At 42.0% G+C, this 71,817-nt stretch overlaps 3 protein-coding genes across 6 annotated transcripts; 2 read left to right on the top strand and 1 right to left on the bottom strand.

Moving 5' to 3' along the window:
* Positions 1–21,681: 21,681 nt before the first annotated feature.
* Positions 21,682–43,946, bottom strand: TRA2A (transformer 2 alpha homolog). 4 transcript variants are annotated; one of them, XM_035129022.2, is made up of 8 exons: positions 43,718–43,946; positions 32,759–32,892; positions 30,823–30,991; positions 28,768–28,956; positions 26,040–26,155; positions 25,426–25,548; positions 22,968–23,035; positions 21,682–22,532 (listed from the first exon to the last, which is right to left on the bottom strand). In XM_035129022.2, exons 1-8 carry the CDS (start codon positions 43,751–43,753, stop codon positions 22,522–22,524), a joined length of 846 nt encoding a protein of 281 aa, XP_034984913.1. In that variant the 5' UTR covers positions 43,754–43,946; the 3' UTR covers positions 21,682–22,521. The 4 variants fall into 4 exon arrangements, with proteins under 4 accessions (XP_034984913.1, XP_034984914.1, XP_034984915.1 ...); XM_035129023.2 differs by having other exon boundaries at positions 25,426–25,545; XM_035129024.2 differs by having other exon boundaries at positions 30,832–30,991.
* A 3,962-nt stretch (positions 43,947–47,908) lies between these two features.
* On the top strand, positions 47,909–55,338 carry CCDC126 (coiled-coil domain containing 126). Its single transcript, XM_035130086.2, has 4 exons — positions 47,909–48,187; positions 50,054–50,130; positions 51,902–52,291; positions 53,731–55,338. Exons 3-4 carry the CDS (start codon positions 52,054–52,056, stop codon positions 53,904–53,906), a joined length of 414 nt encoding a protein of 137 aa, XP_034985977.1. The 5' UTR covers positions 47,909–48,187; positions 50,054–50,130; positions 51,902–52,053; the 3' UTR covers positions 53,907–55,338.
* Positions 55,339–55,444: 106 nt separating this feature from the next.
* On the top strand, positions 55,445–67,325 carry FAM221A (family with sequence similarity 221 member A). Its single transcript, XM_035130268.2, has 7 exons — positions 55,445–58,698; positions 59,589–59,762; positions 61,082–61,272; positions 61,864–62,070; positions 64,088–64,201; positions 65,898–65,983; positions 66,993–67,325. The coding sequence occupies exons 1-7, from the start codon at positions 58,634–58,636 to the stop codon at positions 67,053–67,055; spliced, it is 900 nt and encodes a 299-aa protein (XP_034986159.1). The 5' UTR covers positions 55,445–58,633; the 3' UTR covers positions 67,056–67,325.
* The last annotated feature ends 4,492 nt before the right edge of the window (positions 67,326–71,817 follow it).

Below are 71,817 nucleotides of genomic sequence, written 5' to 3'. Positions count from 1 at the left end.
AGTATGAAATCCCAGTAGTTAATCATGATTTTTAAATTATTTTTATATTCCATACATCATTCAGCATCATAAGTAGCTGATGGACAGTCTCACTACCAGTCTTTAAAAAATAGGAGTGAATACCATTGATTGGTTTTTTGTGGGAAATATAATTATGTGCACTGTGTTCAGTGAGGCTTATTCCCAAGTAAGCATGTGTTGGGGTTTCAGCCTAAATGTTTGTTTAATAACTTGCTAGGATTTGTTCTAGATTCATAAACTACTTTTAGGGTTTGCATCTCAGTTGCTTCACTTTTCTTAGAATCAACATACTGTACTTGCGGCAAATATTTTTACATTTCAGGAATATGAAGGATAAACTGGATTCCTTCCTTATGTTTCCAAAGCTATACTCATGTAATACAGTACAGTAATCTTGTTAAAATTTCAAGATTAACACTATTGCATTCCTTTCTAAAACATTTCTTAAGAACGACAAAATGAGAGAAATACCTTGAATGATAAAGTTAAGTAATAATTTATAGTTGCAAAATTTGCTAATATTTGTTATGCTGACATTTTCTCTTACAGCCCTAATCTTATTTACTTGGAAGCAAGAACCACTGATTTCTGTGAGATACGCTTGCAAATAAGTATATCTAGGACTGTAGGCTTTAAGACTAAGATCCACTTCTTAGGCTACAACCCCAAACCCGTATACCTGGGAGTAAACAGCCCTGAATTCAGAAGGACTTACTTCTGAGCACACATGGTTAAGATTGTGCCATTAATCTGGATTCAGAGTAGGGATGCAATCCTATAAACTCTTCAGTAAGTCCCACTGAACTTAGTAGTACTAACTTCTGAGTAGAAATGCATATGATTTTGCTGTTGAATTAATGTGAACAGTTTGTCATGACCAAGCCCATTTATTTCAATGGAACCAAGGTGGTCAGTTAAAAAAAGAAGACAATGCTCTAATATATTTTATAGTTGTATAGAAGCTATGCCTGATGATGTTCCCTCTTCTTGATAACCATTAAAGGTATAGGAGTCCTGTTTTGTTTTGGTTTTTCACCTGACTACCCTAATGGGAATTAGCTACAACTAATTTACAGCGCAGTCCTTTGCATACCTACTCAGAAGTAGTACTGGTATGTTCCATGTGGTCAGTAGAACTTTCTCCTAGGTTGGTGTGTATCAGATTGGATCCTTAGTCTGGATCCAAACCACTATGTGATATTCAGGAATATATTGATATATATGAAGCAAAGCAGTTCTTTTGTGTTATATCCGTTTTTGTAGCCAGACATTTCTACACATTCTCTCATGAAAAACTTTACTAAATACATTCAGATGAATTCAGTCTTCATTATAAGCTGCTGTGTTTATACTTTGCAAAATTACAAAGTAATTTGTGAATTTAAATCTTATTATTGAGTTATCTACTTAATTTGATCATTTGAACCTGAAAATTAGAATCTGGAAACGTGCCTGAAAATAGTTTAGTATAAGGTATATTATTTTTACCTAGTAAAACTGTGATTTGGTCAGTTCATTTGCTAGTTCTGAAGCAATTCATATACAAAACATTAGATAAGTAGTATAAAAATAATGGGTAGGAAGATTGTTTCAGCTGCAATCCCAACCATGTCTACTTGAAAGTCAGTGCTATTGCATTCAGTGAGGTTTACTTCCAAGTAAGTAAGTGGGGTTTGGGGTGGAAACCGTAATGATAATACATTTCTGTTAACCTTGAACCTGGCAATTCAAGAGTTAAGCAGATAGGTATCAGTTTACTTAGGTTATCACATGTTGTAAAATATTACTTGGCTGTAACTCAGGCCCAAGTAATTTGAACTCCCTGAAAAATAATAGTTGGGGAGGTATCTTTCAGTAAGTTTTTACTCCCTTGAGCTTCAGACTACTACATTCTTGACAAGCATCTTCTAGCACTTCAGTGTGATACATTTCACAGATGAATAGTTCTGTTTCCAAATCAACCAATTTTTGGTTCTAAATTTGTTGCAGATTATTATCTGTAGGGCAATGTAATATGTTCCTTGGCACTGGTATTTATTTCATGAATACCTTTTTAATTGAAATAAATCCTACTGCTGCATGCCACAGAGTTTAATTGGTTTTTTAAAAAAAAGAATTATTAGTGCAATATCAGTAAGCCTACAGCTGGAAACAGCAGTAGCAACACACAACATTGCAGGAAAATAAGTTTCAGTACTGTAGTTGATTTAGCTAATTAAATTTCAACTATCCTAGTCAAACTAGTGGTCACATTCATTTGTTATGAGCTGGACGTTGTAGAAGAATACTCTTTCACACACATGGGTAGTAACTTCTGAGAATGCAGGTTAACAAAGTTCCACAATAGAGGTCACTGAGGGCAAAGGGAAACTGAAGTTTTGTTGCATCAGACCTGTGGAAAAGCAGCAACCTATGAGCAAACAATAGTATCCTGCTAGCAGTTAAGAGAAAGTAAATATCCACTTTACCTGCTGCATCTAAATTTTTCTAAAACTCTAGTATATGCATTGGAAAAATAATAATACTACACTTTTTGAGAAATCCCTGGGAGAAAGATCTGCTTCCTTTATTTGTACAATTTAAGTTTGTTCCCCCCAAAATCCTGATTGCATAGGTGTCTTAACATTTGAGTGCAGGCATTTTTGCTGCATTCTTCAATCTTTAAATATGTCACACATACACACTGGCAGTGCAGAATCATTCCTCTATTCCTCTCCTATGATGGGAGTCTGAAATGATGATTTTGAAACTGGTGGAAAAAGAACCCACCCCACCAGTCCAAACTAATCAAAACCAACGTTTAAAATATCCAAGAGGAAAAGTTACAAAAGCTACAATAAAATTTGTTTGTTGCAAATGCATCAAGACTTCAATTTACAGCCTTAAGAAGAGGACAGCTGAGATAATACAAAGAAACAAAACTATTAATTTAAGATGGCTGAAATGTTAAAACATTTCTGTTTTGGATTGCTCTAACTTTGAGTGAAATTTCTATTGCAGTCTTCAGCTTTGAGTACATGTAAGACACGAGATGTGGGGGACAAGGGTATTCTAGAATACCTTTACTATTTTATTTTATTTTAAATCAAAACAGGCACCAGTTATTAGCTATGAAGAATCAGTGAGAATATTCTTGAAAAGTGCACATTTAATGTGCTAGGCAGTTTTGCTGGCAATTTCTTCTAAGTCAAATACAGGTCTCTCTAATTTTTCTGGGCAATGCTCATAATCAGAATTTAAATCAGAAGCAGAAGTTTTAAGTGTTTACCAGTATGAAGAACTGGGGAAGTTGCACATGCTGGGTGTCTACCTCCCATGTAGCTTAAAAGCTCATAAGAAGTTTACAGCTTTAATTATCTACTTTTTCCTCCCTCACTTTCCTTTGCCAGAGAGAACTACCGGTAGTTATCTTAAGTTTTCAAAGCTCATGTGTTTATAGTGAGGGAGTGATGTCAGGGGATAGCAGATTATCGGTACTGGCACAAATATAATCATCTCTGTAAATAGACATCTCACATCCAACTTTTATAGTTCTTGGGAGACGTTTCACTTTTCTGAAATTTAACCAAGAGGCTTTCACCAAGTAGAACACAACTGCGGTGTAAATATTAAGTAGTGACTTCATCATGTAAAATCCAGACTAGCATGAGTAGAGAAATGTGATTTGTCTTAAACAACCAAGAGTCTTGTGGCACCTCGGGGGCTAACAGATGGTCATGCTATAAGCCAAAGTCCTCTGTACATCAGATGCATGAGGTTTTATCCTGCGTTAGAGATATGTAAACACATGGGGTGTTTTTGTTTTTGTAACCTGTGTGAAGTTGCTGCTGCTGCTTAGTCGTGTCCAAGGTCGTTACAAAATGACAAGCATGCATTTGAAAAGTTCAGATAGCAGTACTAACTTCTGAGGATCTTGCAGTTCAAACTGCTTGTATACAGTAAACTGATGTCTTATCGGGGAAAAGGGAGAAAAACATGTTTCTGAGAGAAAGCAGTGTCAAGCTATGCCTGAAGTAATGTCATGGTGGTAATGGAGAAAGCCCTGTAAAGATTTTTGTTAGCCCCAATAAAGACGGTGTTTTATGGAAGTGGTGAGTAGAACTCAGACAGTGCCCACGAATGCCAGCTGGTCACTCGGATTCTTGCAGAGAGTTAGATTTGGTGGACCTTGATCCAGAAAAGGCAACCCTCATATTCTTTAAAGCAAGTGCTCAGGGCTATTTAACACAGACTAGTTATTAGTTATGTCATGAGGATGCGGGTGGCACTGTGGCTTAAACCACAGAGCCTAGGGCTTGCCGATCAGGAGGTCGGCGGTTCGAATCCCCGTGACGGGGTGAGCTCCCGTTGCTCGGTCCCTGCTCCTGCCCACCTAGCAGTTCGAAAGCACGTCAAAGTACAAGTAGATAAATAGAAACCGCTACAGCGGGAAGGTAAACGGCGTTTCCGTGTGCTGCTCTGGTTCACCAGAAGCAGCTTTGTCATGCTGGCCACATGACCTGTAAGCTATACGCCGGCTCCCTCAGCCAATAAAGCAAGATGAGCGCTGCAACCCCAGAGTCGGTCACGACTGGACCTAATGGTCAGGGGTCCCTTTACCTTTACCTTAGTTATGTCATGACTACTGAGAGATGTGGAGTATGCTCTCTAGATTTGAATATTTAAAATGTTGGTTGTGCATTGTTATGTATTTATTTCCATTCTAAACTACTCTGAACTCTAGTAAGATGAAGGGTAGTACATAAATACTTAAAATCTTTAAAAAAAACCCACTTTAAATATATATATCTGTTTAATGTAGACCACTCAAAATAGATGGTAAAACACCCCCCCCCCTTTTATGGTCCCTGGTTAGTTCCCCCCCGAATAGACCAGTACATGCGTGTAATGTCTTTCCTCAAAGTTATTACAACATTATCTTCTTTTTCTGTGTCCATAGTTATGTTTCTAGCTAGACAAGAAATGTTCTCTTTCTGTTGCAATGTTTAAAACAGAACACCAGTGAGCTAGATCTGAATTATATTTAGTGGCATATTTATTCAAGACTGATATTGTGGCAAGCTGAAAATTGTCAAAAGTCCATGACCCTCGCTCATTTCTGCAAGATAACAAAGGGCGATGGCCAACCATTATACCTGATAATATGCTCACTGAAATAAATGGGCTTAATTATTTTAAATTTATATCCTGCTCTTCCAAAACGTAGAGCAGCAAACATTTGATAAAACAATAAGAACATCTTAAAAACAATTCAGTACAAATTCATACTGGAGAAGATCTCTGCAAAGAAGCCTTGTTGAAGGAGGTACATCTTCAGGAGGTGTTGAAAAGACAGGAGAGGCTGCCTGTCTAATATTCAAGGGGAGGGAGTTCCCCAGTACAGTACTGATTTTAATGGGTGGTCTGAGTATGACAAATGTTGGCTACCGCCCAAAAATGTTTCCATAGTGATCCTGGAGAATTCATAGTCGTAATAATGGGTGGCGACACTACCTGCAAGGTAATCCTGCAGTAATAACAAGTAAGCAGAGGAGAGAGGCTGATTTTGAGAAGGAGCTCAGTTTATACCTTAAGTACCTGCCATTGTCAGCTTCTATAATGGCATAATGGCAAACCTGAATGGAAATAAATATTTACTATAGCAAGGAGTAAATTTAGCCGTTTCCACCAAACAAGCAATCACATTTTTTCCATAAGGAGGGGGGAAAGCACAATGGAATAGAAGCTATTACATTTTTATATCTGATGAACTTGATCACTGCTAGGGCAAGTGCATGACATAATGCCACCCTAAATATGCATTGTAGAAATTTTGGTCTGTGTAGGCTGAATTTCAGATCCCCAGTCCAGGGACTGTTCTTGTAACTGTAGGTGCAGGTTTACATGTTTCATAACTTGACATGATACAAATAAAGTGCTTTTCCTCTCTGTTGCAGAAGAACCCTGCGATGTAGGTATAGGTCATTGCTGTTACCACTTTAGAAATGGGGAATGGGAGGTTGTATTCAGTACCTGGCCCATGGCCACACACAATGGGCCCATGGGGAATGTTTTTTAATTTGGGTCTAGTGTCAAAAGTTGGTTCTCTATCCAGCGGACATAATTGACCCTTAGTATGTTTCATGGAACTCAGTATCACTTAACAAGTAACATAACTGGAACCAGGGTTCTGCGCAACGACTTGTGAGAAAGATGCAAGATCGCTAATGTTGTTGCAGTTAGACAAACACTATACAGTATTTTCAGGCGGTAATGTCTTATGTGTAAAATCCACAACCCCTTCCATTCCCGATTTACTTTGGTCAACCCCTGAACAGAGGCTAATTTGAGATCTGCAGTAGATGCGAAGTTCCAAGATGCTTAATGACATTTACAAGCCTATAAAACTGGTTAAACTGTTTTAGGGCCAATCCAGGAGATAATCCAAGGATGCTAGCAAAAGTTGGCTTTAGAAGGACAGGAGTCCTTTGGGTATTCCCAAACAAAAAAAAATTGACCTAGAATATCCAAGTGGTGGTGTGTTCATATTCACAATTTTGAAATAAGCAGAAAAAGAGCCGGAAAGTAACTGAATTTGGACCATATATATATAACACTAACCCACAGTAGATAAAAATAAAAAAGGATGTAATATAATCTTTTTGATGACTTACCTGTTTTATTTGAAATCTTTCAGAAAGAGCTTGTGGAGCATAACAGTGCAAGTCCTACAGTGACAAGGATTTACATGTCAATCCTGAATACCTACCTTGGTGTAAGACTGTAACCCTATATTGTGCTGTTAACCATGTGAGTTGTGAACCAGAAAAGCTCAGGCTGCTACACACCATACATATAAAGTACACACCCAGGATCCTTTTTTTCTCTTGGGGAAGGCGCTTTAGATGTGTGGTGCGCATGCAGCCTCAATTTCAAATCTCATTGCAGCCACGAAAGTCAGTTGGTCGCATCAGGAAATCTCTATTGTCTCAGTTTCAATGCCTTGAAGATAATAATTTTGACCTACTTTTCAGGTTACTGTCAGAACCATTGAGTAAATGTGTATGAAGCACTTTAAACACTTGGGAATAGGACCAGGTAAATATATATGGATCAATATGAAAATCATCACCCTGCCAGCAACTGAAAGGATGACACATTTGTTGGAATTGAACGATGCACAGGTTGCCTTTAAAGCGTTAGAAGCACTCGGTGGAGCCTTGGGCTAGACTGAATTTCCAAAAGCAGGGGTATGATTTTCAGCTATGTTTTAATGCCTTGTTTCTGAAGGGTTGTTATTCTGGCTGAATTGTCAGATTGAAGGCATTGCTTAGGAACAAAATGATGTTCCTTCTGTGAGCTGTGCTGTACATAACTGTTGTTGGAATTGGAAATTAACTGTTCATGAGTGACCCTCCCAAAAAACCTGTGTTTGTAGTTAACTGATTTCAAAAACCAGCGCATATATATGCGCCATAAAAATAATCCCATGGAACTTCAGCTTGAAGAAACTATTATTGAGATGAGATGAGAATGTTAACCTAAGATCAGCCTTATAATAATACACCGTCGGGAGGGGAGATCTTCAGAGATATGCAAGCCTGGCTCTCTGGGGACGCAGATATGCCATCTGCCCTTCCCCCACCCCTCTCCCAGCTGTCTTAGCCCTCCCATCCCCCCACACAGCTGCCAAATGTCCTTCTCCATCAGACCAGGCTCTTCCTCCATCCCTCCCCCAATCAAGCTTCAGCAGCCAGGACTGGACTTCAGGGAAGGGAGATGGGAGAGAGAAAATAAATGGTGATCAAGAGGTCTCACTGCTTCCGAAGTAGAGCTCTGTGCCCACATTTGAAAGAAACGGTTAGGTCAGGAGCTTGTGTAAATGATGTGGGAAACATTTTTGCAGCAGCCGTTTTATAACAACAACAACAACACAGGCAAGTGAAATTATGAGCTCAAGCAGTACAATAGTTGATTTTGTGAGATATTCATCTTTCTGGGGTCTCATCCACGCCATACATTTAAAGCGCGCACACCCTGCAAGAATCCTGAGAACTGTAGTTTACCCCTCAGAGCTACAGTTCCCAGGATTCTTTGTGGGAAGCCACATGCATTAAGAATTGCTCTGAATATATGGTGCGGATGTGACCGTCTCCGATGAAAAGCCAGAGATGGCTCCCCCTCCTGGGCTTTCTCATGCAATCAGACGTACAGAGTAGCTTACCCCAAGCCTGTCTCCTTTGTGTGCTGCGTATTCACCCTTTACAGCCTGGGATGGTCAGTCCTGTTTTTGCACCTGTGCGAAAAGCATCCTGGCAATGCTCTACACCCAAACATGACCCGCCACAGCTGGTCTGGGTATATAACAGGTGCAGTTTTGAGACCGAGCCTCACAGCCTCTCTTGGATCAATGTCTGGCGTATGGACTTATTTGGAAAGCCTGTTGCCTATAAAATTTGGCATAGGATTGTGCAGCAGGGCTACCTGTCCTGTTCTTTCCGGGAGAGGTACAGAAAGATGGGAATGATGCCGAGTCTGGTACCCAGAGAATGGCAGAAATAGTTCCTAGGGCTGGCCCTACCATTAGGCATATGGAGATAACCTCAAGCGGCAGGTGGGAGTGGGTGGGTGCAGCAGTTAGCGCCTGTCCCCTGGCTGTTCCTCCCGAGACCCCAGAGGTTCCCCTTGGAGAACAGAGAATAGGCACATCCAAGCAGCTACTGCGGAAACAGGATACTGAACTTGATGGGCTATTGGCTTAATTCCATAGGACTCATGTTCTTAGAATTGTGCATGCCACCTGTCCTCTCCTGCTTCCTTTAAATTAGCCAGCTAACCCTTGAGAGAGCTAACCTGCAGCAAGTATTGAAGTCCTATTCAAATGCCATTCCAGCTTTCTGTATGTGGAATTAGGGAGGGTCAACGTTTTGTCCTGCAAAAATGTCTTGCACTGGCCCTGCTAGTTCCATCTATCTACGAGCACTTCGGACTTGCATTTCTTGAACCTTTGGGCACTACTTTAAAATCAAAGGGCAAGACTTTAAAATCAAAGGGAATTTCGAAAGCTGTTCGTGGCATGGTATGGTATGGCGAGAGGGTCCCATCAAAAGATTTCACCTTAAATTCTTGAGGTGGTTGTATGAGCATGTATACATACATTTAAAGCACTCCCCTGAACATTGGGAACTGTAGTTTAAGGGTACTGGGAATCTTTGCTTTCCAGTGAACTACAGGAGTCTTTGAACGGAGACAATGTGCTGTAAATGTATGGCGTGTTCACAGCCTGTGTGAACAGATGGGCTTAAATCTGAATTTTGACATTGTTTCTGCTGCATAGGAGCTGATTGACAATCCCAGGCCTGCCAAATGTAATGGGAGAAGAGTTATGTTAACATCATGGCAGGAACATGGATTAGAGGCATAGGGCTCTTGCACCCATTTGTCGACTTCCCTATACAAATCTCCAGATCACACACCCTGTGGTGTTTTAAAGTCTGCACGTGGAGAATGTATGATTTATAATCGGCATTGTTAAATGTTTTATCACATTCTTAATTTTGTACTTAGCATCCGAGTTTACTGGCTCATTCAGATCTGAAGGGGAGGCTCTATGGTTGTAGAGGGACTATTATAAATCATTGGGCCTTTTAATGGGATGTGGTATACAGTTAATAAAGCCTAAATAATTGATTGGGGATTTGCAATTGCACCAGACTGGCTCTCCCTACCATGGGGTTAATTTGGCCCCATCTCTCCTGTCCGTCACCTGCTGAAAACATTTTTTTATTCCAAAGGTTTTACTCACCAGGCTGAGATATGTAAAGGTATTTTACCCTGGTCTTCTGCTGAAAAGAGACTCCAGAACAGATTAGAAATTACAATGACAGATCCTGCGCTCAGGCTTGCAATCTAAAAGACATCACAAAACAAGGATTGGGAGAGAGGAAAAAACTCAGGCACTAGTTCTTCTTTACAAACTAATTATAGCAGCCAGCTGGATACTTTATTTCTCCCCGTTTATATCCCACCTATACTGAAAGGCAACCTAAATATGGTTGTTGGGTAGCCTCCCATCCAGGCAATGACCAAACTTGGAGCTGCTTAATTCGGTAAGGCAGAGAGGCCTCATATGTCTTCCTGACCAGAAATGGAAACTATTGGAGGAGGCAAATGGTCTCTCTGCTGAGCCAATGGACACCCTCCAGCTGTGTTTCTACCTCTGTTGAAGCCCAGTGGAACGTCCTGATGACTAGTTACAGGTAGGTAGCCGTGTTGGTCTGACGTAGTCGAAACAAAATAATTCCCCCCCCCTTCCAGCAGCACCTTAGAGACCAACTAAGTTTGTCATTGGTATGAGCTTTTGTGTGCATGCACATGAAAGCTCATACCAATGACAAACTTAGTTGGTCTCTAAGGTGCTGCTGGGAGGGGAAATTTTTTATTCTGTCTTGATGACTGTTAAGGGATGATCCTGATGGAGCTAGTGTCTCAGCAGAGTGGATGGAGATCCTATCATCTCGGGTGTCTTTTCTCCAGACAAACAGTATTTTGAGAGGTTTTTGTGTGTGGACTGATCTGTGCAATATTGCCTCTGTCTTAACACTGTTCTATTTGTATCCATTTCTGTTAAAACTTAATTTTTTGTAAGTTGCCCTCAGTACTGCAATGGAAGGACTGGTAACAAGTAAATAAACAAGCAAGACTTGGATGTGGAAGCTTCCACAAATGCACATTGCATAATTCCGACCCACCTTTAGGGTGTGAAGGCAGGCCAAATCTTCAAGCCCAATTTGGTACCCATCCTTTGTGCAAACATTTGATATTCTGTGTACGCAACCCCAGAGTCGTTTGCGACTAGACTTAAAATGACAGGGGTCCTTTACCTTTACTATCTATCCCTGGAAATGCCAGAATTATTTAACTATGTATGATAGATCCCTTCCTACTGGCTAAGCTACAAAACAGACTGAATCCAAGCTGGTTACTCTAATCAGCTGCTTAACTGTTCTGCTTTATTTCATGTTGTGTGTGTTCATGAACTAGGTTCTCTGGGACTGCTTTTCATTGGCTCTACGTGGACCACTCACAACAGCTCTTTACTCTTATGTAAACACAACAATCATTCGCAGAACCGTAAGCTTTACTTAAGCCTTATTTCCAATTCTCTCACTTTTTAATTAAGTACAGTGGTATCTCGGTTTAAGTACACAATTGTTTCCGGAAGTCTGTACTTAACCTGAAGCGAACTTTCCCATTGAAAGTAATGGAAAGTGGATTAATCCGTTCCAGACGGGTCCACGGAGTACTTAAACTGAAAGTACTCAAACCGAAGCGTACTTAAACAGAGGTATGACTGTACAGCTATTATCTTTGCAACTGTATTTTGGCCACACGGCGATTTGATTTCCTTTCCCCAATTTCTTTTTCCTATAGAAAGCTGGTTAGATCATTTGTCAGTCTATACCAGAGGTTTTCAACCTTTTTGAGTCCACAGCTCCCTTGACGCAGCTACGTTCTTTCTGAGGCACCCCTGTGGGATTCAGGAGCCCAGTCATGTCACCCCTTGCCTGCAGAGCAGGCAGCCTCTTTTTGAACAACCTGCTTAGTGGAGTGTTCCCTCCACTCCTTTCCCCTCCCTTTGGGAGTCCTCTGGGCAGTCGCAGCTGTGCCCCCTGGTCTCTGAGCTGCCCCCCTGCCCCCAAAAGAGGTGCCTCCTCACACTGCCCCACAGGGGCCTGGGAAGTATCCCATGGCCAGCCCCAGAGGCACCATTCACCTGGGGAGCTTATACCCAGGGCTGCTGCAACAAACAGCTGTGCAAGCCTTTGGGAGGCAGAGAGGGGGAAAGAGAGAGACAGAGGCCTGTGTTGCCCACAGCACCCCCGACCATCCTTCAAGGCACCCCAGGGTGAAAATCACTGGTCTAGATCCTTACTATCTAGTCTGACTACCAGCAGCTCCTCATAACCAGTTGCTATCTGTTCCTTTAAACTACCGTGTTTCTCATATTATAAGACATGTCTTATATTTATTTTTTCCTCAAAAAAACACACTATGGCTTATTTTCAAGGGATGCCTTATTTTTTTCCTCCTCCTCCTGCCGCGGCCGGCATTGCTGCTGCGCCTATCACTATGTCTTATTTACGGGGTATGGCTTATATTCCTTGAATGCTTAAAAATCCTGCTATGGCTTATTTTATGGGTATGTCTTAAAATATGAGAAACAGGGTAGTGATAGCAGGCACTGAAGCTAGGACCTAAATCAGGCATAGGCAACCCTCGGCCCTCCAGATATTTTGGACTACAATTCCCATCATCCCTGACCACTGGTCTTGTTAGCTAGGGATCATGGGAGTTGTAGGCCAAAACACCTGGAGGGCCGAAGGTTGCCTATGCCTGTTCTAAATCCAAAGCCTATATTTTGCCACCCTGCTGTGCTCCCTCCTAATGGTCTCTCACTATATAGGCAGCCAAATAATTAGCAGCTTCATTTTTTATTTGTTGACTATGCATACATCCCCATTGCCCTTGCTACAGTGATATCAATTGTTGAAATGCAGGACTAGAAAGGCCTATTGTTCTGCTCAGCTTGCGAGGGGCTGGGAGGCTTCTTGCGTAGGATTTAGAATGAAACCTCCAGATGCATCATCACCTGTGCCAATGCTCACAGTAAACGCAAGCTTGGAAAGCCAGGGCCAACCACAGTTCGACGTGACTACAAACTTAAAAATCAGCATGTGCAATGGTAGATGCTTTTTCCAAATAGGAAATGTGTACCGTATGACACAGCCTTTCTAGAGATAACAATGGTTGATAAGGGGCTTGCCTGTACTGAGTTTTATTTACAGCCTGAGTACTGCATGCCCTTTTATAGTTTGCAATTTAAAACTTTGGGGATGTGTATGCACTGAGCTGGTATTCAGATACTCTGCTGGTTTGAAAAGAATCGTACAGTTGGAAGGGACCACAAGGGTCATCTAGCCCAATCCCTTGTAATGCAGGAGTATTTTTGCCCAATGTGGGGCTCAAGCCCACAGCCTTGAGATTAAGAGTCTCTTGCTCTACTGACTGAGCTGTCTGGGGAGGCAGGGGTTTAAAGCTGATATGCAAGGCAAACCCCCCCTCCCCCAAAGACCTGTTTTCAGCTTGCTACCCATTCAAAACTGCTTTGATGTAAATCATGCCAGTGAGATGCTTTAGCTGTCACTTTGGGTTGTGGCCAAGAACTATCTGCTTCCTTATTACCACTATTGCTCTGCTCTTTCTCATGTGCTGGCTGAACTGCCCTTGGCTCTCTGTTGCTCCAGGACTGCTGATCCCCTGGAGTGGATCAAAATAGGGTTTGTTACTGTAAATTGCTGATATACGCTATCAAGGAGCCCAACACATGTGCCAGGTGACTCTCGAGTCTCTGGTACACAAGGCTACAAAATGCAAGCAATGGTTTGCTGAAAAGCAGCTTTGTTCATGTGTATCATATAAAGCTAGAATCATATGCTAGAAGCTTTATATACCTGTTTAGGGAAGTTTTTAATGTTTGAAGTTCTATTTTGTTTTTAATGTTCTGTTGAAAGCCGCCCAGAGTGGCTGGGGAAACCCCGCCAGATGGGCGGGGTAGAAATAATTTATTACTATTATTATTATTAGCATCACCACCACCAGATTCACACAGCTCACAAAAGTGAAAAACAACAGAACTGCAGAAAGTGTTTAAAATGAAGCCATTCCTCTTCGGAGCCAGCCCAGCTGCCCAAGAAATATTCTGTCTGTTTGGGCACAAGGATTCTGAATAAGATCACAAGCAATGTGAGCTAAGCATTTCATCTAACAGCGCACAGGTGGTGCAGAGATGGGGTAAATGAAGTTAAATGGCACAGGAAGAATGGGTGCCGTTATGTGAAAAAATTAAGCTAGGTAGCGCCTTTGCTAATCAAGCCACCCCAAAACCTTATTAAAAAATCCAATGACTTAAGCTCAGTTGTGTGTCCTGAAGCTAATTACATGGAGATCCAGTTGGCATTTTCCTTTTTGAGGTGTGGTGACCAGAACCGCTCGTATATACAGGTGTTTTCTATTAAAAAAAACCTTTGTTTTCATGCTCTGAATTTTCCAGCAATAATTGTAAGAGAAGACAGCAAGACAGGCAAAATAATTGATATAATCAAGGCAGCTGGAGAACTATGGGATAAAATAACGCAACATGTCGTATGTTGGCTAGAAATTGTTCCTATCAACAAGATATGACACATTATTAACTCAAGCATAAGACTGAAGGGTCACCCTTTCAGGGTCACTGGGAGAACAGGTTAAAAGAAACACAACAGACAGAATAATAATCACAAAGCAGCCTCCATATTTTACAAACACAGAAGTTCATGGATATTTGACGAACTGCGATATTTGGTGTCCCTGTTCTTGAAAAATCGAGAAATTCTGTGTCATATTAAATGGATATTGTGCTAGAATCAGAGTTAGCTTATTTGAAGTACTGAAAACCCTTCTGAGTAGTTCTTAGAAGACTTGATTCTTCTTCTGCCGAAGGACAATCAACTGTTATTTCCATCCCTCTCCTTTTCCCCATCTAACAAAAACAACCCCTTTGCCTCGATTTCCCGCAGCAATCTCCTTGGAATAAGATCAAACAGCACAAGCTAACATAGCACTGACATTAGTATTTCAGTTATTTTAAAGGGGTGTTAATTAAACATATTAAACAAAAGTAACCCAAGCAACTCACAACAATATATAACACATACATTAAAAACAGCATTTTAAAAAAAACAGCAGATGATCTAAAACTTGGCATGCAAAAGGATCCCAGAAAACCCATTAAACGCTGGAGAGCCACTGCTGGTTAATGCATACAATATTAGGCTAGATGGACGAGTGTACTGACTTGGTATGGCTTCCCATGTTCTTAAGACACACCACACTTTTCAGTGTAGATTATCTGTGCTGCTCCCTCTGCATTCAGGTAAAGGTAAAGGGACCCCTGACCATTAGGTCCAGTCGTGACCGACTTTGGGGTTGCGGTGCTCATCTCGCTTTATTGGCCGAGGAAGCCAGCGTACAGCTTCCAGGTCATGTGGCCAGCATGACAAAGACGCTTCTGGCGAACCAGAGCAGCACACGCAAACGCCGTTTACCTTCCCGCTGGAGCGGTACCTATTTATCTACTTGCACTTTGACGTGCTTTCCAACTGCTAGGTTGCCAGGAGCTGGGACCGAGCAACGGGAGCTCACCCCGTCACGGGGATTCGAACCGCTGACCTTCTGATCGGCAAGCCCTAGGCTCTGTGGTTTAACCCACAGCAGTACAGTACCAATTTCAAAGTTGTATTTCAGCCCCATTGATGTACATTCGTTAAGGTAATTACAGGCACCACATGCATAATGTAACTGGGATGTACCCCAGGGTGCTTCAGAGAGTCCTTATCCCTCTCCTTTAACTTGCTCCCTGGGGGAGTGGCAAATGATGTTTGCCAACACATCACTAGGAAGGAAAAGTAGGCTTCCAAGTGTTGCTGCAGCAGCTAAAGTGCTGGCAGTTAAGAAATACTGCCACCTAAGGCTGTGCCTGAGAATAGCAGTCTACACTGTAAGCTGGTTATACAGTTAAACGTAAATATTTACAGCTCAAAAGGCTTAAACCAGGGGTCAGCAAACTTTTTAAGCAGGGGGCCAGTCCACTGTCCCTCAGACCTTAGGGGGGGGCCAGACTATATTGGGGGAGGGGGGGATGAACAAATTCCTATGCCCCACAAATAGCCCAGAGATGCATTTTAAATAAAAGGACACATTCTACTCATGGAAAAACATGCTGATTCCTTAATTTGCATACCCATGGCTTAAACAGTTTTAAAGGCTGTATGAAAAGGCTTCCATAGAACATGAAAGCCTGTACATGTAGGCACATTTAGCATAGTGATTTGGTTCAAACATATTTATCAATTTTTCATCAACACCACTACTTACCTTATTTGGATTAATATAGTAAAATACGGTAGCTGCATCAACTCCCTGCTCCCATATTCAGCCTCTCTTACAATGCAGGCTTACAGGCTGCTTCCTCTGTTGAAGCAGTTAGTGTTTTGTGAAAGGGACGGTTGTGTGTAAAAGAAATGGGAGACAGAAAAGTGGTCCAAGTGTAATCCAAATTGCTCAGTACATTTAATGGGACCTGCTAGAATGTGAGGAAGTAGGAGGCGGCTATCAATAGCTACCCAGCAACCACCTTGCAGGACTGTTGTGAGGATCAAATGGATTGGGGAGTTCTCTGATGGAAGTCGCACAACTGGGTTTGTTGATTTGAAAGAGGATTGCATTTGGTGGGTGGGGGAGAAGAGTTAAAGGCCCCTTCCACCCATGCTGTGCTCTCACTCTGGATCAGAGACCCATGTCTGTAGTTTGATTTTTAAAAATTTAAAAATCCCACATGCTATGGATAACCACAACTAGTGCCATATCTGGTTTGGGCCTTATTGTAGGTTACCAATGCATTGATTGGTGATAATGTAAAGAATGTCGACTGTTTTAAAATGCTTCGTTTCTTTACTGTTTTAAGGCTAAGTATTTTAAATGTTAAACTGTTTGTGGAACAGGATATGAAAGTCATAACAGCAGACATGTTCAACAAATCATGTAACCTAATCCTTTTATTATTTCCTAATCCAAGTGGATAGTTCAGTTGGTTAGAGCGTGGTGCTGACAATGCTAAGGTTGCAAGTTCGATCCCTATATGGGACATAGATGATCCTCAGATGAACTCTATGATTCTATAATAGATACCAAAAAAATGCACATCAGCACAGTTTTCCTCACGTAGCAACCTCTACTTGCCCGTAGCATTACTTTTCTTCCCAACGGGTTCTTCCAAGCATTACACAAACACGCACAAACAAACAAACAAGCAAGCAAGTGTGTGTGACAAACAATAGGCACATTATTACTATCAATCACCCACCCTTCATCCTAAATTCCCAATGTGGGTTATAGCAATTAAAACACAGCGTAAAAGTTTTAAACAGCTTACATCATGTTACATCTAAAAACATACATCTCAAGTGTAAGCCAGGGAAAAAAGGTGTGTCTTTATGAGCAGAGGTGAACACTCATCAAGTAAATTGAGCTACACCTTTTTCATTTTCATTTTTTTTTATTTTAAATGTACTTTGAAGGACCCTTCAAGTTAAGCTGGTTACATATTAAAAGGCTTAAGAGACAAGACCCCCCCCTCTGTCCTAACCAACAACAGAGATGTTGCCTCAACCTTTCATCCCAGGCTAAATTGCAGTTACACATTTTCTGAAACAGAGCTGCTGATGTAAAAATAGTTACCTAATGTAACAGGCTCCACTTCCGAGGCTTACACTACAGTGATATATGGACTGCAAATATGCAACAGAAAACCATCACTCAACAGCTCACTCTAATGGACGTCTCTAATCCACTAATACATTTTACGAAGGATAAAACAGCACCAGCGTAACAACAGTGAGGACTCTGGAGACCAGTGGATGCTGATCATCAGCCAGGAGGTGTAGGGTTCAGGCACTAAAAAGCCTTCATCCTTTTCTGAACGCGTGCTATTTTAAAATAAGTCATCAGGAAGTAATACATTTTCAGCCCTCTGTAGCAGGTGCTAAAACCTACAGTACAGCCAGAAAGTGGTACATTAGCTTCTCTAAACTTGTAGTCAAGCAGAGGGAGCAAGAGAACAAAGGAATGGGCACCATTAATTTCTCTCCACTCTAGACTGCCACCTATTGCCAAAAACGGGAAGGAAGCATAGTTGTTTCTTTCAGCAGGTTGTTTAAATTTTTTTATTTTGCAAAACCAATACCTCCAAGGTTTGTCAGAAAGGTGCACTGAAGCTAATTTTTCTATTTTGGAAGTTTCTCTGTGCAACAGGGGGTGGGGTTAGTTGGTTGTAAGGCAACAGGGGTAATAATCTGCTTCAGTGTTACATTTAGTTTTCTATGGACTGGCCTCAAAACATATTTGAGTTTCCTGCATACCACTGTGTCCTGGTATCAAACAACCTTCAGAGAATCAAATCAAGAAAGGAGTATTTTTTTAAAGCACTGGGATCTATAGCGTTCTAGCCAAAGGGAGCTGTTCCTGCTGTTCAACATACTGAGACAAGAATTTCAGAAAATTGATCTCTCCCAATTATCTTTATGACAGATTATTTTAAACCTGAAGACTAAGGATATAAAAAACAAAACAAAAACAATTTGACTATACCAAGTATAGAATGTTTCAGTACAAGGGTCAGAGTGATAAACACTTTGATTGAAACATTTACCCCAAAGCTGTCCAAGCAGAGAGCAAGATGGCAAAAAATTATGAGTTAAAGACTCCAAAATAATGAAAACTAGAAAGGGGGTGTTGTTTTTAGATACAACCCTGCTCACCTTGGGGAGAACACTAGCCAGTTCAAACCTGTCTTTTCAGAAATAAACTACAACCTTACAGGGAAGTGATCAGAAGCGAATTGCTGAGCAACCATGACTACTGTCTCCATATTCACAGGAATCGCCACACAACAGAAGCCTTGTTAGGTATTTAAACTTGCTTGTTCTCCACTAGGCGAGTGGGGATGTGCTAATTAATTCCATTCCTCCATCCCATTCCTGAAAGTCCCATAGTACTCCACATGTTGAGGCTGAATTTATGCAATCATGCAGATTCCCCACTTGATTTAGTATCTAGGTTCTAAATCACAGTAGCAGCCTGGGGACCACCAGCTCCCACTACACTTTCACCCTACCACCTCAGCCCTCCAGATGTTTTTGACCTACAACTCCCATGATCCCTAGCTAGCAGGAACGGTGGTCAGGGATGATGGGAATTGTAGTCTCAAAACATCTGGAGGGCCAAGGTTGAGGAAGCCTGCCCTACAATGTAGAGGGGTCTGTCATGTGATTTGATGTAGAGGGCTTAATTATGTGTATACCTGCTGTACCCCACTTGCACTACTATTGTAGTATGGTTGACCACTTGCATAATTGAGAACAAAAGGTTATAAACATCTGACCAGGTATATAGCTTAGAGAAAAATCTCATCAACTGTCTTCCCCCCCACCCCGAGCTCTCCTGCCTTACATGGCTTAGAACTCAGCTACATTCGTCACAATAATATGTTTTGAATGTGCTATAAACATCCAACACCAGAGAGCAAAAAAGAATTTATATGGATTGTTATATAGGTTTTTTCCCCCTTTTGTTGTAACAATTTAATTTCTGACTTGCTTATAACGTTTTTAACCTGTGTGTAGAATCCTCTGGTTCGCCAGAAGCGGCTTAGTCATGCTGGCCACATGACCCGGAAGCTGTCTGCGGACATACGCCAGCTCCCTCGGCCTATAGAGCGAGGTGAGTGCGCAACCCCAGAGTCATCTGTGACTGAACCTAACGGTCAGGGATACCTTTACCTTTTTAGATCCACCCTTAATTTCCCCCCAGTAAGAGTTAGTTTTAACTTCCATTAACATAGATGTAAAACCGATTCACAATGAGCTCCACAGATTACTTTAAAATGCACAGTATTTTGTAGTAATGAATCTCTTCCTGTAACATATGCATGCATCCACATGGATCCCAAGTAGTTCTGGTGTCAGGACACCTACACAGATACATTCAACTCCCATGCAAATTACACCTGAAATAATATTTAGATGACATCATATGATTAAGTGTGAAACCATTAGTAATGCATCTTATGTTCAAAAGAGGCAGGATTTAAAAATCCTTCTAATCTAATCTATCTAAAATAAAAGTGGAGAAATATCAGAGGACAAGGGCATGTAAATTGATTAGTGATGTGAACAAATAAATCCAATGCATGCTTTTTAAGTACCACACAAAAGAAGAGCACTTGGATGAAAAAGAAACTTTAGGAAATAGGAATCCTAACATTAACACTTTGGGGAAATGAAGTTGCGTAGCATCTTAAGTTTATAGTGGCATGAGAATACCTGTGGCAACAGGCTTAACAGCACTACTCTTCCAGAATTCATATCCCCATTATAAGTTTGCAGTATGACTCCTCTTCAGGAATTCATATTTAACATGCAAAAGAACAAGTGGTAGCGAACTGGGTGAGCCCCAGCTAATGTGCAATTGGTGTTAAGCAGTTTACATGTGTATAGGGGTTGGGAACTCTTATCAATCGGGTCTCCCATCCTCACTATGCGAGTAAAGCAGCCCCTTTCAGATTAATGACATTCATACATTAGCCAGGCACACTCTGCAGCCAATGCAGTGTAACTGAGGGGGTAGGGCTTGACAGACATGTTTCTGCTTGCCCCTTTTGAGTTCAAACTAAATGCTTGAAGATGGCGAAGATTCTCAATCATTCCAAGTGCCTGTAAATTTCAGGTGGGGCAGGATATGGAACATTTTTCTTACATATCGAATGCTTTGAAATTATATACCAAACCATTCTGCACATCAAACATTATCCACACAGACAAGTATGCATTTGAGATGGTAAATGAGGAAATTTGTGTGTATAAATGAAAGGGAATCTCCACATTGCAGGGTGAGACTCAAAAGGATGAAGTCAAAGCTTCTGCGAGAAAGTAGTACTTTTTTCTTCCTTGGCCACAGAGATGTGTATTACTTTAGGTTATGCAAGTATATATTGTATAAGCACTTATGATTAAGCCTAACGATGCTTAATGATAGAAAGTTTGGGTTGTACATACTTGCTCCTCTTTGTTTTCCAAGTAAATATCATGCATTCTAATGCTTTTGTTGTTGTTATTTAAAGTTTTGTTGTGGGTGCCTTCCAGTTCATCCCTTACACCAAGATTTGAAAAGTTTACTCAACTCAGAAGCAAGCACACAGTATTGTAGTATTAGTTAGTATTGACCATTAGTTAGTTGTACCACAAAGTGGTGTTTGCTCCCAGAAAGGACAACTAGGGGAAAGAAAATGTTTGCCTGTTTTTAAATACTGAGCTTTCCAGGAATTTTGGTACTCTTGAAAGACAAACCAAAAAGTGAGGCAGGAGAAGGTGATGTGCACCTAGGATGTAACACACACCAAGATGCCAGTTCTCCCTCTGCCCCAGTGATTCCTGCTTCTCTTTAGTGTGGCACCTGTCTTTGGCCAGCTGAGGGCTCAACCCCTTCATGCTGTTTTCTGCTACCCATATTTGCATGCAGCATGAGAGCAATGCACATACATAGCTCCTGCTGATTCTGGGGAGAAGCTCTCTTCTAATTATTTTAGAAGTTTAATAATTATTTTTTGCATGTCTACAGGCTCTCTCCCATTTGTTAGGTCCCTGTCTTGCCCTATCTCTCCATCCATTTTGCTGTTCAATATATCTGCACACCCACTTTACTAATACAGGGAGTGATATACCAGAGCTTAATTCCTCAATTCTTTTTCCATGTGCTGAATTTCAGTGACTCCAGATAGTCCAGTTTTAGGGAAGATGCTGTTGGATCTCTCTCCAGAAGCAGACCCATATGTTTTATTGTGCACACCGCTGCCCCCAACTCTAAATCTAAGGGTTGGTTCCAGTCTAATTTAGCTGAAATTGATGGAACTTAAGAGCAGCTAACCTAGGTTGGATCCAATACCAAGATTTCAGGATATGTTACTTGTTAATTCCTTGCAAGAAACTTCACATATCTAACCAATTCTATTAAATGCTGAAACACTGCACTGGTAGCATTTAAATTTATTTTGAGAAGCAAAATAATAGTTTAGAAATCCATAGTACCAAATAGAACATGCTTAACCATAATTTTATTTCCATATAGAACTGCTGAGAACAGATCAAATATTTTCTATGCCCAGTAAATTAGGCGTGTCCTGATTATGGGGCAAACATAAGAACGTTTTCCAGTCAATTTAATATTAACCAAATTAATATTAACCAAATTAATATTCACCAAATTAGCACTGTGATTATATTAAACACATGCCAAGGTGAAATTTGTAGTATATGAGAATTTTGTTTTTTCCAAAGACTTCCCTCCAATGTTTATTATTATTATTATTAAATCACTGCATTGAGAAAATGAGTGAAAATGCTCTGGTTTAAGAACATGCACTGACTTGGGCCATAACTGAAGATACAGAACACTTTCTTCCTTGAAAGTAAAAGGCAGAAAGATGAACAGTTCATTAAAATAGTAGATTTCTACTGAAACACAACATGCAGGCTTTAACACACTTCTGTTTTCCTTCCCCATTACGTTCAACAAAAATCCACTTGCTTTTTTTTAAAAAAAAAATCACAAAACGTATTACCACTCTGGGTTTCCTATTTAGTTTTCGCTTAAAGATATTTAAGTACATAAAGCTACAACAATTACACCTGGAGTATTACAATAAGAAGAGATGGAAAACTGGTATTTCAACTGAAAATACATATATTCTAAATGAACCAAAGACCTTTTAATAGGGTTTCAGATAACTGCAGGGGATCTATAGGAAAAGCGAAGTTCAGAACTTGCTGTTTAAAAATTGTATTTGCAACTGTGACTAGCTTCTCTTCTTCAATAGCGCCCTGAAAGAAAGAAGAGAGAATGCTGTAACCATCAGTTCATAATTCCATATTCATTTGTTTCTCCTTCCACCGAGTATCAGTGCATTTCATCTGCATTCCCCTTCTGTTACACTTCATTTTGCTAAAAGTAACTTCTTCTAGATACAAATGCTTTACTTAGGGTTGCAATCCTACGATCCCTGTGAAGGTGTTGCATGCACTATAGGATTTTGTGGATCTCCCTGTCTGCAAGCGGAGAGGGAGATCCAGACGGAACAGGAGCTCAGAACATGGTATTCTCGCTACTGTCTAATCACTAGACTAGAGGATATCCATAAGGCAAATTGGAAGGATTTTTTAAAGGTGTGGGGGGGGGGGGGAAGCGGAGCCTGGCAGCGCTTTGATTTTATGTTTCCTCTGCTATAACCACTCTGGTGAGACTGGTGTTATACTTACTTGGGCTGTAGGAACGGGATCTTGACCGTGATCTGTAACGACTATAGTAAGGTGATGGTGATCGCCTCCTTTGAAGAAAGTATACAAATACATTTGTTAGCAGTGGCTCTAGTACATGTGGTGTATGTACTATTCAAGAGATTAAAAAATATTGTCAAATGATTTGTACACCATACACATTTTAACCATATGGAAGAACCAAGCCTCATTTGCATGGTTTTTTTTCTCCCCCACAGCATATTGGACAAAGTTAAAGACACCTATTTTTAGGTAGTATTCCACAGTGATTCAAGAGGCTGATTAATATGGAAACATTGTTTTTTACAAACTACACTAACAGATTAAGAACACAGACACAGACACCTCTTTTTCACATATTGTAAGTCTGTATCTTTAAGCTCTGACAAGTATTTACTGCTATACCTGACCAAATGTAAGGCAGTCTAATTTCTAGGTACCGTACTCATATGGGCATGTTATTTTCAGCCTAAAATGTGCTGCTGCAGCTGCAACAAATAGTGGTTCTTGTGCCAAAGAAACCTGGGGTTGAAAGGGACTGCAAAGATAATCTAGTCCTCCTCAACCCAGTCATTTCAACACCAATGTCATATGGCACACTAAGTTGTAATATTACATAAACACAACTTGCTATCCAAGCTCCCTGGTTAGGAGAAATGTTGGATAAGTTGGATTTTCAGAGAGATGTAACTATACTGGTGTGAAAAAACACACCTATGATTACAGCATGCTACTGTATACTGTTGACCATAGGTTAGCTTTTATATGGAATAGTTTTAATTCCCTGTTTTATCAGGTACTGGATTTTTTTGTTTTTGTTTTCTTGGTTCTAAGATGTTTAAGCTATTTTACTTGGCTGATTTGGCTTTTATTATTTCGTTTCAAAATATTTATTATTATCTGCTTTGAGACTATTGCAGTTTGTAAAACAGGCTAAACATGCTTTAATAAATTGGCAGTTATATGGATGCGATAATCTTTATTTGCAACAAACCATAAATCACTATACAAACTATAGATCACCATACGAACTAACAGAATTTTTGAAGGCCATAAAGCAAAGTTATCTCAAAATGTCTACCCCCAGGGTCTAAAGGTAAAGGGACCCCTGACCATTAGGTCCAGTCGTGACAGACTCTGGGGTTGCGCGCTCATCTCGCATTATTGGCCGAGGGAGCCGGCATATAGCTTCCAGGTCATGTGGCCAGCATGACAAAGCCGCTTCTGGCAAACCAGAGCAGCACATGGAAACGCCGTTTACCTTCCCGCTGTAGCGGTTCCTATTTATCTACTTGCATTTTGACGTGCTTTCGAACTGCTAGGTTGGAAGGAGCTGGGACCAAGCAACGGGAGCTCACCCCGTCACAGGGATTCGAACCGCCGACCTTCTGATCAGCAAGCCCTAGGCTCAGTGGTTTAACCACAGCGCCACCTGGGTCCCTTACACCCCCAGGGTCTACCTGAGGGCTAAAATTAGTGGAGCCCACTAGTCACAAAATGGTAGTGGAAGGATGGAGCCAGCAATTAAATGATGGATGGATGAACCCAGAGATTAGCACAATTGCCTGGCAATTACAGACATTTTTGATTGATATTTAACCCTTCTTTAGAAATAGCTCAATCCTATGGCAGAGCAATCTTCTTGCAGCAGGGAGCTCAAGTACTGACATGACTTTGGATCAGAAAATTCTGCTTGAAGCAGGGAGGCTAAGTGAGGGCAGCTTTTAATATTTTCTCTTCTACCATTCACGTGCATCTTAAAAGTAGTTCTATTTGTCTTTATAATTTCTTCTAGACTCCTTTCACACCTAACTTTGCCCCTATTCTTATCCCAACCACCCATGTTTCATCCGTTTTCTGTGTTCCTTTCACATTAACTTCCTCTTCTAAAACAGCTACCCACTCTTACCCCTTTCCCTAGTTTATTACTACTTTTGAAATATAAACTTTTCATCTAGTTTCCCAACAAACCAAATAGGAATAAAGGAGGGACTGGTATGTGTGTCCAAAAGACAAAGAAGCATAGGGACCAGAAGGCTCTACAGCAACGTGAGCAATCCTTGCTCAGTCTGCTTGTCCCTTTAGACCAGGCATAGGAAAACTCTGGCCCTTCAGATGTTTTGGGACTACAATTCCCATCCTCCCCGACTACTGGTCCTGTTAGCTAGGGATGGTGGGAATTGTAGTCCCAAAACATCTGCAGGGCCGGAGTTTGCCTATGCCTGCTTTAGACCCCATCTTTCCCATTTTCACTCTCCCATCACACTCAGTGGGCCACACCATCCATTTCTTCTTTTACCTTCTTCTCCAACTTTGCATACTACAGCCTCACTCTGTAACCAACTCCTGCCCCATATGTCTGCCTATGCCTATGCAATGTTCATGCTTGTGATAAAGATATCCTCTGAGCTTTTTCATTTATTTAAATCAGAATGCATACCTGTAACGGTAATCATACTCTTCGTATCTGTCATAGCCTCGGTCATATCCTCTGTCGTAATAGGAATCACGGCGACGTCCAGCTCCTCCACCACCTCCTCCTCCTCCACCACCACCTCCACTACTTTTTTGGGAGGGAAGACAAGATGCATTATGCAAAATATTAGGATCTCTCTTATTTCAAGAAAAAAACACATTTTTAACATTTAAACTTGCAGCTCGCAGGGTTCCCCATTCAAGGGATTACTCGGGTCCACACTGGCTTAAGCTACAGGATTAGATAGCTGAGTCTAGACCATTCAACGGACGGAGTTCACATTTAAAAAGTTGCAAAGAACGGTCTGCCTTTAATTGTATTTGTAATTATTGTTCACATTGCATTGCATTGCAATGCATGCCACTCAGCAACAGTGAGTTATTAGGTGGTATGGAAATAATGACAATAAGTAAGTTTAAAGAACATGAAATCAATGGATTTTCAAAAGGAATTTCTCGAGTAAGACAGCGACTAGCCTATGAAGAGACAGAACTATTGCATTTATCGACAACATAGTTTCTTATGAATCACAGACTCTCAAATGCAGTTCTTCTGATTAAGCCAGGAAAACTCCTTACTGGGTTGGCCTGCCCATGTAGATTCCAGGGGTGGGCGTGTGTGCTCTCTTTGTGATAGAATAATCCACCCGGATTCTCCTGCCATCCAGCTCCATTCCATTTGCATGTTCCATTGCCTGCAAAGAAGGCAGACACTTTAGTTCCAGTAATGAGAAATTAGTGCTTATTCGCATTAAGCAAAATCAGCTTGTCTTTAGTTATTAGTATCCTGCTAATCCGTGGTCTTTTCTCTAGCAGAGAGAATTAAAATGTCTCCACTGACTTGGGGCATTAAAGTTAGTGAAATAGGATCCCTTTTAAAGCCAGCACCCTGCTAAGAAGCTGATGCATTCCAGACATTTTGCCCTTAAGGCTCCCAAAAAGGTAAACAGGGAGGCATTTCCCTTGAAGCAAAGGGACCGCACACTAGTGTGGCTTCCTGCAGGGTGCACATGGCTGGGTTACTACTGCTATTCAGCTGCCATTTCATGCTTTGTGTCTCCTACTATCTCACTTACAAGGACCTATTCCAGCAGAGCTTAGTAAAATGGCAGGTTCAGCCTATATGACTTCCCAATTACTCCCTCACCACACGGCAGTTCACTCAAACAATACATTAAGGAACTGACTCCACATCAGACTCCATCTCCAAAACACTCTCATGGATGTTATATGCTTTGCCTCAATTAACTGAGTTTTTAGCTCTATTCTTAATCATGCAAATTAGACAGCATCAATAATTTACAATCAGATGATATAATGATTTATTAAATTTCTATACCACCTGTCATCTGAAGATCACAAGGCAGTTTACAATATAAAAACACTAAAATACAAAGAAAAATATTGCCCCTATTTTATTATTAATAATCCATGTGCAAATTTACATAAATCTGGTTTAAAGGTTTGACCCTTGCTCCCCTTTTGTGTGTGTGGTGGTGGTGGTGATTATTGGTTTCTACCTACTCCATGTCTGTTGATGCAAATATTTTCCTTTCCTTTCTTCTTTTTTTGCTTAACATGGACTGGAGAAAATATATGGCACTGCTTTTGCACAAAGGCTTATGTAAATACTAGCAAAGAGTTGTTTACCTACAGCAGGTAGGCTCTACAGCAACAGTCATGCTTGCACTTGTTCAAGAATGCCACAGTATGCCTTTTTGTGAGCAGGCAACCCCTTCTGTGGACAAAATACCGTATATTCCGGCATATAAGACAACCGGGCATATAAGACGACCCCCGACTTTTGAGAAGATTTTCCTGGGTTAAAAAGTAGTCTTATACGCAGGAATATACAGTAGTAGCTTTTGACCCAACCTAAACATTACAGTTGTACCTCGGAAGTCGAACAGAATCTGAAAACCAAAGTGCGGCTTCTGATTGGCTGCAGGAAGCTCCTTCAGCCAATCAACACTCACTTTAGGTTTTTGGTTGTTCGGGAGCAGAACGTTTGACTCCCAGGGCATTCGGGAGCCAAGGTACGACTGTATTACATTCTTGGCACTGGACTTTTGTTTAACTCCAGTCCTAGAAAAAAGGCTCATCCATAATTTAGGGCTTAAACTAGGGAAAAATCAAGTTCCACATGGTTACTGTTTACATTGTAAGAAATTAAAAAGAAAAACTAGAATATTCTACACTTTGATTCAGTACAGTCATACCTCGGGTTACAAACGTTTCAGGTTGTCTTTTCAGGCTGTGCACAGCGTGAACCCGGAAGTACCCGAACAAATACTAAATCACGCTTTGTGCATGCGCAGAAGCGGTGCTGTGGGTTGCGAATGTGCCTCCCGCACGGATCACATTCGCAACCCAAGCGGTCCACTGTAGTTCGAATGTGATTAAATGTGGGCTATATCGCCACCTAGTGATTTCTTTCTATCATTGAAACACAGCAAACGCTATTTTAAAGAATCTTCTCTCACCAAAAGGTCCATGCTACAAGAACAAATGAAATTCCTGAATCAAAGCATCATAGATTATAGCACTATTCATACCAATATATAGTTACTCCAAGACAACTTGAAAAATGCTATTATGAAAAGGAACACCAACAAAGACTACCATTCAAATTTCATACTTTTATCAAACAGCTTCACATAAGTCCTGACAGACACATCATCAACATAGTCTCCGGAATCAAGCAGACCCAAATGACAAAGAAACATTCTCAGTCAAAATTATCTATTACAGCAGCCACATGATTTGATTAAAACTGTATTACTACTATGCTGATATGAAGCTAAAAAATTGAAATTCAAGTTTTAATGCCAGTTTATTTTTCAGAAGCTTATTATGCTTCTCTCTCAAATGCAGTTTTTTCAAACGCCTAGTGTGAAATCCTGGTTAGTGTTTACATTCATCAGATGTAACCCTACAGTCTGGTTAAGAGGGAATTTACATACAAGTGGGCACAGAGTGTACACTCTCACAGCCTTCACTTAAGTCTTGATTATTATTAGCAATCAGGAAGTAGGTCTGCACTGGACAACTGTGGCTGATTCACAGATTATACAGTACTATTACTCCCCCCCCTTTTTTTTCTAATAGAGAGAGCGAACTGAATTTGCCTTTCATTATATGTTTATGTTCTGCCTTGGCCCCAAGGCTTGTGACTTCTCCGGGCCTCTCAAATGACCTGGAAGTCTCCAGGGAATCTCAACTCTGTGGGTAACCTCTACAGCCTCATAATCACTGGTAAACTTTGTAACCTTCCCCTAAAACCTTCCCAACTTAATAATTAATTTACCTCTTTAGAATCATCTATTCTTTCAAAGTAAACAAAAGCAAATCCTCTTGATCGTCCAGTTCGTTGATCGTAAACCACATTGACACCACTCAAAGGTCCATAACGAGAGAAGACTTCACGAAGATCCCTCTCAGTAGTATACAAACTGAGGCCAAACACGCCAAGGCATGTATTAGGATCTGGATTAGCCTAAAAAATGAACCAAATTCAAGTATCAAAGCATGTCTAAAACAGTGCCAGTTGCACATTCACTCATATTCTTTCACTGACATAGGCAGCAAGGTATTTTAGGTAACTGCGCATTCTGAGTAACACAAGAAGGGAAAGGAAGATCTATTATGCCTACTCCACCACTGGATCCAATTCTCATAATGAAAGAGGATTCAGAAGGTCTCGCTTCATTATGCTGACTAGGGGGAGGGGCACATTGGCGGCAGAGAGAGTACAGCAAACTGTACTACAGAGCAGCTAATCCTACAGAGGTTTGACAATGTACTGGCTAGAGGGTTTCTAATTCAGTTATGGCAAGATGCAGGGGTAGCCAACATGGGGTTCTCCAGATGTTTTGAACTTACAACTTCTACAATTTACAACAAAAGCTTAGGGATGATAGAAACTGCAGCCCACAACAGGCAAAGGTCATGTTTGCTGCAAACGAGAGAATTAGTTCTTTGAAATCTAACAAAAATGCTGCATTCTGTTGATGTCATGATGGTTCATTCTTTTACAGCTTAAAACATGTATTTACCATCTAGTGCTGGGCAGATGGAACAATATAGCATTCTGGTTTCAACACTGACTGGAGACTGTGTTTCAGACAGTTGCCTGCCATTCTCCTTTCTGTTCAAGGACAACTTCCTTGAAGCAGACAAACAGGTCTTGTTAATTTCCTCAGTGTCTTATTGCAATAGAGGGAATGTTTAATCAGCCATACAATGGAAACCTACCTGCTTTGTACCACCTGCACATGTGCTCCAAAACTCTCCAAGGAGAGTAGAAAGGATCTCAAGTTCCTTTCCCACTCCTAAAATCAGATCAATTTAACAAATGGAGCCTTAAGATGTTGTAATTCCATAATTTTAAAATGCATAATCATTTCTATATATAGTATAGGAAATTCAGAAACACCTGACTTTTCGCTTGGAATGGGAGTGAGTTACAAAGACTCCTGCATCCCACAATGCCTCAATATTTACATAAATATTTTTTATGTAAATGTGAGTAACTCACGAGTATCCTGCCAGCCTACCACAAGGGATGCAGCAAAGCAAAAAACAAAGCAAAACCAGAATAGAGGCAAAGACAGAGTCCTGTGGCCATAATTATCAGAGGGGTTTTGCAAATTTCAGCAGCTCCCACCAAACATCAATTTCAAAAGGGAAGGTGGGGCCAAAAATAAACACTGAGATTGGCTGGCCACTTGAAGTCAATCAACAGTTGATCATGATATGCCTCTGAAATATAACTTTCCCTAAACTGGCACAGGATAGATGCAAAATTTCTGAAGAAATTGTATTTGTGATTCCTGCTGACAGGGGCTGATAGGAGTTGTAGTCCAAAACATCTGTGAGACACCATGCTGGGGACAGCTGATCTAGTCTACCCAAATATCTTCATACCAGCAAGGATTTAAATCTCATTTCCCATGCCCCACTGTAAATCTTTTGAAAGCTATTAGATATCAAAGTTGTCTGTTCTTGCAAAGAACTACACACCTATTGGGTTTGGTTTTTTGGGGGGGCCTCCTCCCATAAAGCCACCAGTTCTTTCCACCACCAACACCCCCCACCCCTTAAGAGAAAATCAGGGTGCTTCTCTCCCCTACACTTCCTTGTTTGGGAAAGTACTGTGGGGTATTCATACTGCTGGTAGCTAGGGTAAACGCTAATAGACCTGACAAGCAGAAAATGCCAAGGCTCCTCTTATTCTTGACCGCAGAAACCTGCAAGCTGTGGATGTTATGCCTAATCAACAAAAATAAATTAGTTAAAAGGATTAGCTTTACTTATACATATATTCATAGTGAGATTTGAAATAATTTCCCTACAAGCTTACACTACATACTCTGCTGCCAGTGTGCCTTCTTCGGTTAGACATTGGAGAGTGACTGCGGCTCCTTCGACGTCGGTACTCTGGGGTGTATGATCTGCTTCGTGATCGCCTTCTATGAGAATGGGATCTAGAGCGAGTGTAACGCCTGTGAGAATGCCTTCTTGACCTGGACCTTCAAATGATACATTTTATTTGTTATATGAAAACATCTGTGAAGCACTATACAAATATTGAAGTTTTCATAATTTCATGCTATACACACACACACACTCCTGAAAGCATATCAAAGTTAGTTTCTGGCACAGTTTTAAAATATCAAGTATTTTAAAATAAACATTTTGTAAAATGTAAACATTTTCAACATTTAACTGTTCCAGGGGCTCCCAAACTTCCCCCCACATGGACCACATGAAAACTGCTTAGGGTCTTGGTGGACCACTCAAGTATTTTTCTGCATTTTGTAGCAATGGTATTGTGTTGTATTGTGCTGTGCTAGATGCTATATGATTTAATTGTACTGACTGCTTCTTTATTTCTTACATTGCATTTTATTGTATTAGAATTTGAATCTCTTAATTACTTGTGCAGGTAATTTGTTGAGTAATTGCTAGCCATGTAATGGTGGTTCAATACAACAATCACTAAAAAACTGAAGGGGGGGTATTTATACAACTAACAGTCACCACTTTGGACATAAAAGTTTGTCATTTCATAAGGTAGCAGTTCACCACAGAACGTACAAAACACCACAAGGAGCTGGTTCACATGTCATGGTAAGTCACACGTTTCTCTGTCACTCGTTTTGCTCGGTCTGTTGTGGAACCAAGTTAAGCCATGAGTAGAAGTCAAAGGAGAACAAAACCAGCCTTGTGATTTATTTCTCTTGGTTCCAGGCAGAATGAAGCAAAGCAGGAGTGGTTGTGCAGTGTGCGCACATGTTTCTCATTCACAGGATGCCATGGTTTATTTCTTAGGTGATTTATTGTGATGTGAAAATCAAGTCATTGTATGGAATGTCAGTTTATGGAAGCTTCACTATCACTGGGGACAGAAAGGAGATAGCTTTTCTTACATTTTAGGATCTTATTTGTCTTACATTTTGTCTTATGTGATGGTAATCCATAAACTGTTCTCCAGTTGGAGGCACAAAGGCTTGTGACATTAGAAAGGAGAATTTTCATATTTCCTATAGCTATCGAAGTAATTTTCAGAGCACATCCATGGTGGAAAACCTTGAGTTTTATTACCTACTTAAACTTACATAATTGTTTTTGGCATCTTGTCAGTGTACCCTGTTTCTCATATTTTAAGACATACCCATAAAATAAGCCATAGCAGGATTTTAAGCATTCAAGAAATATAAGCCATACCCCGAAAATAAGACATAGTGATAGGCACAGCAGCAATGCTGGCCGTGGCAGGAGGAGGAAGAAAAAAATAAGACATCCCTTGAAAATAAGCCATAGTGTGTTTTTTTGAGGAAAAAATAAATATAAGACATGTCTTATAATATGAGAAACACGGTAGGTGGTGATGCAACTAGGCCATGAGGAGGTACAACAACCTCAGTTGTCATTGTGGAGAAGGGTTGTAGCGGCATGGTAAAGGAAAAGCTTCACATGCCAAAGGTTCAGTTTCAAATGCCAGCATCTCCAGATAGGGCTATCTGAAGCTCTGGGGAGTGACAGGCAGAGAGTCTAGACAGTATTGAGTGAGATGGACAAGTGGTTACTGTATAAGAAAGCTTCCTATATTTCTATGCTACTCTGAGGAGCAGTTCAATCTTGCTGAAGAACAAAGTCTGGCATTTTAAAATCATCCATTTAAAAAATTCCTAAAAAGTGCAACTCAAAATCTCTTCCATGAAACCACTCAATACCTTGAAGGCTCAAAATAAGTATGTTTTATGCAAAGACAGAATGTATAACAAGACACATACCTGGATTTTGATCTTGATCGAGAGTGCGATTCAGAGTGTTTAGAAGCTCTTGATGGGCTACGCGATCCTGACCTGCTCTCAGATTTTACCGGAGCAGGACTCCCAGCTGGAGATTTTGACTGGGAGCGTGACTCCTAACAAAAAAAGCAGTATTACAAATGGTAGTGGTTGCACAAATGCCTACCTTCTTATATTAAAGTAACTATATTTTATTGATTGTGCCTGAAAAACAAATGGTTAGGCAATACCCTCCAGGACAAACTTCTGTTTAACCCACTGTTAACATTGCGTGATTTCCTCAAATAGTTCCCTACTCGAACCAGATGACCAATGCTCTATTAACTAAGTAATCATGCAAATTCATCTACAACTTGATCATACAGACACTGGAACATAAACCATACATTTACTTAACCTAGGACCCATTCATTCTTCCAGATTCTTTTAATTCTACTTCACTCTTGCTTTCTACTTTTCTTCATTCTTCATTGAGTTTTTCATTTTTCATACTTCGTGTATTCTTCCCCAATTCAAACAATTCATTATAGCCTTAAAAATATTCAAGTGCTTCTATCTGACCAATCTTCTGTTCAATTTTTTCCCCCATTCAATTTTAATTTTCTGATCTTTAACACTTTTCATTAGCCTTCTTTTATCTTGATTTATCTTCCACATTCTTGGAAAAAACTCTTCCATTTCTTCACGAACATTAACCTTAATGGAAAAAGAACATTTAGTATATTTAAGCATGTGGGGATTATAAAACTCTGCTGGAGTTTCAGACTTTTATCTACCAAAATTGAATAGCCAGCAGGTAAAGTGCAAATAACTAATTTATAAAAGCATTTTTTCCAAAAAAATCTTTTAACTGGTGTAATCATATAGGCTCTAAAAATGAGTCCACTGATTTCTTTGCAACATTTCCCAAATGTTCTTAATCTATTCTGCTCCTTTTCTAATTTTAATCTCGTTCAATTCCATATGATACACACGGACTTCAGTGTTACCTTAAATACTAGGATTGCCTGAAGTTAAAAATGTCAAACAAAACTTATAGGCCAGATTTCAAAGAGCTACACTAGATGCAAACAGGGAGTTACACATGCCTAATATAATGCCCAGCTCCCCATCACCCCAGGCCGCATCACAAACTTTTAAACTCCCAGCTTCAAGAGGTTTAACATGCAGCTTGGGGAGCAGTTGTTCATGACAGACAAGTACCAAGTCCAACTAGCTGCAGGCCACATATGTGCCAATGATCTGAATATTCCAAAATACTTTCCCCCCCTAAACCTAACCATTCTATCCAAAACCTACAAAATATGTGCATAGTAGGGAAGAAACAAAGCCAATTTAAGGCTCTTCTTCAGTAACAATTAAATCAACTTCAGTAGTGGCTGCCATGTGAAGTTATCTATAGAACTGGGACTGATATTCTGTATTCCTTGTCAGAACAACAGATGAATCAAACAAGCAATACAGGAAAATAAGATATTTCAATAAGCGCACTCAAATGAGGTAATTGGGCAAACAGGGAAACTAAAAGAACAGATCAAGAATTTTATGGAAAGATATCGGATATCTGAACTTCAATCTTCATTCTATGCATCATGAAAATTACATTAAGATACATCAAAACTGCGCCCTCCTTTTTTCATTAGCACAGCAATCTGTACTGCTCTGTCTAGCTTATTCCCTTTTTAGCCAATGAAAACTGCTTATTGCATTTACCGTATTTTGCCAAATGTCATTTTGTCTTGTAGTTCTTACTGTTTTGTTTCTCATTAAAGATGCCATTTTATCATTTCATTTCAGACCTGTTTTCCCATACTAATGTCATATTGAAGAGTGAAGTAGTGAATTTTTCAGAAGGGAATCTACATACTCGCGGTAGTCTGAACGTGCACATTTTAATAGCACCATTACTTTCCCTGAGTTGACCAAAATACCATATTGTGGAGCTGTGTCAAATGTCAAAACAAGGCAATGTTCTTTTAAAAAAACATTAGGAGGAATGGGCAAGACAGACAGGGAAATCGATGGTGGAAAAATGCTTAACCAAAGAAAATATTAAATATGAAAAGTGGGGCAGGGTGCTTCATTTTTCATGTTTGCTCATTAAAAATAAAAGCCCACTTCATTGACTAAGTTAAACAAAAACTCCCCATCAGCAGACTTCCACAAGAATCAATTAGTAAAGAAGGAGTATACTGTGCAGTGCCAGGTTAACACTCTCACAAGGTGGCAGCAAAAATACAACTCATAATAATTTTTTTCATATATGAAATTGTTTCACACTGGCAAGGCAATCTTAGGCATGCCTACTCAAAAGTAAGCCCCATGGAGTAGTAATTCAATAGGAATTATCCACAGGTGAGTAAAGGATCACAACCTAAATTAAGGTGCTAAGAGAAGACTTAATAGTCAGATCCCAACTACTGTTGATTAAGCTTTCTTTCTGTTGCCTTCAGATAACTATGTTCATAATGTAAAAGTGTCAAGAATGCAGGACAAACTTTCTGAGCAGAATCAAAGGTATCAACCCTTTAGACTAGCATTTATTCACGTTAAACTTACACCCAACCATAGGGGAGCCGTGACTGAATCTTGAGGTGGTCATTTCGTCATCTGCAACCATGGATCTCTTCCTGGCAGCTACTTGCCCAATCCAATCACAACTTGAGACTCTTTCCCAGAGCTCTCTGTGCAGAGGACTCAGACAAGAGGTCAGGAAAACCACAAATAATCACTAGGTCCACCAAAATTTGTGACTCTTATTATTCAAAATGTAAATCGGTATATATGAAGGTGGGAGAAAGCTACCGTAAATTCTTTATCTAGTGTGTGATGACTGGGATGGTTTGGGATCCAATATGAATGAATCTACAGGACAATGCTATACATATTGACACAGAAGCAAGTACCACCAAATTCAATAGGACTTACTCCTGAGTGTACAGCATTAAGAGTCTTGTGAGAAACAACCATTCAGCTTTGAAGACTGCCATAAACAAAGAGGAATGGAAGGTACCACTGATATTGTAGATGAACAACTAAGTTTTGTATTATATGATGATGCGTGGGATATATGAACCACCCAGAGATACTTGGATGAAGGGCAGAATACAAATTTAATAAATAATAAAATAAACTATATTTAAAAGGATTTGTGTCAAATGAACCCTTTCAAATACTGTACTCTGTTATATATAATGTTAATACATGTATACAAATAAGAATCTACAAATAGTTAATTTTATTTTACTCTGATACCTTCGACAAGTACTTTAAAATGGGCCTAAAGAGTTGCAAGAGAAAATCAATTAAAAGGTGTGATCAATTGAAAAAAAATCATCTTCAATTACAGTTCCCCTCATGACAACAAGGTACCAGTCTAAACCCTAGTGCAAGGAGGGGGGTTGGCTATGCCCTGGCAAGTCCAAGGCCTAGGTCCAAATTCCTAATGAGCCACATAATTTCTGTGCTGCTTTGGGTAGTTCACCATCATTCAACCTAACAAGGTTGTTGAGAGGTTGAATAAGAGAAGATGAATAGAACAGGCATTGTAAAGCAGTTTTACACCAGAGTGCTATAGAAATAGAAGTTTTACAACTAGCAATAAAAGCTCAATAAAGCTAATTAAGATACCATCAACTCCAAATAAAACCTGTATGCTCAGGGGACACTCTGTGAAGAAGGGCAATGATCTGGTTCACTGGCAAAGTACTTTCTGCATAGAAAGTACTTCCAGTATCCTCAAAGAGACCAATTCAGGAATCCCATGTTCCCTAGAGTTCAGAGCACTCCCAAGTTTGTACTAACCACAGATCACTCAGACCCAATGCCTTAAGCTATAGAAAAGGAGATCAGGAGAACTCATGAAAGTTTGAGATTCTGCAGCCTAGTAACTATAAAAACAGCATGGTCCCTGGGGAACCAATATAGAAGAGCACACAAGAAGAGATTTATAATATTTCTGTTAGCCACAATAAGCATATATAATTAGCTATCTCCTAAATACATTCCAAAAATCAGGCAACTAGTCCTGTGCACCCAGTCAGGACTTTGAACTTGTACTACTAGCTACTTGTAAGCGAGTAGCTGGGATAGCTCAGTTGGTGTAGCAGGAGACTCTTAATCTCAGGGTTGTGGGTTCAAGCCCCATGGTGGGTGATAGAGTCCTGCATTGCAGGGGCTGGACTAGATGACCCCTGATGGCCCAACTCTACAATTCTATAATTCTGTTGTTTTTTCAGGGTTATTTCCAATGCTCTCTCCAGGAGACAGTAAATGGCTGCATATGTTTCATTTTGACCTTGGCCACCGGCCACTTGCAACCAAGTGAAGATGCCTGGGTGTCAGGGCGGTGACATCTCCATCTGGCTGGGTGGTGCAGAGCAGTGTATTTTGCTGCTGTGCTATGTTGTGAGTCACCTGACTCGCACCATAGTGCCTCTGCAAAAGAGCAGAGGCTTCCGCTGCCACGAACCAGCTGACTCGCGCAACAGTGCAGAAGACAACTCTGTGTCTTTTGTATAGAGACAATTTTCTGTTTCCCTGAGGCCAGGCTGGGGTTCCTACTGCAAGCAGCTGTGCTGAACCTGGCTTGGAGGACAGCTGATTGCCCATCAGCTTACCCTATGGGCTGCTCCCCATGGCCCTGCACTGGTCCCTGCTGCCCTCACGCCTCCTGCTTGCGCTGTCCACGTTTGCGTGGGAAAGCGAAGACTTCCAAGGACCACACACTGGGATAGTTTCCACACACTCTCTCAGACATCACTCTCTATCTTCCATCCCGACTAGCAAAAGGATTATCATAGCTCAAGGGCAAATTTTAGCCAGGCAAAAACACTCAAGGATAGTGAAAAGCAGAAATGATGAGGAGTGAAGCCTGGAGTGAATCCTAGAGGCCAAACAGAGAGGTTTGGAGAGCCAGATTTGGCCCCCAGGGCCCAAGATTCCCCACTGCTGCTTTACATGAACATTCCAACATGGAACACACATTTCGAGTCCATTTCTCAATGTATGTTTAGAATACAATTGCTCAAAGGCATAACCGGAAGTAGCATCAATGTAACATAGCTAACACTTGAATTGTTTGCCTTTGTTATGTTAAAAGCATGGACAGGATAAACACACCAGTGCAGGTTAGAAATATAGTTCCCTTAAATTTCATCCAAAGCTGAGAACTCAGCCCTAGAATTTCTTCTAAGCATTCATGTTCAGCCTTGAAATATTTAGAATAAAGAAAGGCATTGCCTTCATTACTAAATAATCAGAGCAAAGGCCTAAACTTCTAGGATTAGGGTAACACAGCCCTCCAAGGCCCAAGAGTGTGGTTGCTAGACAGGCTGCCATGTTAGAATCTAAAACGGATTCAGACATTACATGGCAGTGTTTTTGAAGACTATGATAAACATAAGCAATTATAATACAGATCCAACATACAGCCTGACAGAAATCCTAAAAAAAAAATTAGAAGTCTGCATCTATGTTTTTTAGGTATGGTCCAACCATGGGACTACTGAAATTTTGTCAAATCCCCAAGCATCAAACATCCAATCACCTGCAAATTTCCAATACTTTATGCAACTATTTAGGATTAAGAAAAATATAGAATTAATGCTGAACCTCTCAAGTTATCACGTATTTACTGGAAACAGTTGTAGTGTTGTTAAGGTAAAGGGACCCCTGACCATTAGGTCCAGTCGTGACCGACTCTGGGGTTGCGCGCTCATCTCGCATTATTGGCCGAGGGAGCCGGCGTATAGCTTCCAGGTCATGTGGCCAGCATGACAAAGCCGCTTCTGGCAAACCAGAGCAGCACATGGAAACGCCGTTTACCTTCCCGCTATAGCGGTTCCTATTTATCTACTTGCATTTTGATGTGCTTTCGAACTGCTAGGTTGGCAGGAGCTGGGACCAAGCAACGGGAGCTCACCCCGTCACAGGGATTCGAACCGCTGACCTTCTGATCAGCAAGCCCTAGGCTCAGTGGTTTAGCCCACAGCACCACCTGGGTCCCTGTTGTTAGTCTGCTTCAAAATGCACTTCTACAACTGAAGCCTTCACGTAAATGTCAGGTTGGCATGTATTTTGTTTTGTTTTGTCTGTCTCCGAGAAACACTAGCCCAATGAGTTTTCTTTCTCAAATGTATTCAGTTACCACGATTATTTCACTACATACAGAAATGCCATGTTTGCAGACTAACACATTCAGAAAAAAAACCTGAGACAGAAGTTTCATAAATATACTGTACTTCTCAAAAGTTCTATAGGCAGACATCAACATTTTTGGTCATGACACTTGCGGCTGCCCCCAGGCATGTGTGAGGAGCAGCGGGGCTTCTTCCAAGCTGCAGAAACCATCTCAAAAAAACCCATCTCAATCTCCCTCAGCTCCACAGCTGGGAGGAAGGCTGGATTCTGTCTGACCACTTAGTGGTAGAGTGCCTAAAGTTTCCGTGTGCTGCTCTGGTTCACCAGAAGCAGCTTTGTCATGCTGGCCACATGACCTGGAAGCTATACGCCGGCTCCCTCGGCCAATAACACAAGATGAGCGCCGCAACCCCAGAGTCGGTCACGAGTCACGACTGGACCTACCTTAATGGTCAGGGGTCCCTTTACCTTTATACCCTAAACAGTTGTCCTTTCTCATCTGCTTTTTCCTACAAAAACTACTAATATAAGAGCAAGCATGCTGTAGCACATAACAACTAGGGCATTTAAGATACAAAATTGCCCTGAGCTAAGCCCCAACTCTAATACAGATATAGAATGATAAAACTGGCGGCAGGCAAGGATATCAGAGTATTTGTGGGCTCATTTACAAGCTATTTAAGAATGTTCTTTTGAGCACCAAGTGTTCAAAACCCATTATCAGTACTGAGCCCCAAAGCACTGAAAGCCAAACAGATACACTCTACATCACGGGTGTCAAACACAAGGCCCGCGGGCCAAATCCGGCCCGCGAGACCTCGTCATGTGGCCCGCGTAGTCGCTGAAGGGGGGGAGGGTCAGACTGAGCCCTTCCGCGGACTCCTGTCCGTCCGCAGCCGCCGGCTGGCGCCAAGGCTCGGCGCGCGGGAGTGCGTTGTGAGCGCCCAAAAAGCCTCTGGAGCGAGGGGAGGGGAGCGGGGAGGGAGATGGCGGGCGCATGCGCCTGGGTCGATTGAGCCATATTGGATATGAGGCAGTGAGCGGAGCACCGGTGAGCCTTGCCCGAGCCCCGGCAGCGGCGCGTTTTGCTGTGTGCGCGACAAGGCTTTTTTCCGGCTCCTGAAGTTTGATGCGGGAGACGGCGAGGGAGGGCGGTATCAGCAGCAGCCAGGCGAGCAGGAGGAGCGCAGCGCTAGGGGAGGAGGAGCGAGCGAGCGGCGAGCGCTTCGCTCAGATGTGCAGCCGGGAGACGCCACCTCCGCCTCCGCCGCAGCAGTACGAGTGCCAACTCCGCGCGTGCTTCTCGCGCTCCGCGCAAGTTCCCACAACGCAGAAGAAAGGCGCTCTGTGCCCTCGCACCTCCGGGCCCGAAAGGAGGCGCCTGCCCGCCTGCCGTTTCCCTTCGCATTTGTTTTCCTGCTGTACTTGTAAAAAGTTCATAGGCGCAGACCACTGGAAGGTGCTCCTTCCACCAAATTTCACTCCGCGGAGCCCCTTTGCCAGTGCTATTGATGCCTCCTCCTGTGGGACTCTTCTTTCAGAAAAATTAAAAAAAAGTTAATGCCTTGTGTTTGCCATATGTGTAATAAACAGTGTTTGGCAATATTTGTATTTTTTTAAAAAAAAATTACTGTCTGTTACCAAAAATCATTTTTTAATAAATTGTACAATAATTGTACATTTGAATATCTACTTGCCATTATTCTGACTATGTTTCTGCTTTCAGAGCTAGTTATTACTTACATTATTACAAAAAACAGTAATAATTGAATGCAGTGACAATAATTTATGATAATAAAGAGTGGACACATAGTCCTACAGATACAACCGGCCCTTTGAGGGTGACCAAACTGCTGATGCGGCCCCCGATGAATTTGAGATTGACACCCCTGCTCTACATATTCCAAATGACCACAAAGCATTCTGTAATAGAACACTTTTGATGTAGCAGTTTGTTTCTCAGCTTTGAATTGTACAGATCTGTTCTAAGTGTAGTGAACTAGTTGAACACAATAAAGAAATTCCTTCCAGTAGCACCTTGAGAGACCAACTAAATTTGTCATTGGTATGAGCTTTCGTGAAACTTAGTTGGTTTCTAAGGTGCTACTGGAAGGATTTTTTAAATTTTGTTTTGACCACGGCAGACCGACACGGCTACCTACCTGTAACTAGTTGAACACAGATACTCTGCCCTGCTAACTTTCTACAGAACCATGTTGTTCTATATTTTTAACACACTCATCATCACAGGTTAAACATGTTCTTTTATTTTGTCTACATTCAAAACATTTTTTAATGCACAAAGAATGCAAGGTATTTTCTTGGAATGTTCAATCAACATTAAATACTACCACTCAGGTTTCAGAGCTCCAGGCTAGTGTAATGTGAAAGCTCTCATGCTAGCTGGTAACTTCATATAATGAGGGAATACACAGAATGCTTTGATCAAATCACCACAGCTGGAATTAGGGTACATATAGACAAGGCTGGTACACCCGAGGCAAGGTGAGATGACTGCCTCATGTGGCAAGCTTCACTGGGGTAGCAGATCCCCATGTCAGTCTCCCCTCACCTTGTTTCTGATGTAGACTTTCCCTCACCCCTTCTTCCCTGGTAGGGACTGCCTCTGGTGCTAAAATATATTGGACTAGCCCCACATATAGATATAAATGGTTCTAGATAGGGTGGTCTAGACCATGAAGGATTTATAAGGCAAGCACAGGAACTCTGAATTGGGCACAGAAGTTTACATCCTGAAAGCGGACATCCCTGCTTTTAAAAACAGCAGTGGAGAAGTGGAACTGGTAAAAAGTGTTCCTGGACCATCACCACCTGCTTATCCATAAACAAAGCATTCCAAAAAAACAGAACTAGCATTCTTTCTGTGGTAAAAAAAAAATGGATATGGAAACAAATAGTGTGCTTTTCCTGTTAATATATGTTGCATGCACGCATGCGTGCATGTGTTAAATATAGCATAGTAGACAGTAAAGTACTGCAGAGTTAGTCGTGCAGTGAATCTGCGTCCAGCTACTTCACTACCGCCTCCCTGCCGAAGACTTGGGTGGTAGTAGTGGGTGATCCCATGTCTTCTTTAGCTTAATTTCATTTTGTTTTGTCTTAGCCACCATACATTGGTCCAACACTAAGTTGCTCCTGGATGCTTACATAAGAGAAGAGATGGATGTGATCAGCATATTGATATGGCAGGCCCTATTCCCACAGCACTACTGTGAGTTTTCCAAATATCCTCATGCTGAATGTAGCCAATTTAAAAAACAACATGGAATCATTCTGACCAACAGCCCAGACATTCTGACTAGAAGTTTAAACTGGTATTGAATGGAATGACCTAAAAGGTGCTGAGATGTCCAAAAAAAGTTTCTCCCTGTTCACCTCCAAGTATAGATCATTCACCAAGTGCAACTAATGCTGTTCCAGTCCCACATCCAGCCCAGTCTGACCGTAATTGCTAAGGGTCAAATAAATGTATTCCACTCAAGAATGGCTGGAATTGTTCTGCTTACAACACTGACCCAAACCTCCCTATTGCTACTTTTCAGATTTACAGTATAGGGGAAATTGTGAGTTGCAAGCTGCGCCAAAGACACATATTTCAGAATCAAGAAATTCCCTCATACTTCTTTATATTGGAGGGCAGGGGAAAGGAAGGGAGTCTCTCAAGCTGCTGTATAGTGGCTGATCAACACTAGCATAAAACACCCAGATAAATTAAGCTAAGATAATGCACTTCCCCCAGGCATGAATCCCAATGCCATTACTAAATAATGCCTCCAATTCATTTGAGAGGAGTCACACACCTCCTTCAGAAAGCTTCCGAGGGGTCAATCGAAGGATTTCCTACAACATATATAACAACAATAATGAAGAATACCAGCGCGGGTGAAGCACAGGTGCGGACTATGGATCAAACCGTTGAGTTACTAACCACAACCCTAAACAGAGCAAAATGTCTGCCGCCGCTACCCACACAACAAAAAATTGATTCTGTTTTTCCTTGTTTAAACTAGAAGTCGTACCGAAGATACAAGACGGCTGCCTAGGAGGACGCTGACCTTCAGCCGCAGAGTAGGAACCCTGACCTAAAAGTTGGGTCGCTACAGAACCACCGTCATAGCAATGTATCAGTAAAAAAATAATTAAGAAGTAGGTCCCCAATTGCATGTGTGAGCTAAAGGTGGGTCTTCGGTCTGAAAATATTGAGCCGGAGGGACAACAGCCTTTTTTTGCCTAAGAGCCACGGTCCTCACGCGCCGGATTTCCTGATCTACACGAGGCGTTGAGATCCCTCCCCACCAAACACATCTTAACTTCGCTCAGGATTTGGCGGTCGGGGCCTTGGAAAGCAAGAAAGCGGGGGCTGGCTATAATATACAAATTTATCGGGTTCTGGCGATAACGGCAGAGCTCAGAACTAGAAACTGGGAAGGGGGTGGGCTAGGAATCGGAGAGCGAGCGTAACAACCGGAATCCCAGTATCATATTTTTTTTTGGGGGGGGGGTTAAAGCCTAAAGATCCCAGCTCAAAAATGGGAGGGCGGGAAAGCCAGGCCTGGAACAGAAACCGCGAAAACGGCCCCGCGGGTGTCAGCGCGGCCCCCACCTCAGGCGAAGGAAACCATTTTGTAGGAACAACGGCGCTCTCCTCCGGGTGGCTCCGCCCTGTTCGCGCCCGGCTGGGAGGCTCGGTTTCCCCCTCCCCCTCGAGCACTTCGTGTCCTCGGGGCCAGGCCAGGCCTCCGACACCTCGGCCTGGATAGAGAAGTGCTCACTACTCACCCTCCCCTCGAAATTGTTCTCCTCCACGTCACTCATGGCGGCGCTTTCCTCCTAACCCGGCAGGCGGATGAAAGGAGCGGGAACCGGGCGAGGAGCGCTTAAGCGCCGCGACCTTCTCCTGAGGCTGCCTCCTCAATCAACCAACTAGCCTCTTGTGGTGGCGGTACTAGCAGCAGCAGCAGCGCAAAATGGCGCCTCGCTCCGTAAGGTCTGCGCCCGACACTGCGCGAGGGGGCGGAGCTGCCGAACGCCCCGCCCCATAGGCCACAATGGAGGCGACCCGCCGTCAGGAGCAAAGCGGGAGGCAGGAGGAGTGGCGCAAGCGCAGTGGAGTCCACGCAGCCCCTCCTGTTTAGGCCGTTGCTAGGCTTACGTGGTAGTGATTACAGTTCCTTTAGGCCTATAGTTAACACCTGTTTTGTTTCTGGGTTCAAAACCTTGGCTTCCTTCTCCTTCTCCTCTGAATCTGTGGAGGAATATGAACATGGAATGTGGCTCCTGCCTGCTGCCTTTCCCTGTAGGGCTTGTAATAAAGGATGTATTATATTTTAAAGGATTTCCACAGCATTGGGAGCTAAGGCAGCTGACTCTAGGCTGGACTAGCTCCTGCGTAAGTTTGGGCAGGATCCCCACACAACAGTATCTCCAGCTGTCCATTCCTTCTATATACAATGCAGCTGGTAAACCAATAGATACTGCCGGTGATCCCTTTAGCTTCGAAGCTCCACCACACAAATTCTCTTTAAAGGCCATGACAGGTGCCACATAATACCTAACCCACTTTTGTAATAACTCAGTTGCATAGTTTGGCAGCAGCTGCACTTTGGAACTCCCTGCCTCTTGAGATCAAGCAGGTACCTGCCAAAAGCATTCCTGTTTAGACAAGCCTACACAGATGCTTAGAAAGTTGAGGTAATTTTAATCGGTTTTAGTGTTTTAACTTAAGTATGTTTTAAAGTGGGGCTGTGGCGCTGTGGTTAAACCACAGAGCCTAGAGCTTGCTGATCAGAAGGATGGCAGTTCGAATCCTTGCGACGGGGTGAGCTTCTGTTGCTCGGTCCTTGCTCCTGTCAACCTAGCAGTTCGAAAGCATGTCAAAGTGCAAGTAGATAAATAGGTACCGCGCCAAGCGGGAAGTTAAATGGCATTTCCGTGCGCTGCTCTGGTTCGCCAGAAGCGGCTTTGTCATGCTGGCACATGACCTAGTAGCTGTACGCTGGCTCCCTCGGCCAATAACGCTAGATGAGTGCCGCAACCCCAGAGTCGGTCATGACTGGACCTAATGGTCAGGGATCCCTTTACCTTTATGTTTTAAAGTAGGGTTGTAAATTATTCCTGAGTTTACTGTTTTTATTTTTTTGTAATCCACTTTTAGGAATTTTTATTTGCAATTAAGCTGCTTATAAAATTTGTAACTCATAATAAATCAGTAATGATGTTCCAGCCATATTTTCCCTCAACTGCTCACCTCCATGTGAAGTCGTGGGATGAGGTAGCAGGGGTGTCCAACTGGTTGACCCAATTGATTGCGATAGCACCCCCCAAAAAAAAGCTCAACAACTCTGATGAAGATCCCCCCCCAAAAAAAGCTTGACAACTCTGGTCAATCCAATGGGTAGATCACTGCCAGTTTTTTTTATACTGGGAGTAGAACGCAGTCTCTTGGAAGTTGGACATGCCTGAGGTAGGGTTGCTATATTTTGAAAAGCAGAAAGAGAACACTATGATGGCCGTTCAAAACAAATAAATGCAATTTGTCTCAAATTTTACCCCTGAAAAAGAGGGTTTGTCCAGGAAAAAGAGGACACATGGCAACCCTAGATGGGCTCTGCCAACTGCATCAATTTCTGCTAACACCAGGGAGAGACTTCCTTTTTAAAGCCCTTTATAGCCCAGGTGGCGCTGTGGTTAAACCACTGAGCCTAGGGCTTGCTGATCAGAAGGTCGGCGGTTCGAATCCCTGTGACGGGGTGAGCTCCCGTTGCTTGGTCCCAGCTCCTGCCAACCTAGCAGTTCGAAAGCACGTCAAAATGCAAGTAGATAAATAGGAACCGCTACAGCGGGAAGGTAAACAGTGTTTCCATGTGCTGCTCTGGTTTGCCAGAAGCGGCTTTGTCATGCTGGCCACATGACCTGGAAGCTATACGCCGGCTCCCTCGGCCAATAATGCGAGATGAGCGCGCAACCCCAGAGTCGGTCACGACTGGACCTAATGGTCAGGGGTCCCTTTACCTTTACCTTATATTTGTTTTAGGAGTGAGCTGGAGAAACTGATTGAAGTGTGTAATGGGCAAATCAGAGGCTACACAATGACCTAGGACTAGGTACATAATCTCCCCTGCCTCTACTCGCCCACCACCTCTGCAATCCCTGTAACAGGCCTTGAAACAAACATTCCAGTAGCACCTTAGAGGCCAACTAAGTTTATTATTGGTATGAGCTTTTGTGTGCATGCACACTTCTTCAGAATCACAGACCTATTCTGTTGCCTGGCATGCCTGCACATGTTGTTGACTTGTGAGCAGCATGCATTGCCCAAGCAGTCACAGTATGCTGGATTATGTATACTTTTTAAAAAAAATTAGGAATCATCTCTTTCCCATTCTCCCACACTCTTAAGACTGATACCAATGCAGACTTTATAAGTTCTAACACCAAGCCATCTCCTTTCTCCTCATTCCTCTTTGCTTAACATCCAGCCTCGTGATGAGTTCTGCACAAAAAAAAAAAGCTAGTCTATTATATTGATTGGCCTAATTACTTCAAAAATTATGCATGCATGGGAGAAGTTTGGGTTTTTAAATAGCAGTTCCCCAACGCCACCCAGCAAACTCGTTTTGTAAGTGAGAAGAGTTTTAAAAGCAGTTTGTGTTATAGTGAGTGCTCTTCAGAGAGTGGCGGAAAATTCCATTGGGATACACCTAAAATAAGGCTGAAATCATATACATATTTAATTGGGTGTTAATTCAGTGGGACTGAATTGGATTGCACTGTAAAATTGGATTCTGGACAGTTAGAATCCTAAAGTCTTACATTAGCAAAAGAGGTGGTTGGGTTTATAAGTCAAAAGACTCACAATGAACTTGATGGAATTGGAGAACCAAATACATCACACCTGTCTCATATACCTGCTGCAGAGGATATGATTAACTCTGCCCTCAGTCATAGCACAACCCAGCAGCTTAGCTGCCAAGTATCCCGTTTTTCACCGGAAACCCCCAGATTTTAATCCGTTTCCCGCTGTTCTCCCTAATGGAGAAAAATCCCGGAAATCCCCCGGATGTCCTACCTGCCAGGGAGCCTCCATTTTGGATGCCGCTCTTCCCATGTGTGGGCACCGGAAATCGGGAAGAGCGGCCCCGGAAGTTGCTTCTACGCAACGCTGCTGCTGATCCCGCATTTTTCAGCGGGAGACTTGGCAGGTATGCCCAGCAGCACATTTATAGGCAACCTATACTATAATAAGATGATCAAGCAGACAGTGAGGCATAATAATTGGACAAATAGGCCAAATGACAGGACACAACGTGGGAGTCCTCTAGCTGACAAAAACTGCCAATATACAGGTGAAACTCAGAAAATTTGAATATCGTTGAAAAGTGCATTTATTTCAGTAATCCAACTTTTTATTTTTTATTTTAATTTTTAGAAATGCTTTCTTTTGGAAATTCCACAGTAATAAAACAAATAGTTACAATAATACAAAAATAAACATCTCTATTACATCTCTTTAATTACATTCCATTTATAATTGTCTTGCTTTGCACGTCATGCATCTCATACAGTATATTGGTTTTACCTTTTAAGTTGCATTACTTAAATAAATGCACTTGTCGACAATATTCTAATTTTCCGAGTTTCACCTCTAATTACTATTCATGTAATATACTGTACTATTTATTTAAGTAAATTAGTACACGTATTTATCGGTAAGGGGGGGAAAAGCCTGTTGGGCATTTAAAACGAAACTAGGGCATGGGTTGAAAGCAGAAATGCAAACTTTCGGATTGCAACGAGTAAAAACTTCTGATGAAACGTCAGATCAGACATACACGGTCTATCATCACTGATGTTACTGATGTTTAGTTTTATATCCGAGACTTTCCCTCCGTATTCGGTGCTCCCCCCCCCAACTTCCCCTAAGTAGCCGGAAGTGAAGTCCGCATGCGCCTCGGCCGCGCTGGTCTTCCTATGTACAACGCAGTAAGCGGAGGCTGGCGTCCGACGGGCGGAGCTTAACCGGGGCGTTTGCCGTGCGCGCGGAGAGCTCCGGCAGAGCGTGCGGGGTTGCATGGTAACCCCCGTTGAGGTTCGGAGAGCGTGATCTGGATGAGAAGGAGATCGCGGGCCGGAAGGGCGGACGCGCTTGCGTACGGTATATGGCTTAGGTGGGCTGGAGAGCATAAAATGCTGATGGACAGCTCATGGCCCTTGGGGAGCCCTGCGTTTTCAGCCAGCTGTGCTTGCAAGGTAAGATTGGATGTTTGTTTCCTTTGAAGCAGAGGTGACGACGCGTTCCATGCAAAACCTCATGTTTCTTTCGCAATGGCAACTTCCCGGTTTAAAAAGGAAGGGTGTTGTGTTACGGCTCTCCTGCCCTGAATCCCTAAATTCTCCTGTGCCTTCAGAAATCCACTCCCCGCCATTTCTCTCTTTTTCAGCTTTCTGTTTGTAGGCTGCAAAACTGAGCAAGGTTCTTTTTTAGACCGACTTTCTGCTGATGGTAGACTTACACTTAACTGAATCGTTATGTTTCGTTTGGCTTTCCCTTTCAATATTCTTTTAATTTGTTACACTCAAAAGACTTCGCCAGGTCAATGCCAGAGACTAATAGCGCAATCCTATATAGTGTATATATATTTACTTGGAAGTAAGCCGAACCGAGCCCCGATGTGCTTTCTGTGCGGGATCACACTCTTTCAAGTACCAGATAGGTAGGTGTACACTGCCTGGTGTAAAAATACACAAGCTTCTGTGTTACATGGAACTCTTTATTCAGATTTATTGCAACTCCAGAGTTTGGAGTACAGTAGTGCTGCATAAATGTTGCTAAGAGAATGAAACACTGTTTTTGAGAGAGTCTTGCAGTATGACCTAGGAAGTAGCTGATGTAGCCCATCTGCCTTTTTTATCTAGATGTGGGTTAATCCACAGAGCCTAGGGCTTGCCGATCAGAAGGTCGGCGGCTTGTTCGGTCCCAGCTCCTGCCAACCTAGCAGTTCAAAAGCATGTAAAAGTTAAAGTAGATAAATAGGTACCGCTCCGACGGGAAGGTAAATGGCGTTTCCGTACGCTGTTCTGGTTCTCCAGAAGCGGCTTAGTCATGCTGGCCACATGACCTCGAAGCTGTACTCGGTCAGTAAAGCGAGATGAGCTCCGCAACCCCGGAGTCGTCCGTATTGGACCTAAGGGTCAGGGGGTCCCTTTACCTTTATCCATTTGGTATAGATCAGGTAGCTTGGCTTTGTTGTCTATGGATGGATAGCGAGTATCTAATTAATTAATTAATCATTCTCTCCCCAGTTCATAAATCAGTGGTTTGGAATTGCTTTCCTCCTTTTCAATGCAATGTTTAAAGGTAAAGGGACCCCCAACCATTAGGTCCAGTTGTGACTGACTCTGGGTTTGCGGCGTTCATATCGTGTTATTGGCTGAGGGAGCCAGCGTACAGCTTCCAGGTCATGTGGCCAGCATGACAAAGCCGCTTCTGGTGAACCAGAGCAGCACACGGAAATGCCATTTACGTTCCTGCTGTAGCGGTACTTTTTATCTACTTGCACTTTGACGTGCTTTTGAACTGCTAGGTTGGCAGGAGCAGGGACCAAGCAACGGGAGCTCACCCCGTCGCGGGGATTTGAACCGTCGACCTTCTGATCGGCAAGCCCTAGGCACTGGTTTAACCCACAGTGCCACCCGCATCCCTAATGCAGTGTTTACTTTGTAGCAAAAATGGTAAATTTGCCTGATGAAGAGTTTTATAATAATAAAGCCTGCTAAACAAAGCACAAAAGAAATATAAGAGGTATTATGAAATAATTGTTTATTATTAGAAATTGAGGGTTAAGCAGAATGTGGATTAAGCTAGGATTCATTTTTTTCATGCATAGATGTGACCTAGAGGTAATAGCACAAATACTGATTGGGGTGAGTGGGTTAGTCATTTATTATATTGTAAATGATTAATAATTTCAAATTAGAACTTTAAGTATTTTGTGGTTTTAGGGATTAACTATGAAATTTTATTATTTTATCTTGCATAATATTTTCTCAATTATATCTACATTCCTAGTGGTAACAACCTAAATGAACTCTCACCTTTTCTTCTTCTCTTGAAAGATTCCCCATCTAAATGGCTGCCAGTTGGGCTATTTGCTCTGATAACTAAAGAAAGCATCAGACTAGCTAATGTACCGGTAAGTTAATTTATACTGCCTTTAACATTTTTGACTTGCAGTCTGTTGATCAGTTCTGGGCTACTCCAGTTCAAATGATAGTTTTATTAAAGCAAATAAACTGCAAATTATATTTATCTCCAAAAGGCACCTGTTTTGTGATTTTGATAATATGCCATTTTTATTTGTTAGTTTTAATTAAATAATGGATTAATCTGATAAGGCACATTATTAATTAAAACATGTTTAGTTTATAACAACCATGATAAGACTTAAAGGACAATCCTATACATTTAGAAGATGTCTCACTTTGTCCAATGTGCTTGGTTTGCAGATTCTAATGTGTTTAGGAATGCAGCTTAAAAGTTACCTAGGAATGACTGTGCAATTCTATGCATGCCTACATACATAGAAAAATAAGTCCTACTTTTTTTTGTGGGATGTGCTCTCAAGGAGGTACACATAGTAGTGGTGGGGAACTTGTCCTTCAGAATGAACTGGACCAACATTTGCCCTGGCACACATGACTCAATAGTCAAGAATGATGGAAGTTTTAGTCCAGCAACATCTGGAAGGCTACAGCTTTCCCACGCTGTGTATAGTGGCACTTACGTGGCACTTCTGAGTAGACATGTGGATTGCTCTCTCACTGTTTTCTGATGTGCTCCTAGTGCTTCATATACTTACTGTGTAAAGTAGGCCATTGTTATTCCCATATTATACAGGTGAAACTCAGAAAATTAGAATATCGCCAAAAAGTGCATTTATTTCAGTAACACAATTTAAAAGGTGAAACCAATATATGAGATAGATGCATAACATGCAAAGCAAGATATGTCAAGCCTTTATTTGTTGTAATTGTAATTATTCGTCGTTAGGCAGGTCAATGGGACGTGGGTGGCACTGTTAAACCACCGAGCCTAGGGCTTGCCAATCAGAAGGTCGGCGGTTCGAATCCCCGTGATAGGGTGAGCTCCAGTTTATGAACCCTTCAGTTTATGAACAGACTTCCGGAACCAATTGTGTTCATAAACCGAGGTACCACTGTACAATACTGTCATAGGGACACGGGTGGCGTTGTGGGTTAAACCACAGAGCCTAGGGTTTGCCAATCAGAAGGTCGGTGGTTCGAATCCCCCTGACGGGGTGAGCTCCCATTGCTTGGTTCCAGTTCCTGCCAACCTAGCAGTTCGAAAGCACGTCAAAGTGCAAGTAGATAAATAGGTACCACTACAGCGGGAAGGTAAACGGCGTTTCCGTGTGCTGCTCTGGTTCGCCAGAAGCGGCTTTGTCATGCTGGCCACATGACCTGGAAGCTGTACGCCGGCTCCCTTGGCCAATAACGCGAGATGAGCGCTGCAACCCCAGAGTCAGTCGCGACTGGACCTAATGATCAGGCGTCCCTTTACCTTTACGTGGGTCATTTATAAATGGAATGTAATTCATGAAATGTAATAGCAATGTTTATTTTTGAATTATTGTAACTATTTGTTTTATTACTGTGGAATTTCCAAAAGAAAGCATTTGTAAAAATAAAAATAATAAATAATAATTTGCATTACTGAAATAAATGCAATTTCGATGATATTCTAATTTTCCGAGTTTCACCTGTAGATGTAGAGCTAAAGTAGTGTAGATACCAGACAAGTTCACGGTTGAACTGCCTGGTGGCAAATCATAGGCTTTGTTTAATTTACGTGTATCTGATGAATGGTGAAGTTGAAGTTGGTCATAATAAAGCTCATCTTACAAAGACTTAAGACTGATAATATTTTTAAAAATAATGTTTCAGGAATCAGCCATGTCCATTGGGAAAAGTTTACAGAATGATCTCTCCGGAAGGGTAACTCTGTTGTGAAGATTTTTTATTTTCTTTTAAACTACCATGAAAAGACTGTGACTTGAGCCTTGGTTCCTTATGTTGACATTTTGGCCTGCTCAGAAATGTTTTTTGCATTTTCAAGAAAAAACGTGTCCCAGAAATTGAGCTTACTTCTGCTGGTGTTTGGTTTTATCTGGGGCATAATGTTACTGCGCTACACCTTTCAGCATCCAAGGCAACAGAGCAGTGCTGAATTGCGTGAACAAATACTTGACTTAAGTAAAAGGTATGTTAGAGCACTGGCAGAAGAAAACAAGAATATAATGAATGGTGGTAATGGAGTCTCGATGGCAGGATACGGTAAGACATAATAAATGTCTCTATTTAACTCTTAATTTTAGAATTATGAAATGCAATACCAAGCATACTTTCAAAAGTTCCTATTTTGTAAAACTAATGTCTAATGTCTTATTAACAGGGAAACTGTTATGGAAACGATCGTGGCTATGAAATCCCACATTCAGCTGAGGTTAAGAAATGCACAGTGTTTTATATCCTTGAGAAAAGTCATTGGTTTATTAAGGGTATTAGGATACACATAATATTCATTTGTATATGAATTGTATATCCATATTTTGGAGTCCTAGATAATTCCACACCTGGAAAAGTTTAACAGAAGTAGTAAAGGCATCAAATTGGAAAAAAACTAGAATTGGCTAGGTATATAATTTTGAAAACTGTACACTGTAGAATACGGTGGTACCTTGGTTCTCAAACTTAATCTGTTCTGGAAGACGGCTTTTGATTGGCTGCAGGAGCTTCCTGCACTCATGCGGAAGCCATCGAAGCCACGTCAGATGTTCAGCTTCCGAATAACGTTTGCAAACCGGAACACTTACTTTTGGGTTTGCGGCGTTTGGAAGCCAAGCTGTTTGGGAACCAAGGTACCACTGTATCAGGATTAGAGAGCAGCTGGTGGAATTAAATGCATATGTTAAAACACAGTAATTCTTTTTTATATGCTATGCACAAATATTTCCTAGAACTCACTAGCAGTGGTGTGGATAAACAACAACAAGAAGAAAACAAAGAGAGATGGCTAGTTCTGTGCCAGTTGGACTGAATGAAATGAGAAAGAATAAGAAATCCATTCTCTGTGTGAATGTTCCTGAAGAAAAAACCTAGATGAAGCAAATAAATAAATAACCAATATAACTAGATATGTTATTCAACGCCTAAATGCAATAACTGGAAAGGGGTGCGTCTAGGACCAATAAAACAAAAATTTGGTTATGGGGGGACTTGCATCTCTATTGGTAATTTCTGTTTTTCTGCTATCTTGGCACAGTAAATCTCTGAGCCTCTTGGGCTTGCCGATCGGAAGGTCGGCGGTTCGAATCCCCATGATGGAGTGAGTTCCCGTTGCTCTGTCCCAGATCCTACCAACCTAGAAGTTCGAAAGCACACCTGTGCAAGTAGATAAATAGGTACCACTGTGGCGGGAAGGTAAACAGCGTTTCTGTGCACTCTGGTTTCTGTCACGGTGTCGCCAGAAGCGGTTTAGTCATGCTGGCCACATGACCCAGAAAGCTGGCTGTGGATAAACGCCGGCTCCCTCGGCCTGAAAGAGAGATGAGCGCCGCAACCCCATAGTTGCCTTTCACTGGACTTAACTGTCCAGGGGTCCTTTACCTTTTTTTACCTTTAGTATGAGCACCTATGCTTCTTTCACTATCAGTAGTTCCATTGTGGAGTGCAAAATAGACAGGATTCCTTTCTGTGTTTCTGTTTTTCTCTAGCTGATCTAAGACGAACGATTGCAGTTCTTCTAGATGACATCTTGCAACGCTTGGTCAAACTGGAAAGCAAGGTTGATTACATGGTTGTAAATGGCTCGGCAACAAATACTACAAATGGGAACTTGATGCCAGCAACTACAAGCAAACGGGTAAATGCAGTAAACAACATAAGATAGCAGATACAGGTGCACAAAGTGATTCTGAATGCTATCTAGTTCTGCTACAGTAGAAAACACAAGCCAACTGCTGGCAAGGAGGTCTGCATCCTGTTGCAACAGGAAATGCTGAATACAGTTCTAACTTCTTTTATATCAAGCTCTAAAACCTTTTAAAGATAGGTCTTTCATAAAGCAACACTGTACAACATCTTATTTAAAAGAGATGCTGGGAACCTAGCTAGTGTAGTAAGACAAGTAGATAATGTGTACATCCATATGTGAGGTTCTATGATAATCATTGAGATTATGATCATGAAAAAGAGGTAGATTTAATATCTAAATATCGTATTTAAATTTAAATCTAACATATCTTGGGAAATTTTAGCTTAATCTTGTGATCTGGTTTACTAATGCATAGCAATGAAGGATAATGCCTTTAACATGAGTGCTGGAAATTTATGTATGTGTAAAGTATATTTTAACATCACCTTTGGCTGATTGATTTCTACAATTGATATCATGTGGATAACATCCTAAAATGGTGATCCAAAGAATGTCTTTTATTTGCACTATCTGTGAAATATCTAGAGAGAATGTATTAAAAATACGATTGTTTGTAAAAGCTGAAAAGGGCGACCTGCCCAAGTGCACACACACACACTTGCTACAGAATTAGGGCACTTAGATGATCAAAGATAATCTGTGATGGTACATAGCTGTTAACAATAAATAAATGTATGTATTTAGCAACTGAAGATAAAAACCTTAAGTGATAGAAGCCACACTTACCAGATATTGAACACTGCTAGCTTTTCATTCATTGTTTTTTTTTGGGGTGAATATTTGAGTATCCTACAGCCTATGATGAATGTAACACTAGTTCTTTAGTTACTCTTTTTAAAGAAAACCAAGAGTGACAAGCTGAATTTAGATGAAGGGAAGCAAGACACTTTGATACTTACTGAAAAGATGAGCTACAGGGGTGCAGTCTGTCAGGCACTGCTGCTTTGCAGTGGCCTTTTGAATGAGTGTTGGTTGTGAAACAGTAGTAAAACCTGGTGGATTTGAACCCAAGCTCTTCCATGGTGGACTTTAAATTGAGTGGGAGCAAAGGTGAAAATTGCCTTATATCCATGTTAGCCTTATAGCAGAGAATTTGCAGCAAGGGCACACTATGTTACACAGTGTGCTTTTTGTATCCTAAATTATAAAAATGAAGTGCCAGTCTGAGTTTTTGCATCTATACAGAATGATCTCTAAAGGGTTTGTTTTGGTATTTTATGCTTAAAATATGCTGTGTAGTTTTTCTTTTTTCTTTTTAAAGAACTTTTATTTAAAGGGAGAACAATATTTGCGGTGCTAGATTATATACCGTCCTGAATTATTATCCCTGCAGATGATGATAGCATCTGGATAGATTAAAATAAATAAAGTGAAATATATGGTCAAAGGTTTTGAGTGTCCAATAAGTTCTTATCCTCAGTAGGAGTGTATACATGATTTTGCACAAAATGAAAATCTGTGGTTGCTTTCTACATGTTTTAAACGGCTTACCTTTTAACTGTTGTTTTAAAATTAAATGACTAGAAGTCACATATCACAGGCTAGACTTGGTAAATGAAAACACTATTCTACTCAGAAGTAAATCTAGGAATAAGCCTTGCTCAGCTCGGCAAGGCTCACTTTGGAGTACACATTTCACAGGACTATATTATAAGGCTACATTCCTGAGCACATACATTTCTAAGCCTCCTGAAACTTTTTTGGTCAGTAAATTTAATTGGGACTTGATTCAGAGTACATTTTCACACGCTACGGTACAGTCTAAGGCAGGCACCCCCAGACTTCGGCCCTCCAGATGATTTGGACTACAATTCCCATCTTCCCCAACCACTGGTCCTGCTAGCTAGGGATCATGGGAGTTGTAGGCCAAAAATCTGGAGGGCTGTAGTTTGGGGATGTCTGGTCTAAGGGAACATACAAGAGGCCAGCATTGTATGAATCCTTGGGATACATTATGTAATGAGTTTACACGTTTATCTACCGCCTTTGGAAGTTTGATGCTGAATTTCTCTTTGCTGTGTGACATTTTCCACTAGTCATATACAGGAGCAGACCTGGTGGATCAGGACCAATTTCCCATCTAGTCTAGGATTCTTTTCTCGTAGTGCTCAGCCAGATGCCTGTGGAAATTCTGTAAGCAGGATTTGAGTGCCCTTGTAGACTCTTTCCCATTAGTGATTCCAAAAATATGATATACAGATGCACACTACCTACAACATTGACATAGATCATAGCCATCATAGCTAGTAGCCATTTGAAGCTTTAACTTCATGAATTTGTCTAATTCTCTTTTAGAGTCATCCAAGTTAATGGCCATTACCACATATCATGGGGTGAATTCTGTAGTTTATGCACGGGATGAAGAAGCACTTTATTTCATCTGTCCTAAATCTTGCAGCATTCAGCTACATTGAATAAAAATAAATGAATAAATAAAACAAACAAAACTGGGCGGCTCCCAACAGAATATTATTAATAAAAAGCAACATCAAACATAAAAACTTCCCTAAACAGGGCTGCCTTCAGATATCTTCTAAAAGTCAGATAGTTGTTTATTTCCTTGACATTTCATGGGAGGGCGTTCTGTTACCGAGAAGGCCCTCTGCCTGGTTCCCTGTAACCTCACATCTCTCAGGGAGGGAACTGCCAGAAGGCCCTCGGAGCTGGACCTCAGTGTCCGGGCTGAACGATGGGGGTGGAGATGTTCCTTCAGGTATACTGAGCCAAGGCCTATTATGAGAGAAGGGCTGAACAGGACGTTAAGAGAACTGTGTGCAAAATAAATACAGCACTTTTTTATTTTAAGTTTTTCACATAGCAACTCTCACTTGAGGAGGCGAGCTCCTTTTTAGTTTAGAAGCAGCTTGTATTTTCTCCTGGATATGTTACAGAGAAACCTAAAATAATGCTTTGGTTCCTTGTTCTTTCTTGACTTTTTTTTTGGGGGGGAGGCAATATTATTTGTGTATTAATGAATTGTATGGAGAGCTTACTATAAAAGGTGAAATATCAAAATAATAAAGAGCCACGTCTTCTGCTGCTAGTCTCAACAAATGTAAATACTGTAATGAGACAATACTAAATGCTTGTAGCAGGACGTTGTCACCAGCTCTGCTCCTGGACCTGTTCTGGAGTGAAGAATGCTTTCAGGGAGGGCAAGGACAGCCTGCCAGGCACCCCCAAACTGCGGCCCTCCAGATGTTTTGGCCTACAACTCCCATGATCCCTAGCTAACAGGACCAGTGGTCAGGGAAGATGGGAATTGTAGTCCAAAACATCTGGAGGGCCGAAGTTTGGGGATGCCTGGAACACTGCCAGTGGCCAGGCAGGAGAACTCCATCCAGGTCCCCCCTGTGATAATTTCCCTTGCAATCAAGCCAGTCGGAGGCACACTTTAGTCAAAAAACCCTCACAAAATGGCTACGAGTTTTTTAGGCTGCAGGGCTTCCTTCCTTCCTTCCTTCCTTCCTTCCTTCCTTCCTTCCTTCCTTCCTTCCTTCCTTCCTTCCTTCCTTCCTTCCTTCCTTCCTTCCTTCCTGTGCATAAGGGTGGATGCAGCTACCTGGGGACACAAGCGGGTGCACGGCTGAGGATTTTGCCACCAGATCCCTGGGGTCCGAAAACCATGAGTGAGGGGAAACGAGCTGAGTTCAAAGTCCGTTCCTCAGGTCCAAACGTTTTGCTGTTACCTTGAGAGTTTAAAATTCCAAATCTGCAGCACAACTGAAGTGGTGTCAGCCATCTTTTAAAATGGATTAAAACTCTGTGTGTGTGTGTGTGTCTGTATGTTATACAAAAATTGGGGTTAGGCTTTTGCTGCCCCAACTCGCCATGGGATTCTATGAGTCCCCTAAGTCCATTTTCGGTCAGAGAAGAATGGATGGAGGCAGGATCCAGTGGAAAGCAAGGCACATACTTATTTTTCTGTTGCAACAGAGTTTCTTCCCCTCCTTTCAAGGAGGGACAGACCCTGAACCAAAGGGTGCAGGAACCTTTTGACATTGCCCAACCCCCTTAGCCAAAGACCACCCCAAAATCATAGGTGGGTCTACAACAGAAATCCTGTCTGCCAGGATACCTAAGATTGCATTGCCTGGGCAATCCTTTTGTGATAGCTATTACTTGACCTGAATCCAGTCACAGGCTCGCCCTATTCATACACAAAGACGCTCTTAAAACAGGATTTGTAAGCGGTGGCGGGGGTGGGAATAGAAAACGAGAAGGCTTTCCCCATTTGATTCCCTTAACCACAGAGGAATATTTGAGGTCAAAAACGGCTTCAGGATTGCTGTCAAGACGCATGGTTTATATATTCAGATACGTGTGCACTTATGAATATTTATATGTGGGGCTTTGGATTGCTATAACAATATTAAACTGGGTTAAGTTCGAACCGTCGAGGGGGAGTTAGCGAGGTGTGAGGGGTTTTTCACCCTGCCAGCAGAAAGCGAAAGCCGGCGCCGAAAGGCGCGCTTAGAACAGTCGCTTAGAGACCCGACAATCGGCGAGGGTTGGCGAAGCAGCCGCCTCTCCCGCCTTTCCTGGTGGCAGGGAAGGGAAAGGGGAGGGCCGCCTCTTTGTCTCCCGGGAGGCCCTTCAGTCATCGCCGCCGCGTGTCTCCCTCTTTCGTTAGGGAAATCCGGCCGCGCCGGGGACGGCTTATCCCAGCGCCGGCCCCGGCCATGGAGCGGATAACTTTGCAACCGGGGGCCGCCGCGGCCATAGACGAATACCTGGAATACAAGAGGTGAGCGGGACCGAGGGGGGGGGCACGACCAAAGGCCGCCGGGAGGGAGGAGGGACCGGGAGGCCCCCCGTTCGCGGCGATCGCCACTGCGTAGGTATCCTCCACTTTTTGTTGCGGCTCGAAGTCTCTTCGCTCGGAAACCCAAAACTCACGAGGGGCCCTCTGAGCTTGTGCAAAGGGCACGTCCCTCACCCCGAGCAACCTAAAGTACTGTAGTATAGTCTTTCCGCTTAGATCCCTGCCTGGCAACCTGCGTTCTTCGCTACTAAGCGTGATACTCCCGAGCAATGCACCGGCTTGACATGATTTTATTGTTTTATCTTTTTGTAAGGCGCGTTGAGTGTTTTTTCTTTCCCTCACAAATCAATCAGTAAGCAAAACACGTAAAAGAGCTGTCGTGGGGGACGGGACCAGTCTTGCTTTAACAAGGTGGGTGTCTTTAACAGGGCTAGCCTCTGATGGTTAAGAGTTGTTTGAAAGAATATTTAATCCAACCGAATCTAAAGATAGCTTGTGGTGAGTTGAAATCGGTTATAGGTTTTAGTTTAAGGTGTGGGTGACTAGGTCCTAGGATATGAATTCCTATTGAACACATGTTTAAACTTTATGATTTATAGCCTTTTTAAAGAATGAAGCCCTCAACCACTTCCTCCAGTTAGAGGGAGTTAAGTGGGAATATCCCACGAAATATGCTGAGGATCGTAGCACTATTTCAATGTTGTGACATAGATATGAGCAGAAATAGAAGAACACCCCACAAACATTTCCTAGTCTCTCTTCACTTTATCCTTTCTCCGAAGCCACAGCCGTTTCAACAGGCGTCCTGTGTGTGTGTGTGTTGTTATCAGAACATTGATGTTTGTAATTAAGCATGCAACGCTTCTTCGTAGAATTGTAGGCGAAGATGATGGAGGGACACTTTTTACTCCTGAAGAATATGAAAAGTACAAGAAAAAAATGTTACCAGTACGGTTACAAAACAGACTGTTTGTGAGCTGGAGATCACCGACAGGCATGGACTGCAAACTTGTGGGCCCCGAAACCCCATGTTTTTGTACTCACAGGTGAGGCATTCTGTGCCCTACATAGACATTTCCTGTTCAACAGAAGTATTTTTTAATTGTGCAGTTAGCTTGAGAACTTACGGCTTGCAAAGCTTTAGGAAGCATTTATTTTTATTTATTAAATTACTGTACTGCCTTTCATCCAAGGATCACAGGGCGGTTTAGATTAATATTTCTTAGATCAGGAAAATTGTTTCATAATATTCCAAATAAATTATAAATGCATCAAAAATGGAAAAGAAAGAGCACCTTCAGGTTATGTTTCAAGTACCTTGGGATGACATTCAAAGGTATATTCCAGATAATTTGAATGGCAGGTTCCCTGGTCAGGTCTGCAAATTTAAGCATCTAAATATTTTACAGTACTGGGATCCCCCTCTGCTATGGTCCACTTAATGCTAAGCTACGGTTTATAGACAATTGCTTACTAAATGATGGTTTAACACGAATGCCCAGCCCAGCACCGTAACCATGGTTTATTAACCACAAACAAACCATGCTTGTAAACCACGGTTTGTGGTTGGTTTATAAAACTTGGTTAGCATTACAAATGATTTAACATTACAATGTGCCCTCATTCCCCCCCTGGCACACGTAATGTTCATACGTATTTCAGTCGTGGCTTTGAAGAAGCAGCAATACTTTTTCTCAGTAAGACTAGCACAGAGTAAAATACTGGCTCATTACCATAGAAATTCTCTATGTGGCAGAAGATTCAAGAGAGAGGCTGGGTTGGTGGCAACCTCAATAAAGTGGTTTATTGAACCTGGTCCTATTCATAAAAGATTGCTTAGAATAATATTTTTTTAAATAGCTCAACTGTCATCTGGGGACAGCCATTCCAGCAGTGGGACAGCGGAGAAGCAGGGCTCACTCCATCAGTTCTGCTGCAAAAGGCCACCTCCATCAGGCCACCCCATCCTTTCAACCATCATCTGGGAGCAGGCTTCCTCAGTGGGAGAGACAGGAAGCAGGGCTCATCGCATCTGCTTTGCTAGAGGCCCTGCTCCACCTCCTGCCTCTGAACTGTGCCAGCTGCTCAATATAGGAACAACCGTCTAGAAATTGATGCCAGAGTTTTGAGTTTTCTTTTCCTTTTTCCTCCTTGTCCTTTCCCCCTTGTGCATTGTATTATTATTATTATTATTAAATAATAATAATAATAGATTAAGACTTTAAGTAGAGTGTGTCTTGTTTTGATTTCATGTATGCTGCTCTGGGACTGCCTTTTTGCCTGAAGAGTAGGGTACAAATTCTCTTAATAAATGATAAAAAATAAAACAAATGATCACTGTTTCTTTGCATTTCCCCCTCCCCAGGTATAAACAACACAAAACAGACTTTGAAGAGATCCCAAAGGAACGTCCTATTTCTTTACCCTGTAGGGTGGGCCATTGCCCATGCAAATCTTATCACTTCATTCCTCTCAATGGGACTCAGCCCATCCGCTGTAGATGTAAGCACTTTGCTGATCAGCACAGTGCGGCACCTGGGTTTCCATGCAACGCATGTAAGTGAGTTTTGGATAAATAAGCATGTCATATGTAAGTGTAGCAGCTTTTCATTACACAGATATGTCCCTTTAGGCATTGTGTGATAATATAACCATGTATATTTGTAGGTGTGGAGAGTATTAATGAAAATGTGCTGGGTTCTGTAACTAAAAAACTCATATTCAGCATCCAAGCTCAACATTGTATTTCACATTCCAAAATCTGGTTAATTTGCATACTATTAAACCATTTCCTGATTTATGCTACAGTACTTCCGTATCTGGGAGCCTGAACATGGGCTTTTTGAGGGATAATTTCTCTACGACTGACAGCTTTCTGTCTAAGTAGAGTCCATCTGCACATTACTATTAAAATATGTTTCATTGTACCAGTATGATCTCAAAATATTGTAGGCCTTAGATTTACACCATGTCTGCCCTGGACTCAAATAATACACTTACACATCCTATTAAGCTGTTTCCAGCTGTAGCAATTGTTTGGGTAGTAGGGGCTACAGAGAGGAAATACCCAAACAAATCTGCCCCCCGAGTGAAAGGGAGTCAAATATTTTGGTCTATCTGATGCTGTCTTCAAATGTTTTGAATTAGGTTCCAAATGTTCAGGGTTTCACAGTTGCTTTACTTGTGGATGTGGGCAGCCAGCATATGCTCATGAAACTGTAGTGGAAACAAAAGAGGAACGCTTAGCCCAAGGAAAACCAGTGGGGCAAGATGTCCCATATGCCGCCATGGGAGGACTAACTGGCTTTAGTTCACTAGCAGAAGGATACATGAGACTTGATGACAGTGGGATAGGTAAGAATCGGGGGACTTGAAATGAAAAGTTGAATTTACATCAGTTTTTGTTTGTTTGTTTGTTTGTTTTAGTGATAGTTCTAAAGTGTGATCATTTAACCAGATTGCAATGTCCATGTAGTTTTAAATTATAAATATAGGTGAGAGGTACCAATCTGGTAGTCTGATGCCCCACAAAATAAATGGTATGTTTTTCCTAGCAATGTGCAGTTGGAAAGACTAGGTCTATAGGTCAGCACCATGGGATTTGACCTGTGGTACCCCTCAAGCCTTGGTCTTATCGCCATGCTGCTTAACATTCCTATGAAGCCATTGGAAGAGATAATCTGGAGCTTTGAAGTTGGGTGTGGCCAAACTGATGATTCCCAAATCTATGGGTGGTATTCAGCTAAATTTTACTCATTGTGGACGTCTTGACATCAGTAGACTTAATTTAGGTGTCTTAATTCATTTCAAAACTTTGAGTAAAACTTGGTTGACTCCCACTCTTTGTTTCTTGGCATTTTAACCCTATGTTAGTTTGGAAGCTGGGGACAAGTGATAAAGTAAACTAATAAATAACCTAAATCTGATTCCAAAGAAAACAAGCCCTCATGGGGGACTTGCTGTGCCTTTTTTGGGTAAAGTACTATTCATCTTATTGAAACAGGTACAGATCCATGGATTTCTCCTAGAGCTTACTTTGTCCTGGAAAAGCAGATAATGGCACTGGTGAAGAGTGCATTTTTATCATTTGCATCTGTTGCAAAGGCTCTGACGCAGAGGGGGTCTTGTCATTCTTACCCACATTTTTGTAGCCTTGAGGATTGACTGTACTGTAGTACAAGGAGCTGTATCTGAAGATGACTTGGAAACTAGCAGGATGTTGCCCCCTTCTTCCTAAATAAATACTGTACCTCGGTTTACAAACTTAATCCGTTCTGGAAGTCAGTTCTTAAACAAAAACTGTTCTTAAACCGAGGCACGCCTTCCCTAATGAGGTCTCCCGCTGCCGCTACCCTTCCACCGTTTGGATTCCGTTCTTAGACCGAGGTAAAGTTCTTAAACTGGGACACTATTTCCGGTTTTGCAGAGTTTGTAAACTGAATCATTCTTAAACTGGACTGTTCTTAAACCGAGGTACCACTGTACAGTGGTAGCTCGGGTTACGAATGCGATCCGTTCCGGGTCGCAGTTCGTAACCCGAAAAGTTCGTAACCCGAAAAGGGCCCGAACCGCCGTTTTGCGCATGTGCAAAGTGCTATTTTTGCTATTTTCGCGCTTTGCACACGCGTGCGCGGCGAAAATACTTCCGGGTTTGCGAAGTTCGTAATCCTGGTTGTTCGTAACCCGAGGTGTTCGCAACCCGAGGTACGACTGTACAAGGTTTTGAATCCCGGCCCTTTTCGTAGCAACTGTCATGACTGCCTGTGCTCTTCCAGGCCTAATGTAATTGGTGCTTTCTTTTAAAACGCCACACAAAATTGCAGAGCTCCTCCCTGCACAATTTATAACCCCACCATTTCAAATGACCCCAGGGAGAAATTGCACGTAAAACAATCTAATAATTAAATGCTGAATACCACCACCAACAAAATAGGAAACATCGGCTGCAAACTAACAGAACATAGACAGACAGCAAGTGATAAAATCTGAGCCACTGGCATATTACACTCAGCTCCTTCCAAAGCCAAAGTAATAAATCTAGCTTACAGCCCACATCCGTTTTTGTTATGCTTTTATCTATATTTTCAAACATTTGTTTTAATTTAATAACGTGAGGTATAGTTCTAAAATGCTCAGTGTTTTTTAATGAGACCAATAACAGGTCTTCCATTCAGGATGCCATTTTATATCTCCGTGGTAGATCACCAAATTTCTTTTTCAATACAGAGTTGGCTAACTTTGTTGAACTTGCTTCTTGATCGTCTTACTGAATCAGCAACATTTTAAATTTGTTTTTCATCAGTGGCTGCAATTCTTCATGTTTCTGGTTAATTTGGATATATTCTCCCTAAACTGCTGGTTTCATTTTAAGGAGCACCTTCCATCGAGTTCCTAGAATCTCCTGTAACCAACATGGATCATCCCTTCCTAAGAGCATTGCAGGGACCTTCTAGTTCCACACAAGGACGTCCCCAGCTAACAGATGGTAATGGAATTACTTTTCTTTCTTTAAGTAGTCAGTCTGTTGCCTGATTAAATGCGCTGTTAGCAGCTGAATAAATGCTGCCTTTCAAGATCTGTGACCTAGTATCAGGGATGGTGTAATGCAGGCATCCCCAAACTGCGGCCCTCCAGATGTTTTGGCTGCAACTCCCATGATCCCTAGCTAACAGGACCAGTGGTCGGGGAAGATGGGAATTGTAGTCCAAAACATCTGGAAGGCCGAAGTTTGGGGATGCCTGGTGTAATGGTTGCAGCTTTTAGGGGATTTAACTTTAGCACACATTTAAAATGCGTTTGCTCCTGTGACAGTTCAGCAATTAGGAGGTTGGAGTGCCTAGTTAAGAAAAGGTACTCTATATAAGGTTGGCCCACCTATGAGGCTCAGTGAGGCAATCACCTGGGAGTGGGTACATGTGGCAGATCTGAGCCTTCTCTGTTGCCGCACCACTGCTTGTTCTTCTCCAGCCTCCTTTATTCTCCCTCCAGTCGCCTCAGGCCGAAGAGATGGTGGAAGGGGCAGCACCATTTTCTGTTTTGCCTCAAGTGGTAGAACATTCTGGGCCAACCCAAACTGTGCATTAGTCATTATGTGCAAATTCAACAGAAAAAGAAAACACGTCAGAGTGTAATGAAGACTCGGTAAGGTACTCTGGCAGAGAGCAAGGGGGTGTATGTGATCTCCTGAGGGCTGAGAGGACATAATACAGTTCCCGGTGTTCTGTGAACTAGAATAAGCTTCCTTCTAGGATTCCCTTTACAGTTGGAGTCCGGGGAGTTGATGGAAGAGGAGAGGAGAAACTACTATGCCTGGTAGGGACGTGGGTGGCGCTGTGGTATAAACCACTGAGCCTCTTGGGCTTGCCAATCAGGTCAGTGGTTCAAATCTGCGTGACAGGGTGAGCTCCCGTTGCTCTGTTCCAGCTCCTGCCAACCTAGCAGTTTGAAAGCATACCAGTGCAAGTAGATAAATAGGTACCACTGTGGCGGGAAGGTAAATGGCTTTTCCGTGCGCTCTGGTTTCCATCACAGTGTTTCATTGCACCAGAAGTGGTTTAGTCATGCTGGCCACATGACCTGGGAAGCTGTCTGTGGACAAACGCCGGCTCCCTCGACCTGAAAGTGAGATGAGTGCCGCAACTCCATAGTCGCCTTTGACTGAACTTAACCCTCCAGGGGGTCCTTTACCTTTTTTACCTTACTATGTGTTAAACATGGGGTACATTTTCTCATTGATGCTGTTCCTATAAATAGGCGTTTGAGGTGGGCTGATGCATTTGCTAGTATGTTTTGGTTTGAAGCCTTCAGGTTTGAGCAACGAGCACAAGTCAAAAGCAGGAGTAAACCTTATTTACACATATTCTCTTGTCAAACAAGCTGATTCAAGATGGTAGTTATCTTTTCAATTTCATGTGCTGGCAAGTGTGGTTACAGGAGAGATTAGAGGTGCTAAACATGTTTACTTGGTTGTAAGTTCAATTGATTTCAGTGAGTCTTGCTTTCCAGTAAGTATTCTTACGAAATTCTAATGAAATGAAATTCTAATACATTCTGATCTGAGAAACTCTGGAATGAGAGATGATATCCACTTGAGCCCTTGATCTACTTGAGTATGACTAACATTTGATATTGCCCAGATACAATTCTAGAATTTATCTAAATAAAAGTATGTTGCTTTTAAGGAGGTGCAAGTACAGCAATGCAAGTTGCTTTAAGAAGACCCGACGAAGATGACATGGCTTATTTTGAAAGACAGTATCAGGCACGGGTAAGCCATTGCATACGTAATTTAAAGCAAAAGCGTTTCTTTAAAGTTGAAGATAATCCACTTTTGCTGAGCGTGAGACATTTAAAATTTCTTTACAACTTTGTTAAAATACGAATAAAATATTCGTATCTCAGAATCAAATGTGCTTGTAGAGAAGGAAATATCAGGTTTCTTGCGATTTATTAAGTGACAGAAATTTAAGCAGATAAACACCGCAAGCTGGTCAAATGGATTTACCGAGAGTAATGGTTTCCTGTGGTAAGTTTCCTTAGTATTGGCTTGTGGTGATGCAGAGATGGGCTTTTCCCCAGGTGGCACTGGAATTGTGGCATACACAATTTCCCTGCTGAAATATGAGAGGCCTCGTCTGTCTTGGCATTCCACCAGCTTCTGAAGGCATACCTGCTTACCCAAGCATTCACTTGATCTCTTGGCCAGAGCCTGTTGTTTTAATTGCTGTGCTGTTTTAAGGGGATTGCTTTATTGTATATTTTAATTATGGTGTATTTTTTTAAAAATAGTCTGTATTTCTAGCAGTGTTGTGCAGTTACGTTTTCATGTTTCGTAAACCTCTTAAAAAAAAAACCACCTGGGCATTAAGCAGCAAATGAATAAATTAATAATAGCAATAATGATGATTTTATCCTGGTCCTCCCTCCATCTCCTACAGTCTCAACATTACTCCAATCATGTTTATGCTCTGTAGTGGCCAACTACTTCAACTGTGAAAAGAAGTGGTCAATAGCAACTGGGAAAGGAAGAAACCAGAAAGTATATACCACACCAGAGTGGCTCACAATGAGAAATGGCATTAATGCTAATAGGGCAGAAAAGTGGCTGGATTTAGGTTGGCTGCAGCTAAGTACAGGCAATGTGAAATTTGGCAGGAAAATGAGCGTAGCTCACTCCTTGAAGCTGCTTCATTTTATAGTTGGCTTGGTCTATAAGTCAAAAGAGGTTATTTTATAAGTGAATGTATTTTAATGTTTTTTTTTCTTTTTCATCACAGTTGAAGCAAGAGAAGGCTGCTGCAAATCAGAAAGGAAAGCGTCCAGTGACAAAACATTCATGATAACCAATAAAACAAAAGAATACATTTCTTATTCATTGTGATTTATTAGAGTTTAGATAAGTTTTCCTTAATGAATTCAGTATGTGAAGATTTTTCTATAAGATAATATGTGGTAATACATCTATTTCTTTCTAGGCATGGAAGCAAAAATAATGTCATCCAACTAGATAGAATATGCCAAGGACAATTGTTTTCTCACTCACATGTTAAGCATCAGCAAAATATGTTTGAATACAGAGATCAAATAATAAAATTATATCCCCGTTTTTTTTAGCTGTTTGGAGCTTCTTTTCTTCTATGTAAATTTACATCAGTCAAAGGGTGGTTTGTTTTATGTTCTTCAAAGTTTTAAAATGTGATCATTATTTATTTCTAATAAAAATACCAGTGATAAAAACTCTGGATTTGAAAGGACAGCATGGGGCCCAAATACTCATAAAATTAGACTGTTAAGGTTATGATTTTCATCCTATGAAAGGAAGTAACATTAACAATACAGTGAACAATCAACAATCTATCTGTATAGTTTATTGAGCAAAACAGGATGAGATAATACGAAGAAGTGAGCTTGTTTGATAGCCACCTGCTGATACCTACAGGTTTATGACCAGTAGTTCCAGAGGCTGAAGAAAACTAAGCAGGTTTAACATAAAGCTATACAGCAGAAATGTTGGCATACCAGATATGTGGAGCCGAATTGGTACATGTTTAATTTACTTGAAACAAGTCCAACTTGGTTCAATTAAACTTATAATTAACAGCACAATCCTTAACTACATCTACTTAGAAGCATTTCTTATTGCTGTTGGTATTATTTTGATTTGAATTCCCATTGGATTCAAGGTGAATGGAATTAGGCTTGCAGCCCAACTTCTTTTAAAATGACAGACTGACAGTGTGATCCTAAACTGTTTATTTCAGAAGTGAATCTCATTGAGTGTGCTCACACTTGCCTCCTAGTAAGGGTGCTTAGGGGTGCACTGTTAGAAGTACTTCTATGAATTTGTTAATACAGTGGCACCTTGGTTTTCAAACTCAATGCGTTCTGGAAGTCTGTTTGACTTCCAAAGCAAGGCATGGCTTCTGATTGGATGATTGGCCCCGGAAACAATGCCGACAGCCAAAACAGGCGTTCGGCTTCTGAAAAACGTTCGCAAACCAGAACACTTACTTCCAGGTTTGTTCGTCAGCTAAGCTGTTCGAGAACCAAGGTGCCACTGTATAGTACAGTCATTATCAATCAGTGCACTTCATAAAGTACATTTTATCTTCTCTTTTACTCTGTAGTGCAGAACTCTTTTTAAGACGTCCACGTGCCAGTGGTGAGTGGGACCAGAGGCAAAAGTGGGTACAGCAACAAATGTACATTTTGCCTTTGTCCAGACTAGCTTTTACGCTCACCCACACTCCTATCCTCCATGCACACGAGCAAGAGGCATTTTTCAGAGTTGAAGGAAACATTCCAGGCAGGCAAAAAACACTGGGTACAAAATCGTGAGTGCAAGACCAAAAATCAGCAGCTCCTGTACAGTATCTCGCTTTCCGTTCTTCCCAATTCAACACATCATACCGGTAGTTGCAACACGCCCTAGGCTCAGTGTAGAGAAAGAGGACCACATTTGGCCCCCAGGTCTAAGGTTCTCAACCCCTGCACTATACATCAGATATGGACATCCTATGGCCTTCCAGACGTTGAGACTATAGCTCCCACAATCCTAGACTACTGACCATACTGGCTGGGGGGTGAAGGTTGTTGGAGAGACTCAACAACAAACGAAGGGCTCAGAGTTCTCCGATTCTGCTACAGATCCTTTTGACGTGTGTGGTGGGGAATGTCCTGTGGAACAGTGAATACTGTACATGAGAGTGAAGTCAAATGGGCCTTAGAAAGCATTGCTAATAAGAAGGCCAGCGGAAGTGATGATATTCCAGCTGAACTATTTGTCTGTTACCTCCGAGGATGTGGACAGGCTGCTTAGACGAATGAAACCAACCACCTGTCTCCTTGATCCTTGCCCATCCTGGCTTATAAAAGCTAGCCAGGAAGGGCTGGGCGATGGGCTTCGCGGGTTGGTAAATGCTTCTCTCCATGAAGGAGCCTTCCCAGACCCGCTGAAAGAGGCGGTTATTAAACCGCTTCTTAAAAAACCATCTTTAGATCCGGCCAATATGGCCAACTATCGCCCAGTCTCAAATCTTCCATTCTTGGGCAAGGTGATTGAGCGAGTGGTTGCGGAACAACTCCAGGCACGCCTGGAAGAAGCGGACCATTTGGATCCCTTCCAGTCAGGATTCAGGCCTCATCATGGGACTGAAACTGCCTTGGTCGCACTGGTCGATGATCTCCGGCGGGCTAGGGACAAAGGTAAGAGCTGTTTCCTTGTTCTGCTGGATCTCTCAGCGGCTTTTGACACCATCGACCATAACATCCTTCTGGACCGTCTAGAGGGCTTGGGAGCTGGGGGCACTGTCATGCAGTGGTTCCGCTCCTTCCTCCTGGGCCGTGTTCAGAAAGTGGTGGTGGGGGATGAGTGTTCAGACCCCTGGGCTCTCACTTGTGGGGTGCCTCAGGGTTCTGTCCTCTCCCCCATGCTTTTTAACATCTATATGCAGCCGCTGGGAGAGATCATCAGGGGGTTTGGGCTGGGTGTCCATCAGTATGCTGATGATACCCAGCTCTACCTCTCTTTTAAATCAGAACCAGTGAAGGCGGTGAAGGTCCTGTGTGAGTGCTTGGAGGCGGTTGGAGGATGGATGGCGGCTAACAGATTGAGATTGAATCCTGACAAGACAGAAGTACTGTTTGTGGGGGACAGGAGGCGGGCGGGTGTGGAGGACTCTCTGGTCTTGAATGGGGTAACTGTGCCCCTGAAAGACCAGGTGCGCAGCCTGGGAGTCATTTTAGACTCACAGCTGTCCATGGAGGCACAGGTCAACTCTGTGTCCAGGGCAGCTGTTTATCAGCTCCATCTGGTACGCAGGCTGAGTCCCTACCTGCCCACTGACTGTCTCTCCAGAGTGGTGCATGCTCTAGTTATCTCTCGCTTGGACTACTGCAATGCGCTCTACGTGGGGCTACCTTTGAAGGTGACCCGGAAACTACAACTAATCCAGAATGCGGCAGCTAGACTGGTGACTGGGAGCGGCCGCCGAGATCACATAACACCGGTCCTAAAAGACCTACATTGGCTCCCAGTACGTTTCCGAGCACAATTCAAAGTGTTGGTGTTGACCTTTAAAGCTCTAAACGGCCTCGGTCCGGTATACCTGAAGGAGCGTCTCCACCCCCATCGTTCTGCCCGGACACTGAGGTCCAGCTCCAAGGGCCTTCTGGCGGTTCCCTCATTACGAGAAGCCAAGTTACAGGGAACCAGGCAGAGGGCCTTCTCGGTAGTGGCACCCACCCTGTGGAATGCCCTCCCACTAGAGGTCAAAGAGAACAATTACCAGACCTTTAGAAGGCATCTCAAGGCAGCCCTGTTTAGGGAAGCTTTTAATGTTTGATGGATTTCTGTATTTTAGAATTTCTGTTTTTTTGGAAGCCGCCCAGAGTGGCTGGGGGAACCCGGCCAGATGGGCGGGGTATAAATAATAAATTATTATTATTATTATTATTTGAAATTTTAAAAGATGATGCTGTTAAGGTGCTACACCCAATATGCCAGCAAGTTTGGAAAACTCAGCAATGGCCAGAGGATTGGAGAAAATCAGTCTACATTCCAATTCCAAAGAAGGGCAGTGCCAAAGAATGCTCCAACTACCGCACAATTGCGCTCATTTCACACGCTAGCAAGGTTATGCTTAAAATTCTACAAGGCAGGCTTAGGCAGTATGCTGGATTTCAAAGGGGCAGAGGAACCAGAGACCAAATAGCAAACATGCACTGGATTATGGAGAAAGTTAGAGAGTTCCAGAAAAACGTCTACTTCTGCTTCATTGACTATGCAAAAGCCTTTGACTGTGTCGACCACAGCAAACTATGGCAAGTTCTTAAAGAAATGGGAGTGCCTGATCACCTCATCTGTCTCCTGAGAAATCTCTATGTGGGACAAGAAGCTACAGTTAGAACTGGATATGGAACAACTGATTGGTTCAAAATTGGGAAAGGAGTACGACAAGGTTGTATATTGTCTCCCTGCTTATTTAACTTATATGCAGAATTCATCATGCGAAAGGCTGGACTAGATGAATCTCAAGCCGGAATTAAGATTGCCGGAAGAAATATCAACAACCTCAGATATGCAGATGACACAACCTTGATAGCAGAAAGTGAGGAGGAATTAAAGAACCTTTTAATGAGGGTGAAAGGTAAAGGTAAAGGTAAAGGGACCCCTGACCATTAGGTCCAGTTGTGACCGACTCTGGGGTTGCGCGCTCATCTCGCATTATTGGCCGAGGGAGCCGTCGTATAGCTTCCAGGTCATGTGGCCAGCATGACAAAGCCGCTTCTGGCAAACCAGAGCAGCACATGGAAACGCCGTTTACCTTCCCGCTGTAGCGGTTCCTATTTATCTACTTGCATTTTTGAAGTGCTTTCGAACTGCTAGGTTGGCAGGAGCTGGGACCAAGCAACGGGAGCTCACCCCGTCACAGGGATTCGAACCGCCGACCTTCTGATCAGCAAGCCCTAGGCTCAGTGGTTTAACCACAGCGCCACCTGGGTCGCCACCTGGGTGAAAGAGGAGAGCGCAAAATATGGTCTGAAGCTCAACATCAAAAAAACCAAGATCATGGCCACTGGTCCCATCACCTCCTGGCAAAT

The sequence above is a fragment of the Zootoca vivipara genome, chromosome 12, assembly GCF_963506605.1.
Source record: "Zootoca vivipara chromosome 12, rZooViv1.1, whole genome shotgun sequence".
NCBI classification, from domain to species: Eukaryota; Metazoa; Chordata; class Lepidosauria; order Squamata; family Lacertidae; genus Zootoca; species Zootoca vivipara.
This window is presented reverse-complemented; position numbering and strand designations above follow the sequence as displayed.

What these genes read in the sequence shown, in the direction of transcription:
- TRA2A (XM_035129022.2), bottom strand. Translation starts at nt 43,753, where the DNA reads ATGAGTGACGTGGAGGAGAACAATTTCGAGGGGAGG. An exon ending in AGAACAATTTCGAGGGGAGG is followed by an intron (nt 32,893 to 43,717) that starts GTGAGTAGTGAG and finishes TTTTTTTGTTAG; the next exon opens with GAGTCACGCTCCCAGTCAAA. An exon ending in GAATAGATGATTCTAAAGAG is followed by an intron (nt 26,156 to 28,767) that starts GTAAATTAATTA and finishes CCTTCTTTGCAG; the next exon opens with GCAATGGAACATGCAAATGG.
- CCDC126 (XM_035130086.2), top strand. Translation starts at nt 52,054, where the DNA reads ATGTTTTTTGCATTTTCAAGAAAAAACGTGTCCCAGAAATTGAGCTTA. An exon ending in AGTCTCGATGGCAGGATACG is followed by an intron (nt 52,292 to 53,730) that starts GTAAGACATAAT and finishes GTTTTTCTCTAG; the next exon opens with CTGATCTAAGACGAACGATT.
- FAM221A (XM_035130268.2), top strand. Translation starts at nt 58,634, where the DNA reads ATGGAGCGGATAACTTTGCAACCGGGGGCCGCCGCGGCCATAGACGAA. An exon ending in ACTTGATGACAGTGGGATAG is followed by an intron (nt 62,071 to 64,087) that starts GTAAGAATCGGG and finishes TTTCATTTTAAG; the next exon opens with GAGCACCTTCCATCGAGTTC. An exon ending in AAAGACAGTATCAGGCACGG is followed by an intron (nt 65,984 to 66,992) that starts GTAAGCCATTGC and finishes TTTTCATCACAG; the next exon opens with TTGAAGCAAGAGAAGGCTGC.